The sequence below is a fragment of the Ursus maritimus genome, unplaced genomic scaffold, assembly GCF_017311325.1.
Source record: "Ursus maritimus isolate PB19 unplaced genomic scaffold, ASM1731132v1 scaffold_17, whole genome shotgun sequence".
NCBI classification, from domain to species: Eukaryota; Metazoa; Chordata; class Mammalia; order Carnivora; family Ursidae; genus Ursus; species Ursus maritimus.
The window spans coordinates 41,289,612-41,359,179 of NW_024424119.1; the positions used below are offsets into that span (position 1 = coordinate 41,289,612).

At 49.2% G+C, this 69,568-nt stretch overlaps 2 protein-coding genes and 1 long non-coding RNA gene across 7 annotated transcripts; 2 read left to right on the top strand and 1 right to left on the bottom strand.

Moving 5' to 3' along the window:
* Positions 1-17,300: 17,300 nt before the first annotated feature.
* Positions 17,301-25,519, top strand: ATP6V1G1 (ATPase H+ transporting V1 subunit G1). The gene is made up of 3 exons (XM_008698849.2): positions 17,301-17,486; positions 21,480-21,580; positions 24,705-25,519. Exons 1-3 carry the CDS (start codon positions 17,405-17,407, stop codon positions 24,876-24,878), a joined length of 357 nt encoding a protein of 118 aa, XP_008697071.2. The 5' UTR covers positions 17,301-17,404; the 3' UTR covers positions 24,879-25,519.
* A 2,342-nt stretch (positions 25,520-27,861) lies between these two features.
* On the bottom strand, positions 27,862-33,077 carry LOC103670392. 3 transcript variants are annotated; one of them, XR_570571.2, is made up of 3 exons: positions 32,066-33,077; positions 30,607-30,965; positions 27,862-28,056 (listed from the first exon to the last, which is right to left on the bottom strand). It is a non-coding gene; the product is annotated as an uncharacterized LOC103670392 (long non-coding RNA). The 3 variants fall into 3 exon arrangements; XR_005835232.1 differs by lacking the exon at positions 30,607-30,965; XR_005835233.1 differs by lacking the exon at positions 32,066-33,077 and having other exon boundaries at positions 30,607-32,057.
* Positions 33,078-33,237: 160 nt separating this feature from the next.
* TMEM268 (transmembrane protein 268) lies at positions 33,238-60,121 on the top strand. 3 transcript variants are annotated; one of them, XM_040631789.1, is made up of 9 exons: positions 33,238-33,297; positions 37,658-37,845; positions 42,799-42,908; positions 45,594-45,701; positions 46,800-46,949; positions 50,420-50,530; positions 52,596-52,676; positions 53,813-53,998; positions 57,222-60,121. In XM_040631789.1, the coding sequence occupies exons 2-9, from the start codon at positions 37,737-37,739 to the stop codon at positions 57,399-57,401; spliced, it is 1,035 nt and encodes a 344-aa protein (XP_040487723.1). In that variant the 5' UTR covers positions 33,238-33,297; positions 37,658-37,736; the 3' UTR covers positions 57,402-60,121. The 3 variants fall into 3 exon arrangements, with proteins under 3 accessions (XP_040487723.1, XP_008697070.1, XP_040487722.1); XM_008698848.2 differs by lacking the exon at positions 33,238-33,297 and adding an exon at positions 33,488-33,621; XM_040631788.1 differs by lacking the exon at positions 33,238-33,297 and having other exon boundaries at positions 36,762-37,845.
* The last annotated feature ends 9,447 nt before the right edge of the window (positions 60,122-69,568 follow it).

Consider the following 69,568-nt stretch of genomic DNA (forward strand, 5'->3'; position numbering starts at 1 on the left):
AAGGGGTAAGCAATCCTGATATGCCCAAAGCTCTCCGATTGGAGAGAGCAGCCTGGTTGGAAAACCATAGGAATGAGAAGTCCAGAGGCCAGGGTCTGTCTCTTTCCTCTTCCCCGGGGCCTCCTGTAGTCCTCCAAGGTGCATCTCCTCCTGACCTCTCAGGATCCTCACTGGAACCCTCCCAGAGGGACCTCATGGGATCAGAGGCTGTTGGAAACAACAGTAAAAACCAGCCCTGTAACTTTCTCTTTAAGGAAACCAGCCGAGAACCAGACATGTGTCCCAGGATCACATAACAAGTTCAGGGCTTAACCAGGGTGCAAACCAGGGAGGCTGAACAGGGGAAACTCTCCCGGGTCTGGTCTTACTCTGAATTATGGGGGTGGGGTGCTACCCTCCAGTTAGCTCCCCGGCCTCCCAAAGCGGACTTAGCAATGGCCTGTTCTCTGTCCTGATCGGTGGGAAGGAGCTGCGCACAGAGGGAGGGGAGGAGAGGGGCTTCTTTTAGTTCCCCACTCCCGCATACAAGCTTTGGGCCATGCAGAGGCTGCTTGGAACTTAACGGGTAGCTCACCAGCCTCCAGAAGCTAGAAATTTCCGTTCCCTGCGAACAGGTAGGGTAAATCTGGAGGGTGGGTACTGGCTGTACCTCCACCCCACCTTCCTCCCTCTGCCCCTGCCCTCAGTCTTCCATATACCGCACAGCCACTCACTTAGAGTCTGCTCTTTCCAGTCCAATGTGTCAGCAAGGGTGAGCGATGGAGCTCACAGACCATCATTCAGGGGAGGACGGTGGTGAGTCACGGTGAGAGACTCTTTCCAGGCTGTGCTAGAAGACGGGATAATAGCACCATTTGGACTGGCCTCTTAAAAATAGAACAGATGGAGTCTGTGACCTGGAGAAGAGGTTGTAGGAATCCAGGGGCGTCCTGGCTGCTCTTTCCAGTCAGGTTCCAGATCACCGTGGGATGCTGGCTCCTGGTAGGCCCAGGGCGGATTGGAGAGTGTCATCACAGGCCATCGAAGGTGGGGCTTCCAAGTCTTTTGGTGGTTGCAGAAGCTTTCAGGATTCCATAGAAATTGCGGACACACCCCACCCAAAATTCATATACACATTTATGCAAATGCGTCATACAATGTCAGGGGTTCATGGAACTCCCTGACACTCAGTCATGGTTTCCTGGCAAAGCACTCCTGGCCTATGGGTTCTATTTGTTCACCAAGTCTATGAAACTCATTCCTTCCAAATTCTTCTTCCCGTACCCTCCCTAAAACCAAACTTTCTTTTTTTCTTTTTGGTTGTCATTTACTTACAAACATTAATCGAGTACTATCCAGCTCCTTATGGGAAGTGAAGTATTCCTGGGAGGCAGAAGAGAGGAGGGTCCACCATTTTGGATGTCTGCAAGAAGGGTGTTGGCATTATGGAGGCACGGGCCCTGAAGGAATAACCAGCAAAGGAAAATACATGGTCAAGGTTGGCTGGCTTCAGAGCCCAGTGGCCATTCCCTATCCTCTGCCTCCTTCCCTGGGGAGATATCCCTCCCCAGCCCCAGGGTGAGTCACCATATATCTAAGGCAGCCATGGCAATTCCATCCCTCTTTCTGAATGTTTCTGGCCAAAGAGATCAGAGGGAAGGTCTGCTTGTGGCCCTCATTTCCTAGAAAAAAGGCAGAGCCTCAGAAGGAAAAGGATTTTTGCTTGTGTCCTTTCCTTCTTCTTTGGGACGTTGGTATGAGGACTTACACTTGTAATGGCCATAGTGTGACCTTGAGATGATGAACGTGAAAATGAAGAACAAAAAACAAACAAAAAAAATCTCTAACAACTTAAGCAGGAGGAACTAAAAGTTAGGAAGAGACTGGGGTCTTGAAGGATTTCACTGGACCTCTGACCTGCCCTGAATTCTCAGACTCCTCATCTTATTAGGTATAGTAGTCAGTGTCTGCATGCCTTTCACCACGTCTGGATGGGTTACTTATAGCCAAAAAAAATTCCTAAAGGCTGAAAGTGAAGCCCTGAAGTCTTAGGTCTCTATTAGGGTATGAATCTGGTCTACCACCGGGGCTCAGAGAAGGAGGTGATCTACTCTAGCTGGAGATGAAGGGAGGGATGGAGAAAGGCTGAAAGTAGGCAATACCCTCGGGCCAGGTCGAAAAGATTGCCTCTTCCTTCTCTTTCATTAGAGTAGATTGAAATGACCAGTGCCTAACACAGACACTTGCTCCATAAATAGTTGTTGATGGAACACACAACGATGTGTATGAACGAATGGGTAATTCGATTTTTAATGCAGGACCCCAGCGCGCAGTGACATCTCAGCTCATATTTCTTGGAGGCCCCTGTGGAGTCTCACACGTGCTTAGGAACAGAGGCCTGGTTAGCTTCAGCCCCCTTCCTGTGAGCAGCAGGGTTCTGGGGCAGATGTGTTAGCCATGTCACTTGCCATGATAGTTGATACATGTCCTCCTCAGAGCGTGCAAGGCCCCACAAATATTACTAAGATGGGATGGATCCACACCCTCCCTGCGAGAGAGAAGAAGGGGACTGAGGGAGGTGGAGGTGGTTGGCCTTGTGAATAGTGTAGCATTCAGGCAGGGAGACCCTCTCGTTCCTGCCTGCAGATTAAGACAAGCACAGGACTCCAGCTGGGATGTCTGCAACAAAGGACACTGGCATTTTGTTGCACAGTTAGACATCTACTTAACCGGCTGGTTTGCAAAACTTCTCATGTACTGCCTGACCAGGGGAAAAGCAAATCATTAAGAGATGCAGAGTCGGGAGTGATCAGACAGAGAGGGGGCCAGAAATGTGGTCCTGAGTTCCTCCTTCCTAGGAGCTAAAGAAGAGGGGGTCCACACCTTCCCATGAAACATGGTGAATGGTGCCCGGGGAGGGGTACAATATGGCAGCTCTGATGCCTATCAGGGAGGCACGTGGCCCAGGATCACGGCCGCTATTGTTGAGGGGGAGGGGCAATTTTCACTTCGGCATTTGTCGCTCAAATCAGTCCCAAACCATTTGTCTGAGACTGTAGGTCTTCTAGAGGGGGCTAAAATTAAACCTTGAAATGGCTGTGTCTGCTCCTCAGACAGCAGCTGGGTGTCCAACATTTCAATCTTATTCTGACACGAACTACCCAGAGCTAGACCCCATAGTTTTCAGCGTTCAGTCCCATGAGATTGCCTCACTTCAGACACCAGTGACAAGTCTGGGGGCCCCAGGTTACCCACCCTTTTATTTGGCTTGGCTACAAATTCAGGAACTCTCTCTCACAAGTTCTTCCCCTTCAGGTTTTTTAATTTGCTAGAATGACTCACAAAACTCCAGAAAATGCTATCCTTAATGTTATTGCTGTTTCTTATAGAGGACACAAAGAAACAGCCGATGAAGAGGTGCGAACGTGAAGTTCTGAAGGCCCCAGAGTGCAGGAGCCTCTGATTACGCTGTGGTGAGATTCTTCGGTTTTACCTTCTCTTTGGGTCAAAGCTGTCCGTGGCACACTGGACTCGGAAGGTGCAGGGACACTGGGTCCCCTGAATCCTCAGAGCAGGCTGGGTGGGGTCTGGGGCAGTCAGAGCTCCTGGCCAGTTGCTTGGGGCCACGAGTGATGAATAAATATCATCTTCTTGGGAACAGTTTGAGAACGCTAGGAATTCACTCCATGGGTTTGGAAGCCCTTCTTTACATTATTAGTAGGGTCTCATTTTGGTGCTTAAGATACAATTGTGTTCATTTAATTAACTCACTCCAATTCCAAATGCAATTAAAAACTCCTCCTGCTTTTTCACACTCTCCTTCCTGCTTTTTCAGGGAACTCCCTCTGAGCAGACAGAGCCCTTGGGTCAAGACAAGCTTCACGGCAAGCTTCACGGCCCCGGGTGGAGTGCAGCACCACTGAATCTGCCCACAGAGAATGTGCGAGAACCGCGTTCCCTGGAATGTGCTTCATTCACTCCAGAGCATTGCTCTGGGTGCTTACCCTCCTAGGAAGCTCCTTGGACCCATTGCCAATACGGTCCGTTCTGCTCTAACACGACGTGAGCTCTTGAAAAATCTTTGTGTGATGTGAAACTGTGCAATGACGAACCACAGGGCTGATGGGGAAAACGGGCTTAGGGCACCACACTCAAGAACTTTTCAGTAACATACTAAAAAAAAACAAAAAGAAAGAAAGAAAAGAAAAGAAAGCAACCTAATACAGATGATGTCACAATCTTGCACATATTAAATGGTTAAGAATCAATAGCACAGGGGCGCCTGGGTGGCACAGCGGTTGAGCGTCTGCCTTCGGCTCAGGGCATGATCCCGGCGTTGTGGGATCGAGCCCCACGTCAGGCTCCTCCGCTATGAGCCTGCTTCTTCCTCTCCCACTCCCCCTGCTTGTGTTCCCTCTCTCACTGGCTGTCTCTATCTCTGTCGAATAAATAAATAAAATCTTTAAAAAAAAAAAAAAAAGAATCAATAGCACAATACACGCGGCCCCTTACCTTGAGAAAGACCTGAGGTTTGCTTGTACAAGTGGGGGAAGGTTACAGCTTGTGAGTTATGGTGAAGTGGTGGGAGGGGGTTATCTGAAGTCAGAGAGACAGCTGTAACCCCAGATCCGGGGAAGAACTCAGGCAGCTGGTGACATTTGAGGTGTACGTATGTGTGCGTTTTGCGTAATCCTACTGACAATGTCGAATTTAACTAGAGTCCTATGATCCTGGAAAACAGGGAAGACTAGAAAAGGTTCTCCTTTTTGTGTTCCAGAAACAGCACACTGCAGAGAACCATCTTCCCATGTGACTTAGGTAAGACTCACAGATGACCTCTTGTTGACCTATGGTAAGGCCAGACACAGACCCTCCAAATTCCCTTTTTTCACCTTGAAAATGGTTAGCTGAGTTGTTTTGTCCCACCGATCAGTCGGAACACAATGCTTGTTAACCAAACTTTGGTTAAGCTTTCTCTCCTTCCCCCGGTCCCGAGCCTTATTGGCCCACTCTCAACCTGAACCAGCATACAGCCCCTCCTCTGGGTCCTCCTGAGTGTAGGCTGACATCCTCTGGGCTACTCTGAGTGATCACGCCAGCCTTTCATCCTTCTCTCCCTGCTTGGTTCTTTCGGGCCTTGACTACTTCTCTCCATAAAAGAAAAATCCTTTTGCTTAAATTTTTGAAAGTCTTGCAGGCCTCACAGTGGGAGTGTCTTCCCTAGCGCAATTGTTCCTCCCTCTTGCAAAAACCCTTCAAATAGAGTGTCTCCTTGTCTCGGTCCAGATTTGTGTTTGATGCCACAAAGTTGGTTCAGGAGGGTGCAGAGTTCTGCCTTCACCCAGTGTTTCTTGTGGATGAAATAAATATTTGTATTATGCTCAAATTATTCTCCAATGTCTCACTGGCATTGGGACAAATTCACATTTCAAAACAAAGGTTAAAGCCGAGCTGACTACGGATGTCTAGCCAGACATTCCGAATCTCAGCAGTGCAGGTGGCTCATTCACATGCTAGGGTCCCACTCATGTGATAGTCCTTTGAACTTAGGGAANGATTCTGGTAATGTTTTAGATTCTTCGCAAACCCCTGATATTTCTGTTATTTCCCATCCTTCTCTTCACCTTCCAGTAAAGCCTCTCTTCACAGGGCTTCCTCCTCGAACTGCCCTCAGAGTCATAAGAAATCACAGAATTTTAAGATGAGAAGGGATTTAAAAATCACTTGGTCCAGGGCGCCTGGGTGGCACAGTCATTAAGCGCCTGCCTTCGGCTCAGGGCGTGATCCCGGCGTTCTGGGATCGAGCCCCACATCGGGCTCCTCCGCTGGGAGCCTGCTTCTTCCTCTCCCACTCCCCCTGCTGTGTTCCCTCTCTCGCTGGCTGTCTCTCTCTCTCTGTCAAATAAATAAATAAAAATTAAAAAAAAAATCACTTGGTCCAATGCCTTCATCTTATCAAGAAGGAAAATGGTGTCGCGGATGGTGAGCTCCTCGGGGCAGGTCCGGGCCAGTTTCATATCTGGGATCCTCCTGCTTAGCTCAGGACCTGCTATGATCAGGTACTCAAGAGGAACCGAAATGATTTATAAACCCCAAGGAAAGGTAGAGTGGAAGGCGTCAAGGCAGGCAGCTAGCTTGGTGGCCTCTTGAATGACACCAACTGGCTAAAGGCTGCTCTTCTTTCTAAAACCAACCAACAATTGTTCTTATTCCCACGCTCTAGATGTCCCTGAACCATCTAAAATACAGAGGCCCCTTCGTGCTCAGGGAAGACTAAATCGAACCTTTTCTGCTTTTCCTATCTGACTGTTTTGCCCATATCACAATAGACGATGTGGATTATAAATGGCCAGACTGCAAACTCTAAAATGTGACTCCTCTGGGACTTCTTAATCTATCCAAGACACAGACAGGCACAGCAGGGAAAAGTGAAAATATCTCAGCTTCATTAGAGGAAATTTATGAGCTCGTCTAGGGTCGCCATGGTGACCAGAGGACAGGAACTATTTGTAGCTGCCAATACCTGCAGAAGATCTCAGGTAAGGGGCGAAGCCGTGTTTACCGACAATGAACTATGTACCAGCTTGCTCCGCATCTGTTTCTCTAACCCTCGCGAAAACCTGCAAGAGGGCTAGTATCATCCCAGGCAAAACTAAGGAAACTGAGGCTCAGAGGCCCTAGTCCATTTGCTGAAGACCACACAGAACAGATCTGAACTCGGGTCCATCTGACCCTGAGGTCTGCGTGAATCGGACTTCCTGGAACTGTGAGGAGCACCACACTTTGACTCAGGTGGCGGAAGTCGGCATAAACTGTGCAGAGATATGCGCAGACCCAGGGAAGTGCATCACTGGGGGTGGCAGAGCCGCCACCAGCCTCCCTCAGGATGCCACAGGCCGCTGTTCCCATCTGTGGCTGTCTCCTTTTTCCTCCTTTAGTTTCTTCTCTGCTCCCTGAGAAAAAGAATCAGGTGGCTTTACTAAATCCTAATCATGTGCAGAGTGGCATTCTGGCCAAAGATCGGTGGCTGTCTACGATCAAGGCTCAATCTTTATCTCATCAGTTGAACCTAATGGTTAGTGTGGGTCCTCTGGGAAGCAGACCCTGAAGCAATGATTGGAGCACAAGGTTTCATTGGGAAGGTACAGGGCAGACTGGTAGGGAAGGGCAGAAGGGACCCAAGGAAGGGGAGGTGCATTATTGAGCTGGCTACTGCAGTGGGAGACTGGAGTTAATTCCCTGGGGAAAACCCAACACAAAACATTTGCCTCAGAATTATTCCTCTCAAAGGTCAAGGAGTAGGGGGTATTTATACACCAGCTCCCCAGCGTCACCGGGTGAGGGCTGCTCCCTGGGGATGTCAATTCCTGGTCACTTTCAGCTGGGAAGAGCCATATTCCTCAATTCTGGAAAAGACAAAGATCTTCAGGCTGAGAGATGCAGATACTGACTGCTGGAAATGAGCTAGAGCCCCCTTAAAGGTCACGGGGAACTGGGTGGGGGCAATGACAGCTTCTGCTAGACCAGGGTTGCAGGGTTATATGAGCAAAGGCATGGTGACCTGTGGGCAAGGATCTGCCTCTGGCCACTGGCTCATAACTGAGTTTCGAGAGTGACAGACACTGAATGTGATCGAGGTTCTTCTTGTAGACAATGACTTCTCCTGCCAGAAGACAAAACTGTTTTCCAACATAGTCCATAATAACAGGCTAACATTTCATGTGTTATCTCATTGACCACCCAACCCCACCCCTGCCACATTCCTGTAGGATTGCACTGTTATTTTCATTTCACAGAAGAGAAAACAGAAGCTAAGAAAACAGATAATAATGCCTATCTGAGGATATAATTTTCCTTTTTTTTTTAAATGATTTTTTATTATATTATGTTAGTCACCATACAGTACATCCCCGGTTTTTGTTTTGTTTTTTTTTTTTTAAGATTTTATTTATGGGAGCCTGGGTGGCTCAGTTGGTTAAGCATCTGCCTTTGGCTCAGGTCATGATCCCAGAGTCCTGGGATGGGGTCCCACATCAGGCTCCTTGATCATCAGGGAGCCTGCTTCTCCCTCTGCTTGTGTGCTCACTCTCTCTGACAAATAAATAAAACCTTTTTAAAAAAGAGAAATCTTTTTTAAAAAGGTTTTATTTATTTATTTGAGAGAGAGAGAGAGCATGCGCATACGAACAGAGGGCCAGGCAGAGGGCCAGGCAGACTCCTCACTGAGTAGGCAGCCCGATGCGGGGCTCGATCCCAGGACCCTGAGATCATGATCTGAGTTGAAGGCAACCACTTAACCAACTGAGCCACCCAAACACCCCTTGAGGGTATCATTTTCAAAAGGTCGTTGGAAGTGCTCAATGAAAATTGTGGTGATAACTATTTACTTAGGAGGTAATTGTATATTGCTCCTGGCAGATTTATTCATCCCACAATCCAGAGCCTCACAAAGTGCTTTGCACATAGAAGATGTTCAATGAATGGTGCGTTCAACTGAGTTGAATCCATCCTTGCTGCATTGTACAGAAGGGTACATAAGACCATAGTTTCCAAACCAAGAAGTTCTGGTGGATGAATGTTTATCGGAAAGGTCTGGTCAGAGACAAAATGCACAGGGGAACTAAGAAGATATTTTTGTTCAAGTTATCACAACAGAGAGAGCCATCCAGGCGTGAAGATCAAAGTGTCTTGGCAGGGTAGCTTTACCTTAGACCTGAAGGGACGAATAGACAGGGTCCAGGTAGGGTGATGTCGAGCTAGAATTGTTTTGCAATCAGAGGAAGTCTCGGCCAGCTGAACAGGAAATGTTTATCTTTGTGTCTGGCTGGTTTTGGAGGGACAAACAATTCTAATCTTAATCACTGGTGAGGCAAAGAATGGGAAGTGGGAGGGTCGTCTGTGTTCAGTTTTGTCACAGGTAAAGGAGGGAGTCATCTGTGAATTTGTGGTAGTCATGACAACGAGTACAGGGACTCTTATCTAAATTACAAGGGGAAGAGTGGTTCTTTTGGGTAAGCCATTTCTAGGAATACACAAGGACGGGGGGATTTTGGAAAACAAAGGTTAGGGAGATTTCCAAACGGCTGGTGTCTTCCAGGACCACAGGACTCATTATTTAACATTGTCAATTTCACGAAAAAATATAAACATTACACTACATTTAATTACATATTATGCCTCATTTGTTTAAAAAATAAAAACAGGGGTGCCTGGCTGCCTCAGTTGGAGGAGGGTCATGGGGTTGTGAGTGCAAGCCCCACGTTGGGTGTGGAGATTACTTAAAAATAAAGTCTTCAAAATAAATAAGTAAATAAGTAAAAACAAAACTACTCACACATATACAGACAGATGCAGCAAGAGCAATCTTTTCCAAAGACAGATGCATCCTTGTCCCCTCTCTGCTGTTGTTGAGATAAAGTTCGAAGTCCTGAGCAAGGCCTCCAGGCCCCACCTGATCTGTCTCCTGCCCTCCGTGCTCCTCTGGCCTCACCTCAGAGCCTTCTACCTTTCCATCCATGCATTCCAGCCTTCATTGCTGTTTCTGGAATGTTCTACGCTCTCTTCTGCCCGAAAACTGTTGCCCGAGTCGAGTTGTTTTCTCCACCTTGAAAGCTCTCCAGCCCTCCTGACCTCAACCCCACGCCAGTATAGACACTTCAGGCTTGTCTGGTTACTTCTTCCTCTTCGGATTCCAGATCAGATTCCTTAGTTAAAACCCCCTGGAGATCCCTCGACCACCAGAAGTTTATCAACTACTTTGAAGTGACTTATCTTCATTTGAGTGTCTTCTAGAATATGCAAAAAGTGATAAATAAATGTATCTTCCATGCTATATGTACAATAAGAACTTACATAACTGAACATATGCCTTTGATGTATTTTCCCCTCAAGGTTACCAACTGTGTGTTTGACAAGTGACTGTTACATAAATCTGTGATCTGTTGAAATTTTGGCTTATAGACATTATAATAGAAATTGTTTCACAAACACGATATGTGAAACACTATTAAATTTTGAGCAAATAAGTGTTCTATAACTCTTTAATGAATGGTTATTCTTTTTCCTAAAAACAAAAATCCATGGAGATCAAAATTCTTTTCCTTTCGAGCAGCACCAATAGAAATACAACGTGAGCCACATGGGTATACTAAACTTTCCTATTAGCATATTTGAAAAAAGTTAAAAAAAATTCAAGATTTTTGTGTTTTAATTTTGTAATTCTTAACTATGGTGAAATGTACATAACATAAAACATACCACCTGAGCCATCGTCAAGTGCACAGCTCCGCAGCGTTGAGCCCATCCACATTGTGGCTCAACCAATCTGCAGAACTTTTCCATTTTGCAAAACCCAAACTCTCTCCCCATTAAACGACTCTCCATTCCCCTCTCCGCCAGCCTCTGGCAAACACCACCCTACTTTCTGTCTCTAGGAGTTTGAGGACTCTAAGCACCTCAGGTAAGTGGAATCACTTAGTATTTGTCTTTTTTACTGACTTATTTCACTGAATAATGTCCTCAAGTGTCCTCCTTGGTGTAGCGGAGCAGCATTTCCTTCTTTGTAAGGCTAAAGAACATTCCATGGTATGGTTTGTTTATCTATGCCGGGACGTTTGAGTTGCTTCCCCATTTTGACTATTACAAATAGCGCTCCTATGAATGTGGATGTACAAATATTTCTCCAAGACCCTGCTTTCCATTCCTGTGGGATATATACCCAGACATAGGATTGCTGGATCATATGATAAGTTCACTTTTCACTTTTTGGACAAGCTGCCGGACATATGTCCACACCACCTGCACCATTTTTTCTTCCCACCACCAACAACACACAAGTGTTCTCATTTCTTCTCATCCTTGCTAACACTCGTTATTTTTTAGAGTAGCCATCCTAATGGGTAGGAGGTGGTCAAATTAATTTTAAGAAGACATTTTATTCATCCCAGTGTATCTAAAATATTATCATCTGCTTATAATCAATAAAAATAATTAATGAGATGCTTTACATTGTTGTGATACAAAGCCTTTGAAATCTGGTATGTATTTTATACTGAGAACACATTTCAATTAAAACTAGCCACATTTCAATTTCTCAAGAGCCACATGTGGCTGGTGGCTCCCACATTGGAGAGCCCAACTGCAGAACACTGAACTCAGTTAAATATTATGTATTCATTGGTGGGCATTTCTGTTTGGCCGTCTTCCCCATGAACTCCAAGCTCCAGAAGGCAAGGAATGTGTCTGTTTGGCTCATATTCAGTAGCTTGCTGAAGGCTGGCACAGACCAGGTGCTCAATAAACATTTTCAAATGAATGAATGGATGAATGAAGTGTCACGATTCATATCTCTTTGCTCGTGATTTTGTTCGGACTCATTTGTAATTAATTTCTAGGATAATTTGCCATGCTTTGTTCCTTGATCCACTTTCCAGACATGCTTCTTAGCTCCAGAAAAGCAGAGGAATAAATGTTACCCCGGCAGATTCTCGATCTGTGTCTGTGAAGAGCTGGAAATAGCAAGTAAATGCTATTGTAAGGGAGGAAAAATATCTTCCTTCTACCCAACTTAGGTTTTTGGCTGGGTCTTTATAATAAAAGACAGGTTTACAAGAGAAAAGCATCCAGATTTATTTAAGGTAAGTTCTATGTGGCATGGGAGCCTTCATAAGGAAATGAAGACGAGAGGAAGTGCTTATGACCAAGGAAAGACGTTATGGTTCGAAACCATGAAAGAATTCTTGAGATGTCTTTGGTACAAAAAGGTGGATTATTACAGCACGGGGACAGGACCCGTGGGCAGAAAGAGCTGCTTCCCAGGATTGTAAGGGGTGGCTGATTATATACTATGGGGTTGGGGGAGGTAAGGAAAAAGGGAGGTTTCAAAAGGATTTTCATATGTTAAAGAAGACTCACAGAATACCAGAGGCCTTGCCATTGTCAAGTTAAGGTTGTTTTCCCTTCTAATAAGGCATTAACAGTAAGATAGTTGGGAGCTTCCTGAAGGAACGTTACACTTTGCCCGCTTCAAGTATCTGTCAATGGGCTGCAGATTGTAAGGACATTTAATTGTATTGACATTCCCTTCTGGAAGCTAGGTTATTGATAGAAATGCTTTGTTCTTGTAAATTGCTAAGACATTTCTTTTTTTTTAATTATTCTTTTTTTTAATGATTTTTTATTATATTATGTTAGTCACCGTACAGTACATCCCCAGTTTCCGATGTAAGGCTCGATGATTCATTAGTTGCGTATAACACCCAGTGCACCATGCAATACGTGCCCTCCTTACTACCCATCACCGGTCTATCCCATTCCCCCACCCCCCTCCCCTCTGAGGCCCTCAGTTTGTTTCCCAGAGTCCGTAGTCTCTCATGCTTCATTCCCCCTTCTGATTAACCCCCCTTTCTTTATCCCTTTCTTCCCCTACCGATCTCCCTAGTTCTTATGTTCCATAGATGAGAGAAATCATATGATAGTTGTCTTTCTCTGCTAAGACATTTCTAAGCTGAGGGAGACTCAGGTCTTGCCGGATTGTGATCTCTGTAAATTAACTGTTTTTCCTTTCCTTAGCTTTAGGGCAGCCAGGAATAGCATAAAGAATGTCACGAATATCCGATGGGGAGGGGGGTTGTGGGGTGTCAGCTTCTGCTTTGTCCTCAGCTTGCCTTCTGTTCCCTCATCACTTAAACCTGAGTGTTTTTACACTAGGTTTGATAAAGAGTGGAAAGTCATGGAAAATATGTTAGGACAAAAGAGGTATAAGCTAAGAGTAGGAAACTGGAGGAAACTTAGCGAGGCCTCTTTGTCCTGACTCCTCTCGAAGCCTCTTGGGGTCTTGGAGATAAGGATGTTCCTTTCTTCTGGATATAGGGAGGGCATTTCTCACATGAGGGTCTCATGACCTGCTTCAGGGGAGGGTCAAAGAGTCCTTCCTGCACCTGCTGATTCTCAAATTCTTTCAGTTTAAAATATTCAATATGTCAAGGTGCCATATTTTGGGTTGGTGTGTCCTGAACTCTGTCACTACCACAGCAACACAGATAACTGGGTTCATTGGAGGATAAATATTATGTAACACCAGGAGGATTTGAGAATGTCATCTTAGTCGCTTTAGAATTATTTTCAGTATAAATCAAGGAAGAGTAAGGGTTAACTATTAATCATCAGCTTTCCAATGTGGAAAATGTATATACGGAGGCTAAGAAGCTGTCTCATAGGAGGCCTTAGGTGGGGTTGGGAGTGGGGCTGGGGCATATGGGGCTGGATTCTCGCGTGGTCTCACTTCCTTGTGCAGTGAACAACCTGTTCCACCATAGAGCTGGCCCTGCAAAGTCTCTCTCGGGCTCACTTGGTCTGAGGCAATTTTCATTCCCTAAGTACACTAGGTTGATAGATAAAAGTAAGAGGCCCATTGATTATTTTTCTTTGAGAAGTAACTATCACAGGGATTGAGATGCCTATGTTATTAGGAGTAGTGAGTATATGCTAAGCTAGTTACATGTATTAACTAATTTAACCTTCACAATTACCCTATTACATGATTTTTTTTTTTTAAGATTTTATTTATTTATTTGACAGAGAGAGACAGCCAGCGAGAGAGGGAACACAAGCAGGGGGAGTGGGAGAGGAAGAAGCAGGCTCCCAGCAGAGCAGGGAGCCCGATGCGGGGCTCGATCGCAGGACTCTGGGATCACGCCCTGAGCCGAAGGCAGACGCTTAAGGACTGAGCCATCTAAGGCGCCCCCTATTACATGATTATTAACTCCATTTTTAACATATGAGGAGTCTGAGGCTCACAGAGCTGAAGCAATCTGCTCAAGGTCACCCAGCAAGTAATGGACAGAGCTGGGTTTGAACCCAGCTGCCTGGTTTCTTAAGCAAGACAATGAGAGGCCCCACCTCCCTGAGTCACTGCTGACCTGGGACCTGTGAAGGTCACCAGTGCTCCTTCACCTTGTTTCCTTCGTGTGTTTGAAAAGCCACACATCCTCGAAAGGGCAGGCTTTTCTTAGATGTGCTAATACTTTCACTCATCAGGGGTACAAAACTGGGATCCACTCTGGATCCTTCAGATGACTTGGTGAATCTTTGCTCTGGATGGCAGGCTCAAGACTTCAAGGCTTCCCTTGAAGAGCAATTGCTTCACCTCATTTCCTAGTTATTTTGGGACATTTCCCCAGAGTACCCAAGTTCTGACAACTAACACCCACTCAGATAACCAGAAAATACAAACCAGTCTGAAAATTTCAGAGGATGGCTTGTCTAGTATTGCTCTCTTTATACAATAAACTCTTGAAATGTTGCAAGAAAAAAAAAAAGAAAGAAAGGGAAAAAGAAAGAAAGAAAGAAAGAAAGAAAGAAAGAAAGAGAAAGAAAGAAAAGAGAAAAAAGTCTGGAATGTGTAGATATTTCGAGGCTTTCAGGAAGCTGGCTGTTAGAGGAGCCCTAATGTGAAGGCTTTTGTTAAATGGAGGACCACATTTGTAAATTAAACAATTAGCCCCCAGCCAGATAAAAACATCCGCTTCCATTTCCTGGCATTTACTACACACTAGAAACTGTGCTAGGGCTTCACATCCATCCTCCTCCTCATCTCTCTCTTTTCATAAGTGACACAGTTCACATACTGTGCCATCCACCCTTTTAAAGTTGGCAATTTGGTATTTTAAGTATATTCATTGACGAAATGTGCAACCGTCATCGCTACCTCATTCCGTCACATTTCCATGATCCCAAAAAGAAACCCCATACCAGTTAGCCATCACTCCTCGTTCCCTCTCCCCCAGCTCCTGGCTAGCCACGAACTTACTTTCAGTGTCTATAGATTTGCCTATTTTGAACATTTCGCATCAGTGGAACGGCACAACATATGCTCTTTTGTGCCTGCATTTTTTCACTTAGCATAATGTTACCATCCATAGTGCCGCATGTGTCAGTACTTTACTCCTGTGTGTGATCAAATAATATTCCATTGTGTGGATATGCCACATTTTGTTTATCTATTCATCAGTTGATGGGCGTTTGGGCTATTTCCACTTTTTAGCTACCATCATCTCTTAATCCTTTTGCCACTCTTAGAAGTATGTGTTGTCCTCTGTTGATTGATTGGATAAATTACATTTTCATAGACTACTGAAAACGACAAATCTTCCCAGGAAATCCTTGACTGAGCTTAAAGTCCCAGAGACTAGTCAAGCACTGGTTCTTTTATAAGGAAAGAATAGGTGTTCTGGATTTCAGCCTTCTTACCAACCCCCACCTCCAACATCCATCAAAGGAAAATGTCCTGAGCCCTGAATGAGGCTTCTCCTTGACGGCGGCAGAGATATTTCTTTCAAAACGGTCTGGCATTACTTTGTTCCCAGTGCTTGGCGGACTCCAGGAGACCATCTGGTCCTTCCCATAGTCCACAAGATTCTTGCAGAAGGGCACAGTGGATCAGATGTTTCACTTTGCAAGCCTGGCTCCATTCAAAGACTCCATCTAACAGTTAATAGGGGAGTAGTGACTTTGGGCAAGTTAACTTAACCTCCCTGAGCTTCAGTTTGGTTATTATAGAAAGGAGTTAATAACATGACTTTAGAGTTGCTGTCAGGAGGCAAGAAACAACAATTGTTGGAGAGGATGTGGAGAAAGGGGATCCGTCCTACATTGTTGGTGGGAATGCAAGTTGGTACAGCCACTCTGGAAAACAGTGTGGAGGTCCCTTAAAAAGTTAAAAATTGAGCTACCCTATGATCCAGCCATTGCACTACTGGGTGTTTACCCCAAAGATACAGACGTAGTAAAGAGAAGGGCCATATGCACCCCAATGTTCATAGCAGCAATGTCCACAATAGCTAAATCGTGGAAGGAGCCGAGATGCCCTTCAACAGATGACTGGATTAAGAAGTTGTGGTCCATATATACAATGGAATATTACTCAGCTATCAGAAAGAACGAGTTCTCAACATTTGCTACAACATGGACGGCACTGGAGGAGATAATGCTAAGTGAAATAAGTCAAGCAGAGAAAGACAACTATCATATGATTTCTCTCATCTATGGAACATAAGAACTAGAATGATCGGTAGGGGAAGAAAGGGATAAAGAAAGGGGGGGTAATCAGAAGGGGGAATGAAACATGAGAGACTATGGACTATGAGAAACAAACTGAGGGCTACAGAGGGGAGGGGGGTGGGGGAATGGGATAGGCCAGTGATGGGTAGTAAGGAGGGCACGTATTGCATGGTGCACTGGGTGTTATACACAACTAATGAATCATCAAGCCTTACATCGGAAACCGGGGATGTACTGTACGGTGACTAACATAATATAATAAAAAATCATTATAAAAAAAAACAGTTGTTGTCAGGAGCAAGTCAAGTGTTTAGGGCAGTACCTGTCATATTGTAAACTTAACTACTGGCTTCCTATCTACCTATTTGTGCTCGGGGATATCTCTGTGCCAAATTGCTTCCCCCAAATCCACACGTGCTGGTCCTTTTCCACTAATCAACCCTAACTCCCCACTATCCCCCACTATCTTTTCCTGGCTAACTTCTTACTCTGTTGATCTCATTTTAAATGCCACTTCTGTGGAAAAGCCTTCACAGGCACCTCCATATCCCCCTCTTCTTAAAGTGCTCTGCATTTTTCCTTCATTACTTTATCAGTTTGCATTTTTTTTTTTTTGGTCCATCAACCATGCACTCTACCAGGGACTTTGTCTTGCTCTCTGCTATTTCCTCAGTATCAACAGTGGTGTAGGATCATAGCAGGCATTCATCAAATATTTATGGAAAATAGTCCAACTCGACCCTGAACTGGAGTACAGAGAGGGAAAGCATCCTCCCCCAAATGACACGGCAGATTAATGGCAGATCTGTCTCCACGTACCTTATTCCCCATCCACCTCTATCCCCCGCGCCTGGTAAGAATTTTCCTAACGTGCCTCCTAATACATTTAAGAGTCAAGGAACATTCCAGAAAGGGGGGGAGAGAGTAAAACAGAGTGCAAAATCGGGGAAGCTATTTGTGTTTTGGCCTGACTCCTTCTCTCCCGACCTTAATGCGGGCATGTTGCAAAATGAGGGATTACAGCAATAACGACGTGGCAGTGCGGCCACAGCAACGGAACCAGCCAAGGTACAGGCGCCATTCAAGGAGAACGAGGCTGAGTGGGGTGGGGTGGAAGACAGAAGACAGATCCTGCGCAGGCGCAGCCGCGAAGCTCTGCCCCTCCATCCCCGCCCCTCCCCTTCCCGCTCGAGTCACCAGACGCCGAGTGCAATCAGCTGACGCGGCGCTGCGGTCGTCACGTGACGGTGGGCGGGGCGCCGGCTCAGGGCGCAGGCGCAGATCCTGGGCGGCTGGGTCAGCTGACCCGAGGCACCCGCTCGAACCGATTTAGGCCGCTTCTCTCGGCCTTAGAGTAGCCGCCGCCATGGCCAGCCAGTCGCAGGGCATTCAGCAGCTGCTGCAGGCCGAGAAGCGGGCTGCCGAGAAGGTGTCGGAGGCCCGCAAACGTGAGTTTCGGGGTGGGGCGACCAGGCGTGGCGCGGGTGCGGAGAATGCGGCCAGGCCGCGCGGGAGGTGGGAGGTGGATGAGGCCCCCAAAACTGCCGTGTGGAGGGGGTGGTGACAGTCGCGGAAGCTTGTGTGTCTGTAAGCTCTCTGGATCTGAGGCTCCGGAAGGCTTTTTTTTTTTTTTTAAAGATTTTATTTATTCATTCGACAGGATAGAGACAGCCAGCGAGAGAGGGAACACAAGCAGGGGGAGTGGGAGAGGAAGAAGCAGGCTCATATCGGAGGATCCTGATGTGGGGCTCGATCCCATAACATCCCATAACGCCGGGATCACGCCCTGAGCTGAAGGCAGACGCCTAACCGCTGTGCCACCCGGGCGCCCTCGGAAGGCTTTTAGGTCGTCTGGAAGCTGCGATGCGGGGCAGTAGATAGGGCGAGGAAACAATAGTAGGTGGATGACCTTCTTGGGGCCTGGGAGGCTTGTGACGTGGGCTGTTTAAACGGAACTCGTCGTCTTTCCCCGTCGCTTGCTCCTTTGGCTTGCTCTCAGTGTACAGAGCTACCATCCACGCTGTTGCTCAGTCTAGAAACAGAGTTCTCTTTGCCACGTCTCCTTCTCTTGTTCGCCACGTTTAGTCGGTCGTCAGGGTGTTTATGGCTGTTCACTTTCCCCTATCCTTACAGCTAGCATCTTAGTCCGGGACACTAGATTTTCTGAGGCTCGGGTACCAGCCCGATTCGTTAGTTTCTTTAAAAAAATTTTTTTTTAAAAATGCGGTTAATATGTGCCAGACGCCTTGCACCAGTGTCTCTATCAGCACGGTATTCAGATCCCAGTGAAGGAGGCAGATACTGGGTGGGTTAGTTGCAGGTGCCAGGAGGGCTAGAGTTGAGAAATGTAAGGTTGCTCAAGAACTTCACGTGAATCTAATCTAGACTGGTGAGTGGGAGAAAGCCGCCTCCTCCTTGAAGTCCATTCTCCTCACTTCAGTCAGAGCCCCCCCCTCTCCTGGGATGCAAGTAGGACTTCCCCACCCCCTTTACAGTCAACAAACGTTTAGTGCCCGCAGAATGAAGGCCAGATTCCTTCATAGGGTGTAGGCAGCGTTTTTTGGATCGGGCATTCTTCGCTTACCTCATTTTTAGGTTCTCTCCTCCAGGTATCCTGAACCACCGTGATGCCTTATTTCACCTGCAAGGCTTTGCACAGCTCTTTTCTCTGCTTGGAAGTGCTTTTCCCTAGTTTCCACTGTCTTTTCTCTAACACTTAGTCGCCCTTCAGATCTCAAAATGTAGGCAGCAAGCAGTTCTTCCAGGAAGCCTTCCCCGCCTTGTCCTTCTCTCGGGCTAGGCCAGGAGTCCTTCCTAAGAGCTTATGTCTGTCATCGCTGTGCAATAACTTGGTTCTTTATATGGCGCAGTCACTAGACTAAACTCCTGGATTACAGGGACTGTGTGTAATTCAGCTGTATGTATTCATTTCCCCATCTGGCGAGATAGGTATTTCTATCCCTATTATACAGATGGGTGAAATGAGGTTTCGAGAAATGATTTGACCATACCCTGGGAAGCAGCACAGTGGCCTAGAGGTCTCTTTTTCCATGCAAGGATAAAATAGCAAGAACTATTAATCTTAGTGATTCCTTGGTGCTTCTCCTGTATTTAAGTCTTACACTTATCCCACACCCAGGTAGATTTCAAGCATGGCTCTTGTACTTTCTGGATTAGGGGCTGTGTGATGCTCTGTGTTTCATAGGAAAAGCTTTCTTTGAGGGAGCTGGAGATGGGAACAAGCCTTTTATTCTTGCTCTGGTGACTGGAAAGTTCTGTGTTCTTCATAGACTATTTCTCATCGTGCTCTTGATAAAGTATTTCCATAATGACTTATCAGAGTTTGTCCTGTGATGGCTCATTAGTAACAGAAGTTGTGTCCGTTTAGGAACCATGTGAGATTATTTGGGGGAGGTGCAGGAACAAATACTTGGAATATGGTGAGAATAATTCTGAGTGGGGCACCTGGGTGGCTCAGTCGTTAAGCATCTGCCTTCAGCTCAGGTCATGATCCCAGGGTCCTGGGATCGAGCCCCACATTGGGCTCCCTGCTCAGCGGGGAGCCTGCTTCTCCCTCTCCCCTTTGCCTGCTACTCTCCCTGCTTTGCTCTCTCTTTCGAATAAATAAATAAAATCCTTTAAAAAAAAAAAAAAAGAACTGACATCATTTAAAAAAAATAATTCTGAGTGTCTTGGAGGTAGGGATCACATTTTACATTTTTCCTTGTCTCATCAAGCTTGGTGCATGGTCTTGTATATCTCAGATAGCTATTCCATATTTACTGAATGAATCTGTTTTAAAGGAGTGAGTTTATGGCTGGTATACATTTCAGAATTTGCAGAAATTAGGAACAGAAGTATTGACAAGAACTACAGTTTGAAAAGAATCACTACTTTTCTTGATCTGTGGTTATGGTTAACTTGCCCGTTAAGAATTGGGAAGAGGCAGTGCATGATGTGACAAAATGGTCCAACCTACGTTTTTCATGAAATCATTGTTTTGGACCGTAAAACTTAATTGTGTTACAGTTTATTTCAATGGAGTAAAACAAAATATTGACTCCCTGAAAAATAAGGTTTAAAAGAAACATGATTTTCTGTTCAAATATATATTTTTGGTTTTCAGAGAAGTCTGTCAGAATTGAACTTTGAAGATATGTGACGGGCAGAGAGTGATTTTATCTTAATTCAGAGACCTGTGGTAGTTGGGAGTGACGAGGAGAGTGGTATTGTGAAATTATGTGGAGCTAGCATAATATTTGAGCCATAAATATCATTTGTATATTGTTGGTTTGGAAAAGATCTTTGGCTTTGAAATACGGCTTTGAATATAGATGGTGAGGAGGGGATGGCATGTGGAGGACAGGGGTAGAAGTAGGCTCACGTGGACAGCAGTAGGCCCTGAATAAGACTGGAGTAAAATACACTTGCAGAAATAGTCTCTGGATGCTCTGATTGCTTTACCAGAGACATCATGGAGTGTTGATGTCGTGGGGTCATTATACATCCAGATCCTGTTCTGCATTAGCAAGTGGGAGGTCAGATTCCGTTTCATTCATCCACGTGGGTTGAGTGGGATTTGGGAAATTGATATACAGTGATGTCTAACAAAGCTTACTTTTAGATGCAGGATGTCTTATGCTCTAAATTAGATAAATGCCCAGGTTGATCATCTAAGACTCTTCCCCCTTTCCCCCCGCAATTTGGGTATCAGAGGTTTGATCAGTGAGCAAAGATTCAAAGAAAAGAATATGTGCTGGTTGGTCTCATGGTCTGTTTTCATACAGGCTCTGATGGCATCTAGAGAGTTTTTTCAGCTGTATGTTTATTCTCTTCAAGAAACCAGAGGACCTGTGTCTCCTCACTTCTTAGATGCTTGTGCATCTTAACCATCCAGTGCTCCCCATTCAGGATTCCTTCCCAGAACCCTTTCATTACTTACTTTCTTGTGCACAGGCATGGTTTTTAGTTTCCAATATTACATCATCTGTTTCATTAGTTACATTTTAGGTTGATGTCCCTTGGGAGCATATTAGTCTCCTTGCTCAGCTTCTAAGCAGAGCTCCACTAGGTGTTTACTTCTTAGGAAGAGGAAGAGTTCTCCAGATGGCTAATGTCCCTCATTTTGTCTTGGTTCTTAATAGTGGAGAGTGAGAGAATATTCTGACACATTCCAGAATGTGTCCATCATTTACGTTCTGTAGTTATGGAAGATGGTCCTCTTTACCTAGTCACTTCCTAATTAAGTACAGCCTGGAGGAGGCAGGAACCTATATTGTCAGTTAGCTCTGAATTCCCTCTTTCCTGTGTGTGTCTCTTGGGACTGTACCTTTAAAACTTTTTTTTCTTGTTTACTGTTAGAATTTACCATCTCAGTCTCTGCTTCCTCTTCTCCTTGTCTTTTAACCACTTCTTGATGTAGCTTTTTCCTTTGAAAACAGGAAAGAACCGGAGGCTGAAGCAGGCCAAAGAAGAAGCTCAGGCTGAAATTGAACAATACCGCCTGCAAAGAGAGAAGGAGTTCAAGGCCAAGGAAGCTGCGGTGGGCCCGGTTTATATTCATTACTGCTTTAGTTTCCTGAGGCTTTCCTCCTCTTCCCGTTTCCCCAGGCTCTCAAAATATACAACAGAGCTTGGAGGTTGTGATTCTGGTTGAAATTTGAAAATTTGGCTATTGGATGTCCAGGCTGAGTCTCCTATATAATCAGTTGTTTTTTTTTTTTTAAAGATTTTATTTATTTGACAGAGATAGAGACAGCCAGCGAGAGAGGGAGCACAAGCATGGGGAGTGGGAGAGGAAGAAGCAGGCTCATAGCGGAGGAGCCTGATGTGGGGCTCAATCCCATAACGCCGAGATCACGCCTTGAGCCGAAGGCAGATGCTTAACCGCTGTGCCACCCAGGCGCCCCTAGATAATCAGTTTTTAACTAACTTTGAGTCCTAGCCTTCACTTAGTCATTTCACAAATGTGTATTGAACTTGTTAACCTGTGCCAGATGCCAGGGGATGAGCTGTGAACAGAAATAGACACGGTCCCTGCCTCATGGAGCTTAGCTTAAACAGTCTGATGGTCAGGGAGACTCAGTAATAAAAGGATCGTCGTGCAGACCCACAGCCGTGAGAAGGGCTGTAGTGGTCATAACCTCCATCAGCAGGAGCCCACCCAGTATGGTGGAGACACTTCGCAGCAGATGTGTGCGATAAGAGTGCAACAACAGATCACGAAGCAGGAATTCTGGAAAGGGGAAAGGATGGAGGAGGGCTTCACAGAGAAAAGAAACTGTAGCAGGACTCTTGGATACAGGTGACAGAAAACAATTCAAACTGGTTTTACACAAAATGGAATTCATTGGCTTATGTAATTAAAGACCCAGGTGAAAGGTTAACTTTATTTTGATCCAGGAGCTTCAGTAATGCTCTCAGGACATTATGTCCATCTCTCAATTCTGCCCCTGTCTTTGTGGGCTTCATTCTCAAGTTCTCCCTTGTAACCTTCACTGGTTCCAGGCACACGCCCTCCCAGGCCCAAGTCCTGTGATTAAAGGCACATGCCTCCCTCGTTGCAGTAAGTAGCAAAAGTGTCCTTCATCTTTGCACTGGACTGTCCCGGTGCTGTTAAAACTTGAAACATCTCTGACTCTTGAACTGGGGAGATTGGTGCTGTCAGCCGTCAGATTGCCCACAAAACAGTGTGGAAGCCCTCTCGTCAGGGCAGCTGCCTCGGCTTATTTGCACGTCGATGCTGCAGTTGCTTGTAGAGATAGGAGCGGTGCTGTGGGTGCAAGCATGAGCTCTGAGGTTTCCTAGCAGTGTTCAGTGTAACCCCTTTAGCTTGGACACAACTGACTGAGGCCTGACATACAGTTTATATTCACAGAACAGAGGCAGTGTCCCCCGTCCCCTACCCCTCACTCCCAGTAGGGTTTTGAACCTTTAAAAATAAGAATTAGCAACTGAGCTAACGTGCCCCTCTATTTTGCCAATATGAACAGTTACAATAAAGTAGGAAGAGTCCTAAGGTTGAATTGAGGAAACGTGGGTTAGAATCTTTGCATGTTCCCCAAGGGGAGTGGTGGCCTCCGTACCGGTTATGGAGGACGAGGTGACCTGCGAGAGAAGGCTTTCTTCTTGCGCACTGTTGTGTGTGGACAGCTAGGGAGGGATATAGTTAATACATAACGGAAAGGGGCAAGAGCAGGTTAGAAGATAGAGGGGGTCAGACACACAAAAGTTTTGTCTTCAAGACCCTGATAGGAAGACTTCCCTAAGCTCTTTCCTCAGGCTCTGGGATGAGCCCTCCCCACCCCCAATCCTGCCGGGGGACCCCTCCTTCTGCTTTCTGTCTGTAAGCTGCATGTAGGCGCTGGCTGGCTCTCACGAGGACACACGTGTGTGCCATGTAGGGGAACAGGGTGCTCTGGGCCTCCTCCGGGAATCCCTCACCCCATCACTCGCTGAGTGGCCTCAGCGTTTGCACAGTCCCTGCCTGAGGTCCAAGCCATCCCCCCTTTCAGCGCCCTGGGTCAGCTGCTCCCTAGAAGGGCCCTGACCTCCGTTCAGCCCCTGGCTGGATTGCCTTCCCTTGCCTGGTAAGTTCTGACAGTGCCTGCCCCTCCAGGGCCTCCAAGAAAAGTATTTTTACAGCTTTCTCCCTTTGTTACTGACCTGTTAATAAAGGGCTTATAGTGATTTAAAAAAAAAAAATCATTCTAACAAAGTAGGCATAAACTTGACAGAAAGCTGGCCATACTGTGAAGACTGAGGATAGAATAAAATTTATCCGTCAGTGTGTGTTAAATTGTGAATGGAGATTGAAAGGGTAAGACATGAATACGGCAAAAAATTCAAGCAGTAAAATAGGGCAGCAATGAAGTTAGTCTCCCTCCCACCCAGACCTGCAGTCCTCGGCAGAAACTGTCACTATTAATAGTTGCTGCATATTCTGCTCGAATATTTATATTTGAAAGAATAGATGCCTGTAGTCATAATACTGGTGAATCTGCTGCTGAATGTAAGAGCTAGAGCATGGACCGGTAGCGGTGAAACTGTGTGTTCCTCCAAAATTGCATCCTTTGTGTTTATTTTTTTAAGAGGTTTTTGTTTTTTTTTTAAATATATACCACCATTTATCTCTCCTTTTTAAAACCACACAAGGAAACACATTTACTAACCACACTGACACCATTTTATATCTTGCTTTTTCCCCTAAAACTGCATATTTTACAGTTCATTCCGTCTCGCTGCACACATCTCCTTTATCTTTGTTTACGGCTGAGAATGTTCTCTGGTATAGATGCACCATAATTTGTTTAACCAGTCCTCGGTGTTGGCTCTTTGGGTTCATTCCAGTCTTCGGTTAGGCTATACATTAGACTCTAGAGAGAGCGAAGATATTGCTCTCCGGGGTAATTTCTGAGTCATGGAAATGCCGTGCAGTTTACCTTTTGATAGATGGTTGAAGGTTGGTCACCAAAGCGATTGCCTCAGTTTTTGTTCCCATTAACCGGGAACACCACCTTCCCACATGCTCTTCAGTCACAAGGTTCCATTGTCCGTTGCTGATTATTTGTATTCACTGGTGAGACTGGGTTTCTCCAGAACTAAGGAAGCTGGCCAGCCAGAGTGCCGACCTGACCTTCCCTGTGTGTCCTTGCCCCCGACTCCAGGCTCTGGGATCCCACGGCAGCTGCAGCACTGAAGTGGAGAAGGAGACCCAGGAGAAGATGACCATCCTCCAGAAGTACTTCCAGCAGAACAGGGATGAAGTCCTGGATAACCTCCTGGCCTTTGTCTGTGACATCCGGCCAGAAATCCACGAAAACTACCGCATAAATGGATAGGGGAGGAAGGAGCAGCTCTGCGTGCGGATTGGCATTTTAGATGCCTTCATGGAATACGAAGCTTCAGCAAAGCTTGAGTAGTTACATCCTTGTGAAAAGGCATTAAGTTATTTCTGTATATTATGTAGTAGATCCCGTCACTTTTGGAGAATAACAAGTCTAGCTGCTTTGTACAAACGTAGAGCCTACCCAAAGATTTTCTCCTTTTACCTCATATGTCTTAGAAATTTACTGTGTATGCGTTGTCGGTTTTCCTCTGCCTTGTAGCTCAAGCAACATATATATCAGTACTTTTTCTTTCTTAGATGTAGTAAAAAAAAAAAACAAAAAAACAAGAACAAAACATATTGTTTAAAGAAAGAAAGGGATTAAATATTTTTTTTCCCTAAAGCTTTCTTGAAGGTCAGGGGCTTTATCTATGAAAAAGTAGTAAATAGTTATTTGTAACTTGTGCGAAGCAGCAGCCAGCCTTAAAATAGTCCTTTCTGGCTAAGGGTAGAACAACAAATACTAGTATATATTGTTCAGGCTGCTTTTAGTTACTCTTAATCAAAATTATTAGATGATAGAATTCAAGAACTTGTTACATGTTATTACTTGGTGTACTGATAATCATTTAAAAGTAAAGACTTTGTCATGCATTTCCCCCGCTCTGGTTCATCCTTTTTGATAATGCAGAGTGCACTTTGACCCAGATGTTTTGCGGAACTTTACTTAGGAAATTAAATTAGCACATGTAGCACATACGCATTTGTGCATACATATTTAGAAAATATTCGTGGTATGTATCTTAGCAGGAAGGAAATCACTTGTGATTTCACCCAACAGTCGGTTTGAAAAACAGCATCCAACCAGTAGTAAGTCTGCAGTTTGCCTTTTCTCTAGAGCACCCTGGACTGGGGCGGCCTTGCGCAAGTTTACCGAGCATATTTCCTCCCTGGTGGGCTAAATGGTATGTGTAATACCTATAGGAACTTCACACTAGCTCTTAAGAGTGAAATGCTTTGTGACTATTAGCCGAAAGTCTGCAAAATAATTTCTAGTAGATAGAAACAGTTGCAAGAGAACACTGTGGGATTTCCTTGCTTGTTCTGAAAAAGTAGAGTATTAGATGCCCTTCAAAAAAAAATCACATTTTATGAGACTCAGGATGGGTCTCAGGCCATGTCCGTCTCTAGTTACTGTTCCTTTTTATTTTCAGGCCATGTCCGTCTCTAGTTACTGTTCCTTTTTATAGTATGATTCCTCAAAAGAGTTTTCCACATGAGCTTTTCCAGTTTTGACTGTGAAAGCACTCCAGTCGGGCTTGCCACTCCACTGAAAGCACGTGTCAAGGTTAGCAGTGCTGGCCAGATCGAGAGGTCCAGTCTTGCCACTTGACGTTCAGTCCTGTTCGACGGGGTTGACCAGTTCTTCTTGAACCACTTTCTTAGCTTCGCTCTGCAGTGATGTGTTACTTTGCGCCTCTGTCTCTTGCTTTAGTTCTAACCTTTTCCCAGGGATTTGTTCTTGGACTTGTCTACGCTCATTCCCTTATTAAAACCCACATTCTTTTCATGGCTTTAAATACCATCTCTGTTGAAGACCCAAGTTTGTATCAGCTTCTCCTGAGCTCTATAGATGATGTTTTCAATTGCGTATTTGCTATTTTGGTTTGGATATCTAATAAACCTCTCCCCCTTAAAGTGTTCCACACTGTACCCAGTTTTGTTAGGACTTGACCCCTGGTGTTGCTGAGTGCAGCAAACTCCCATCTCTGCCTCCTGCAAATACAGATTTCCCAAACCGGAGGACCGTGAAGAAGCAAGGCCTGCATTCACCAGTTTAGCCGCGGCATCTAATGTGGTTGCCACCAGTATTTTCATCCTGGGTGCATAGGGCTGTACTTCCGTACATTCCGCCTGGTTGTTCACTTCCAGCCAACCAGCTGAATGGTGGTAAGGTTGAAGAAGCAACATAAGGAAGTACTTCAGAAGTGTGATCTAGGGTCAGTTGAGAGGAAAGATAAGGCCGGAAAAGAGCTTGGTGATCTGGGGAGAGGAAGCTAAGTGGTCTGAAGAGTAAATGGAAGGTCGAGTGAGCGGAGAGACTTGGCTGTGAAGGGAAGGCAGGAAGAGTGGCAGTAGTGGCGGATGGTGGAGGTGGTTGAAGGGAGGTGAGAACATGTTTAAATGTGGGTAGGGGAGGGAATAGAGGGAGCGAGACCGGAGAACACCTGGGTGGAATGAGATCCCTGAGGTGTCTGGAGGCTGCAGGGGCCAGAGCACAGATGGGGGGATTAGTTCTAGCCTTCAAGTTTGATGGTCCTCAGGGAAAAGAGTGGGTGTTTGTGTCCTAGGCCAGTTGAATCCGTCTCTGGAAGTGGGACCAGGACTACGATGTTTTAAAATCTCCCTTGGGGAGGGCCTTCCATTATGGCCTGACACGAGAACCTAGCATCTGTTTGTTTCTTCGACCACTAAGGCAGATGATGTTGGTTCTGACATGGAATGAACTCCAAGATACATATGTATGTAGAAGAGTGTGTGATTTGTTCCCATTGAGCCTAAGAAAAGGATATTCACATGCCTGTACTTGTGTATACAGAAGATACAAGAAACTGGTACTGGTCTTTCATCTCAGAAGACAAGGTCTGGGCTGCAACGGGAGGGTTGCTTTTTGTGCTCTTGCTTTACAGGGTCCTTCAGCAGTGTCCCTGGCCTCTACCCACTGGATGCCAGTAGTATCCCTTCAGCTGTGACAACCAAAAATACCTCCATTGTCAGATGTGCCCTGACCACTCCCCAGTTAAGAACCACTCTCCTGCAGCAACAACAGAATTCTTAAAAACAAAAGTACCATCCATGAGTCCTGGAACATCCCAGGTACTCAGCAGATGTTTCCTAATTTTCTAAAACTTGTCCTTTTCCCCTCTTAATCATCCTTGATTTACATGTTTACTACTAGCTGTTATTGGTCAGGATAGAATACACTGAAATCCCAGTGGTGTAGTAAAGGTTTATTTCTTACAATGTTGGATACAAGTTTGGTGACTGCAGGCAGGTGTCCTCCTGCAGTGTCAGTGACTCAGTTTACTTCCACTTTGCCGCTCTACCATCTTAGCACGTGGTTTCCATGATGGCAGAGGCAGGGAAAGGACAGGTTGGCAAACAGGCACCAGCTCTTACACGCTTCAGTCCTGAAATGACATGTGACATTTGTTCTGAGCCCATTGACCAGCATGGGTCACATGAACCGACCTAACTGCAAGGAGTCTAAGAAGGGAGAGCCCAGGGATATTTGGATATTCGGTGAGTCAAGAATGTCTGCTGCGGTTGTTAACAGCTTTCTCCGTGCTGGCTGATGTTCTGAGAACTGCACGGCTGTTAACTAATCCTCATAGCAACTTCGTTTTGCAGGCTACGACGCAGGGAGGTTGCAAGGATGAGCAGAGCTGGAGCCAAGACTGCGACAGGCGGTCTAGCCCAGCATCTGTTTCACCACTGCCTGCGCTCGGCGCCGAGCAGGTGGGTCTCCCCTTTGACGCTTCTCACCTATGTGATCCTTTTCTCTTTACATCTCTCACATCCTAGATTAATTGCTCCTCTGGGCAATTTCTTTTTTTAAGTTTTAAGTAGGCTCCCAGCCCAGCATGAGGCTTGAAATCATGACCCTGAGGTCAAAAGTCGCATGCTCTACTGACTGAGCCAGCCAGGCGCCCCTCCTCCGGGCAATTTCGTGTCATGTGAACCCATTGTCTAGAGAGAAGGATGCCCTCAGCATTGCCCATTACAAGCACAGAAACTCTTTGACCGTTCTGTCTGGTGTCACAGCTCAGACCTACTTAAGTTCTTGATAGAAGGCGTAAAATGGCTTCTAGAAAGTCAGACCTTACGTGTAATATCTACAAATTCCCTGAAGATGTGCCATTCCCACGTTCTGCTCCCTCCCACTGAGTTTCTGAAAGGTGAGGCAGTTTGTCGTGTGGAATCTCTGCGTGCTTCAAGTGAGGGAGCCTGTGTTCCAGGCCCTTAGGTCAACATACAACAGCCCTGCAGTTTAGGCTGTGGATCCCACTTCCATGCATGGGAAAGCTGAGGCCCAGAGAGGCTTCTAGAAGGCTCCAAGGTCACAGAGCAAGGAAGTGACAGAGTGGGCATCAAGTCCAATGGGATCAGCCTGAAGGCTGCAAGGGAAAAACCCTGCTCTGCCCCGAGGCTCATTCCCAGGACTATGGTGGGTGGAGTACTCAGCCTCCCAAAGCTTCAAAGCCTGTAGCTAACGTTCTTGGCACATTTGGCCTTCCACGCCAGGAGACTGATGCTACCAGAGGTCAGTGGGAGCCGCTCGATGAAAAGGACCTGCTTGGATGAGTCTGGCTTGCTCCTCATCTTTCACCTTTTGTACTTTTTCTCTCCTTCAGGGACAATCTGGCAGGTCTCAGAGTGTTTTTCTCCTGTCAACTGATCTACCACTTCAGTGGCCCTGAAATTACTGAAAGAGCTTCCACACAGGCAGGCGGCTCCAGTTTTGCTCCCTTCCACTCCCCTTCCCCTGTGGAGGCTGCTCTTAAGAGGCAGGAGAGGCACAGTCTTTACTGAAAGATTTGGCCAGTGGTTCCGGGAGAGGAAGCTGCCAGATCATGTCAACATCTATCATCTCTGGCTTTTGAAAAACTTCAAATGACACTGGCTTGTGGGTCAAATGTCAGTTCAAGGCCATAGCTCCCTGTGTTTGGAGGGGATGAGTGAGGGGGATGGCTGAGCTTGGAGGGCCGGGGGCACACAGCCCCCCCTTTTCTCCTACTCGAAAGTAACTTACAAAGGGTATAGTGGCAGCATTCTGGAACATGTGGCCGCAGCTGAAGATAAGATTAGGGGCGAAGCCAGGCTGGTTGTTCCAAGAACCTGACTGGGTTGGCTACTGTTGTGCGGTTTTCAAGGTTAAAAGACCAGAGGGTGGAGCTCTCTAGTTTAAAGCCTGAGTACTCAGCTGCTCCCCCCTCTCCCAACCAGATGTGAGCTCGCCCTCTTTTATTCTCTTTGTACCCATCCACGGCTTTTGCTTTCCTGCGCGCAGTGTAGAAAACAGATGCCTGACACCCCAGGCCTTCCTGACAGGAATTCAGAGTATTTCTTCTGGTTTTGACCCGGTTTCCCGACAAACAGCATGTGACTGGTCTTATTGCCCGCACACCTCCTGACAAGGACAGCTGTGTGTTTCGTCTAAGCACCCACATGCTGTTGACCTATATTGTGTAGATCTCGTAGTGGAGAGCTCACTGCAACGCGGCATCCGAGATTTCAAATCAACGTAATGGAGTCGTTAGCCAAGGAAAATTCTGTCAGGCATGCTTTGGAAATAATTTTAAAAATAGCTCACATTTACTAGCATCAATTTTATACCAGGAAAAATTCCCGGCGTTTTGTATACACAATTGAATTCTCCCACTGTCTCTGAGATCAGGTATTATTCCCATTTACACATTAGGAAACTGAGGCGCGCAGCGATAAAGTCGCTCGCCCAGGGTCGCAGAACCAATAGTGGCACAACCTGGACTTGAACCCGGGTCTGCCTGGCTTCCCGACCCGAATCTCTGTGTGATTTAGTTCAAACTGTACAGGCCATGGCAGCATCTTAAGTGCTCTCTTTCTAAAAGAGTCAGGAAGTCAGTAAATCTATATAACACGCAGCCCAGTTTCAAAAACAAGATCTAATTCCTCTGCTTTGTTTTTTCACTCGCACTCACCCAGCGGCTCTGAGGCCCCCCGGGTCCCATCTGCTGCCACACTTGAAGATTCTGCCAGGCTGGGAAGAGCTTCATTCCTTCTCGCTGCATCCAGGTTGGCAGAGTCGGCAGCAGCCCTCAGACACGCGTCTGTAACCCTTGCAAACACGGCAGGACAGATGGTGCAACTGCTGAGTAATGGTGGCTTTGGCTGGGGCCCGTGGTTATTGGATTTATCTGTAGCTGAAGCCCTGATGATTTCATTCACAGCTCTTCATTCACTACTTCAGATGCGTGTGGCAGACCCTGAGGGCCGGGCGTCAGGGGACGGCTGGGAGCCGAGGCAGAAGCAGCCCTATGCACCGAAGGTTTCTTCTTTTCTGGGGAAGGGGACATTGAACAATGACCACATCGCATGCTCGGTGTGTCTGTAGGCTAAACAAGGATGACTATGAGAACGGGGGTGGGGGAGGGTACTGGCCGGGGCCTGGGACAGGAACGGGTTCCCAGAAGAAGGGCCCTTTCCCCTGAGACCTGAGGATGTGTCCACCAGTCAGGTGTTGAGGTGGAATGGGGTTTGGGGCTCCTTTCCAGATGGAGAGGGATGGCAACTGCTGAGAACTGGAAGTGAGAGAGGGCATGGGGTTTAGGAGGAACTGAGAAGTGCTCTGCGTTCTTGGAACTTAGGGAGTTTTGGGGTTGGGGTTGGGGGGAGAGCGGGTAAACATGAGCCTAGGGTAGGCTGGGGCAGGGCCGGGCTTGGGCTCACCACATAGAGCCTAGAGAACCCATCAAGATATTGCTACTGAGGCCTGCTCCTCAGAGAGCTTGACTAGATTTTACTCGCCGTTTCCCGGATTTTCTTCACCTTTCTCTATTTGTGGGGGGGCCCCTACTCCTTCATGCCCTGGTGCCAGGACTTCCCGGGTGCTGAAATCTCAGAGATGCGAGAGGCGCTTTGCCTGGCTGTCCCAGGGTGCAGCTCACTTCCCCGAAGACTTTCTGTCCCGTACTTCATCGTTTAAGTCTTCCCATCACTCGGTTGAGCAGATATCGTTCTCCTTCCATTAAGGAAGGAACAGAAGCTCAGAGGGGTGAGCCCAACTGTGCAAGTTCACATGCCAGCGAGTGATGGAGCCTGGACGGCCAGTTCCAAAGGCCCACGTCTGCTGTGCCTCCCCAGCAAAGGAGACGGATGTGTCCGCACGGAAGTTCTTAAGGGACTGATGCCGTGAGAATGCGGAGTCAAGGTCGCCTGGCAGGAGAGGCAGGAGGACGCTATCCCGCTTCATGGAGGAGGTGGGCCTTGCCGGAGAGGTGGGATTTGGATGGGCGCGACGGGGCCACACACCCGTCAAAAGATCCCTTTCGGTGTCCCATCAGCAGTTAGTAAAGCTCCAGTATCCCACAGGGCTCTTGCTCCCACGCCCCCAAATCATGTTTTAGGAAATCAGACACATAAATAGCGATCTTTACTCACATGTTCGCTGCTGCCCAGTACAATGCCTGGCACTTAGCTGGCACCCAGTGTCCTCTGTTGCTGAATAAACGAATGAACTTCATCTCTAGTTACCTCCTGCCTGGATCCTCACTTGCCTGGTGAATGAGGGCACCTGGACGGGATCTGCCGCTCTGTTCCTCAATCACTGCTCGCTGCCCCGAAGCACGTCACCTCTGCCTCTGGCTGGGCCACAGCCAACCAAGTCCTGTGGCCTCAGAGGCCCCCAGCAATTTGGCAACATCTGTTGAAATTAAAAATGCACCCATTCTGACTCAGCAAGTCCACTTGCAGAAACGCAGGCTGTGGCATGTAGCAGCACTGTGGTTCTGACCATCCTAGCCAGGCCTGGGAGCCAGCGGGAACGCGTGTGTCCTCCAGGAAAGAAAGCGCCTTCCTACAATACGTGGAGGTTTATGGACCCCTTAGAAGGGAGGCAGAGCGGAGTGTTCTGGCATGAGGTGAATGCCAGGAAACCATGGAAAAATACCCAAGGTTCGCGTGTTCCCGGGGCGTGGGTGGAGAGGGGCAGTTTTCCCGGTAGACCCCTCTGAGTCCCAAGTGGTGCAGGTGGGCGCGGCAGCCAACGTCGCGGGAGCAGCTATCCTGTGTCTGGCGGTTGTGAACACGTCATACAGACAGACATTAGAGCTTTACACAGTCCCGTGAAATGGTTCTGTTGACACCGAGAGGTGAACGACCTGATTGGGGATGATCCGAAAAGCGGTCAGAATTGGCTTGGAGCTCAGGTAGCCTGACGCTCTTTATCGTGATGCAAGGAGGATTTTTCATTAAAGAGCAAGTCCCTGAGAAGTTTCTGGTCCCCAGACCGCCGCCTCCGCCGGCTGCCCCGCCTGTGTTAGACGGCCGGGAGACCCCAGGTGCGGAGGCTCGGGAGGGGCGGCTCGGGTGCCCGCGGGCCCCAGTGGCGTGCACGTGGTCGGCGGGCGCGGAGGCGCTTCCCGGCGGCCCCGAGGGCGCCCGGCTGATGCAAGGGAGCAGGTTTCCCTCTGGGCCCCAGGAGCCCGGCGGGCGGCCCCTCCCGGTGGGGTGACGGCGCGAGGCGGCCCGGCCGGGGGCGGGACCCGGGAGCGCGGCGGGCGGGGCGGGGCGGGGCGCGGGCGCAGGAGGCTGCGGCGCGGAGGGGCTGCGGCGGCCCCGACCTTCCGCGTCCCCGGGAGGCGGGGGCGGCGGCGGCGGCGGCCGCGCGGGCGGTGAGTGTGCGCGGCTCGGGGCGCGGTCCCGGGTGGCTGCGCGGGCACGGGCGGCTGCGAGCCCAGATTGGAGCGGCGCGGCCGCCTGGGCGTCCCCTCCCGGCCTGGGGTCGGCGGCGCCGGCCCGGCCCGGCTGTCCGTGCGCCTGGGGCCGTGTTCCCGTGCGTGTCGGGCGTGGGAACGGCTCTCGGGCGGCTCCTGGGGCGCCGGGGCCGGGGGCTGGGGGAGGGGATTTCCGGGGAGAAGGAGCCCCGGGGCAGCAGACTCCGGAGAGGACTTGAAGGCAGAGACTGGGGTGAGACAGCTGCCCAAGGCCAAGGCCAGGTGTGGTGGGACATCCCGAATGAACCCTGTTCCGCTCGGACTCTGTCCTGCGCTGGCTCTTTGACCTTGGGTAGTTCACTTTCATTTCTGGGTCTTAATTTCCTCATCTGCAAAATGGAGAGCTAGGACCCATTGTCTTTCAAGGCTTTTCCTCCCTAAAACTTCTGTGACTGGCCCTCGTATGGCTTTTTGTTGGGGCTTTCCAACTGAACAAAAACAAAACCTGATTTTTGAAAACTGTAAGATCTTTCTTGCTCTCTCTCGCACGTCCATCCCAGTGAGGCACACGGTTCCTGGGGAGATCGGGCATTCCGTCTCCAGAAATGGAGACCTTTGCTCAGGGCCTTATGGATATCTTCCTTTGCAGGGGCTCACCAGCTAATTAAAAAAGAAGCATGACTGGAAGGTCTGGTTAAAATGCAGAATCAGCAAAGGAAACTAAGGAAACCGGGGAGTGGATGACCAGTTAGTTGCAGGAGCCTCAGGGCTGTGTTCTCTTGCTGGCTCTGCCTCCACCCCGGTGTCTGGTTCTGTCTCCCAAGTCCCCTGGGGCTGGTGCAGGGCTGAGCAGAATGGCGGTCCCAGGACACACTGGAAGGTGATGGGTCCACATCCGCCCAAGGCCAGTGTTGCCAACCCCCCTTCCACCCTTTGCAGCCTCCAGGTTGGACCAGCGGCTGCAGGGTGAGTGCAGAGGGCCCTCATTGGGCCCATCCTCGCCTCTGGTCTGTACCTCTCTCTACTTGGCAGTCCCTTCTCTCACTGACACCTTTGCAAAGCCTTTCTCCCACCCCAGGGTACTGCCTGCTCCCACCTACTGCCTTGTTTGGTCATTGTCTCTTTTTTCTCTTTTTCTGAGTTCATCTTTCCCACCAGATGGGATCCGCGGCAGGGAGGGCTGACCAAGGACTTTATTGTTTATTTTTTGACTGAGGACTTTAGATTTTGTTTTTGGCGTTTGAGTTGAGAAAGCACAGGGCCTAGCACTTCAAGGTTCTTAGGGAATGTTTGTGGAGTAAAAATAGTAACAACCGTATTCCTTGGGTGATTCCTGTTTGTCCAGTGCTGCTCTGAGTGATTTACATGCGTGAACTGTTCTAGCCTCGGTTACCGTATCATCTCCCTTTACATGTAAAGAAACCAAGGCAGAGAGAGTTAAGTAACTTGCTCCAGATGACACGGGTGGGAAACAGCAGGACTGTACAGGTGCTTTTTAACCATGACTCGTTATTTCAGATGAATGAATGAATTCCGGTCGAGACTTTGCAGGAGGCTAATTGCGCCAACTGGGGTGCTGGGATTTCTTCTCCGAGATGAAGCCTAGTTGTGGGATTTTGCAACTCACGGAAACTTTCACGGGGGGCGGGGGGGGGATATCTGGGCAGCTCCAACTTGTGGGTGGTCCCTCCTGCCTGGAGGAGGGGAGGGAGGGTGGGCTCTTGGGTCCCACGGGCCTCTCTGGGACTCCAGTACAGCTTCTCTGGGCTGCAGGCTGCTAGCTAGGACACCCCTGGGATGTCTGGGAAAACTGGGTTTTCTTGTCTGGGAAATGGGCCTAAGGATTATATTTGCCTCGTGGGCCCAGGAGGCGAGCAGAGGAGGCAGGGAAGGGCTTCTGAGATTGTTGAGATTGCCAACTGCAGGGCAGCCTTTCTTGGGCTGTTGTTGCTTTTATGCCTCTTGGGGGTGCAAGCTAAGAGGAAGGAAGGGGTGGTGCTGACTGGTGAATGTTCAGCAGTATTTGGGAATGCCTGCTTTGGGTAGGCCTTGGGCCAGGGGAGGGGGAGAGGGGATCTCAGAAGCCAGCAGGGGTTTGCTGTATGTGGCACCTGGGAGAGGTGGCCTACCTCAACCCTCTCTTTTTTCTTTCTTTCTTTCTTTTTTTTTTTAAAGGTGGCTTAAAGAACAGGCTCAGAGACAGCCAGACCTGGGTCCTGAGGCTCAGGGTCTAGGAATTATGGACTTGGACTCTGGAGCCACTTGGCCTGGGTTCCCCTCTTAGCCCTATAGCTCCCAGCCACCCCACCATGAGCTGGTTTCTTTACATCTTTGACTCTCAGTTTTCTCTCCTTCTGAGGCAAGAGGCCTGTTGGGTGAGCAGGGTCCTGGATGTCATCCCTGTGTCTCCTTCCGTTATCCCTGCGACCCCTGTGCTGGGTGGGACTCCCTGAAGCTGTTTTACAGACAGCAAGGCTCAGGGAGTTAAGTACCTTGCCACAGAGCGTGTGGAGGGCTGAGCAGGGATTCAGATCCAGGCTCTTTGGTGTTCGAGTCCTTGCTTTTTCATAACATTTTGTTGCTTTCTGGCCCCAGAGCCGGGTACGGGGGCAGGTGTGCGATACTTGGTAGCCAACGGCTCATTTTTGTGTGTTCGCGGTTGGTGGCGGGGGCTCCCAAGCGATCTTCTGGAGCTTAAAGTCACAGCGGGCTCCAGGTGCCTGCAGCTGCTTGGTCACACGGGCTCCCCACTTAGAAAGCCGCCCCGTCTCCTGGTGGAATGCTCTGCTGTCACCATCTTGAAATTCTCCACATTTTTGAACAAGGGACCCCACATTTTCATTATGCACTGGGCCCCACAAATTGTGTAGCCGGCCCTTTTTAAAGGAGAAATGGAGGGCAGTGGGGCAATGGGAGTCAGGCTCCCCTTGGTAGGGGACCGGCGCAGTGGCGGTCAGCCCTCGGGCCAGCTTGGAACCGAGCAGATGTGGGCCGACTGGACACTTGTTTTCAACCAGCATCGGGAACCACGGCAGCAAAACCCAGTTCTACTGCACTTTCCACCAAGACGGTCAGCCAGGCTGGCGTGTCATCCCAGCGGCTCAGGCATGGTTTTCCTTGGCGACGGGTGATTCTCAGGGCCCTAGGTGGACACGTAACAGAAAGAATAAGTGTACAGGCTCCAGCCAGAGTGTGTGGCACTGGAGACTCCTCTTGGGCATCAAGAAAATCCCCATGAAGGACATTTCCGCTTTACAGACGAGTGTTTCAGGGTCCTGATCATGTCCACTGCGCTGTCACTGACCCAGCTCCCAGGGCTTTGGAAAAAGCATTTCCAAGGTCTTTTGGAGCTAGATGCCCGGAAGATGCATTGCTTTCCTCACCCCCCTGTTTCTTGTCTCCTTATAGATAACAGGAACCACTTCTGCGTCACTGACAGTATTTCTCTTTTTGCTTTGGCCACCTGGAAGCTCCAAACCAAATTCTTGGCTCAGGCATGGCCACTGTGCCAAACCTCTAAACAGCACAGCGAAAGCCAGTATTTGCAGGATGCCTCTTTTGTTGCACTTGCCCTTGTCTGTGCTTTGTATGTATCGGCCCACTGATTCTCTGTAGCCGCCTTGTGGGGAAGATGCCATCGTTTGAGAATAGGGAGCTAAATCTCGTGGAAGCTAAACCACTTGCCCAAGTTTACATAACTGGTAGCTAGTAGAAGTGTAGTTTACGCTGATTAGTCCAAACCTGGAGCCCATGCTCTTCAGCAGAGACTTCCGCTGCCTCTGCTAGGGACCCTGATTACCTGAATAGCTGAGTATTTTTGTCCTTCGTGGTTGTTGTTGTTATTATTATTATTGTTTTTGTAATCTGTATTCCCCACCATGCTGATTGTTTTTCATTTGTATTTTGTAATGTCTTCTGGGAAGCTCTTTGAGATCCTTTGCATAAACAAGGCTTCCCGTGATGAATATACTGGTCCTGCACCTGGTTGCCTGGGGTGCGTGGGGCGCTCTCTGTAAGGGAACGGAAATCCCAGATGCCTGGGAGAAGGGCCTGCTCGGTTCATGAGTTCCTGGTGAGTGCCTGGATGTGTCTGAGCTGAAGACCCAAGACCAGAGGGAAGTTTTCAGTTCGCCGCTGGAGGAGGGTTTTCTTTCTTCTTCTTCACTCCTGAGAATGTCCCTCAGCATGGCGGAAAGAGCAAAGGCAGTGGAAGGATGCTCTGTGGCTCTCTCTGGCCTTGGGATGACTTTGGCCTTGGAGAGGCCAACGAGCCCAGCCTGCCCAGGCCTGAAGTTCTTTCTTGTGCTGTTTTCCGAAGGCAAGCAGAGCTGCGTTGGCCGCTCCAGAATGAACCACAGCTCCAAGAAGGGGAAGTAGAGCCCAGCTGGCTCTCTGCTATGGCCTGTGACCCACAAGCGGGCCCCAGCGGGGCACCCAGCCCATTGTCCACCTCCTCTCCTGGCTGGAGTGCCTTGCCTGGAGGGAGTCCTCCGGGCTGGGGGCAAGGTAAGGTCATGACCCCTTTTTCCCCTTCCCCTCTCCCCAGGATGGGGAGCTGGACTCACATAACACAATGGAAGGGAGGGGAGTGGAGGGCACAGAACGGCCTTTGGCTAGGGGTGGGCACTTTGGGATACAGTTGCAGGCCAGTCTGTCATTTCTACCCATTCTCTCTATCCCCATCTTGTTAGACCTAGTCTCTGTCACCTTCTGCTTGGACCCCTGCCACCGAATCTTCCTAGCTGATCTCGCCTCCTTGCCTCTTCCATTTATATGGCATTTAGAGAGAGCTTTTAAAAATGCAGAACAGACCATGTCGCTTTCTGCTTCGGTGTTTCCCACAAGGCTTAGTGTGAAGATCTGTCAATCACCAGCTTGCGAGGGCTGCCTTAGTGGCTCCTGCTGCCCCTCTTCTCCGTTCCTGGCATGCTGTCCTGCCTCAGGGCCTTTGCATCTGCTGTTTCTTCTGCTTGTCATACTCTTTCCTTGCCTCTATTCTTCTGATTAGTTTCTAGTCCTGCTTCAGAGCTCAGTTCAGATATCCGTTCCTTGGGGAATCCTAAGTCAGGACTCTCTGATATAGTCCTGCTTCTCCCCACAGCACTTATCGTAGTCTGTAATGAAATAACGACCTGTGTCATAAAGTGTTGAATGTCCAGCTTCCCCAATAGAGTGTCAGCTCCATGAGAGCAGGGGCTCTGTGTTGTCTTGTTCATCCCTGCATCTGCAGCTCCTGGCACAGGCTTGGCCCATAGTAGACGCTCAGTAAGTATTTTGTTGAGTGAACAGAATGAATGGGCGGCTGGGTGTAGGCATATTGAATTGTGGCTGGTTACTTAGATGATTTGAAACTTGACTACCTGAAAACAAGGATTTTGGGGCGCCTGGGTGGCTCAGTCAATAAGTGTCTACCTTCGGCTTGGGTCGTGATCCCAGAGTCCTGGGATCAAGCCCCGCAGCGGGCTCCCTGCTTGGGGGAGGGGGGAGGCCTGCTTCTCCCTCTCCCACTGCCCCTGCTTGTGCTCTCTGGCAGTGTCTCTCTCTGTCAAAAAAACAAGGGTTTCTTTTACTACTGCTGGTATTGGGAAAGCAGTTTACATACCCACACACGTGCACACCCACGCACATGCGTGTGCACACACATAAAATGGGATGAAATAATTTGCTTTAGAACTTGAAGACATTGCTCCACTGGTTTTTGGCAAGCCAGTTCTTGCTCCTTTGTAGAAAGTTGCTCCCTGCCACACACGCGTGCGCACACACACACACCCACACACACACGCACACACACAAGCACACACATGCACATGTGTGTGCGTGCCCACTTCTTTGGTAGCTTTTCAAGTTCTTTTTCTTATCTAGGTGTAAAAAAAGTATCTCTAAGTGGAGACTTGCTGTTCCCACTCTAAGGAACAGATGAGAGAGATTATTGTCAAGAATCCAGGAGCTTGGTTTGAAAGGCAAACAAAGACAAGGCAAAAAGTCTTCGCGTTGCTGGGGCAGGCACGTTTCTCGGGGTGCAAAGAGCCAGGCTAGGGGAGCAGTTGATGTTTCGCAGTCCTGGTGCCCTCCCTGGTCCGTGTGGGTTTTATGTTCTATGCCGTGAAATGCAGAACTCATCTGGGGCCCCGCCTGGCCTGACTGCCTGCGTTTTGGGCACGGCCTGGGCTCCAGCTGCTTCTCTTTCTGACTTTCATTTCCCCTGGTAACTTTGGGCAGGTCTGTTCGCCTTTCAGAGGCTGCGTTCCCTTTTCCGTGACACTGGTGTCCAGCTTTGAGGGCTCTCAGAGGATGAAACGAGATTGGGCCCATGCAGCCCAAGCTCCGTGCCTGGAGCCTGCGGAGGGCTCAGCACCTGGAAGCTCTTCTTATTTTATCTGATTCTGTCTTCTTTCTGCCTTTCTTTTTGTCCAGTTTCTCTCATTTGCTTATTTTTAAGTCTCATTTTATGATGTTATCTTGTCCTATTTTACTTTGACGAAGTCCCCTTAAGCCCTTCCTGGAGCAGGTGTGGGAGGGTAAGAACAAACAACTAAATCCATGCGACTAAATTCACGCACGGATTGCTTTCTTGTAACTTTTGAGTCCTGACAAGCTGGCTTTTTTTTTTTTTTTTAAAGATTTTATTTATTTATTTGACAGAGATAGAGACAGCCAGCGAGAGAGGGAACACAAGCAGGGGGAGTGGGAGAGGAAGAAGCAGGCTCATAGCAGAAGAGCCTGATGTGGGGCTCGATCCCATAACGCCGGGATCACGCCCTGAGCTGAAGGCAGACGCTCAATGACTGCGCCCCCCAGGCGCCCCCTGACAAGCTGGCTTTTTAAATTGGCAGGAATAGTGACCAGTTACGTTGCGCCAAGCCTTTATTTTCATCCTCTTACTTCTCTGTAAAGTCCTCTGTGGTGGATATGACCCCCCTCCAGGTGAGGACGCCGGCCAGAGATTCAGGTCACTACTTCAAAGCTCCTGTGTCAGTGAGAGGCTGGGCTACACTTTGAATCCTAAAGCTATCTAGCTTGTGCTTTCCCTGCTTCGCCACCTTGCCTCCACACCCCTCACCTCTTGCGAAGACCTTTAAAAAAAAAGAAAGAGGAAAGCAAATAAAGCTCTTTTTGGGGTCGAATGCTCTGTCACCCTTGAGCTCATAGGCGATACCCCAGGGCATAAAAAAAGAACCCTATTGGAGTTGGGGACCAGAGTTCTGTCCTATCCACAGAGCCCCTGACACATTTATGTGTCAGACATTTATTTAGTGCCTACTGTATGCAACCCGGCTCAGGGGATAAGGCGATGAGTAGAACCAGTATGGGAATACATAGTCTGGTGGGGAAGATAGACTTTAATCAATGAAGTAAATACATATGTAAGCAAATAATTGCATATATACGTACTTATCTCTAATGAGACGAGCAGTTCCAAGGAGGTGGTTAATGAGTTGGGATACCCATGAAGAGTAGGATTTCAGTGTGTGAAGTCCGGTGGAAGTGTTCTAGGGAAAGGGAATGGCATATGCAAAGGCCCCGGGGTAGGAGAGAGCACTGCATGTTCCCAGAACAAAGGAGGCTGGTGTGGCGAGACACAGAACTGAATGGCCCAAGCAGGAGGCTGGTTGTCCTAAGGGCTGGGAGAGTGTGGTAAGGAGGTTGGTTTTTGTCCGTAGAGCCCCAAAAAGCTATTGGAAGTTCTTTACCCAGAGGATCAATGTCCTCCAGTTTGAGTGCTGGCTGCTATGTGCAGAGTGCATTGTAGGCGGGAGGAGTAGGTGTGGAGACACCAATGAGGAGGCCACCACAAGGGTGCAAGGGGAAGGGGAAGGTAGCCTGGCCTGGGCTTGTGGTGGACATGCCAGGAGGTGCGTGGTATTGAGAAATGCCCCCTGTTGGCAGGGCCCAGAGAGGGGCTGCGTGAAGGGGTAGGGAGTGTGGGTGGGCCAGGAATTCCCAGGAAGGCAGGACTAGTCATTTTGCTTTAAAGACCCAGGTATTGCCCAGAGCTAGCCTCTGAGGGGACAGGTTTGGGCCAGCAGATAACACATTTATGGTTGATCTCTTCTGTCCTGCTTTATCTTCTGAGCCTTGCCCACAGAAAATGTGCCAGCACAGCCAGTCCCCAGCCTTGCAGGGCCGAACACTGGCTTCCCCCCCGCCTCCACCCACCCCTAGCCCCGTGGTGGCTGCTGCCCTGACTTGTGGCTCGCAGGGCCTCAGGCTGTGGTGGAAGGAGATCTCGATCCTTCTGTCCAGAGTCTCTCTATTCAGAACTGAAGGTAGATGTGGCTTCATTCCGTGGCCGGTCCTCCCTGGGCCTGAGGGGGTTTCAGTCCAGGGCTTTCACCCCAGCCGACCTCACTGGTCTGGCCTCTTGCCTTCTCTTGGTCCTGTGGGGAGAGTTTTGATAGCCATTGTGGCCGGGCTCCGTGGATGTGGCCTGTTTGTGGAGGTTAGGCTTCATTCAATTGGTGCTTTTGAAATGTTGAGTGAGTTGCAGATACCCTGGGGCCGGGGTCACCAGTAAACCCGTGTTTTGTGTGGCTGTTGTAACAACTTGCCAGCCACATCGTGGCCCCCGAAACACAGATCCGACTTCTCACAGTTCTGGAGGTTGGCAGTGTGACTCGCGTCCCTGAGCTGCAGCCCTGGTCCGCCTGTCGGCAGGTCTGCTCTCCTACAGGAGCGGGGGGAGAGTCTGTTTCCTTTTCCAGCTTCTGGAGGCCGCACACGCTCCTCGCCCGTGAACCCTCCTCCCCCTCCCGAGGCAGCAGGGTTCCATCGCTGTGCTTTGCTTCTCCCCATCACGTTGCTCCCGCCGCCTGCTCTGGTCGCCTTCCTCTTGCGCTTTTAAAGACCCTTGTGATTACATCCCCCGCCCCCCCGCCCCCCCCTGCCGACAATCCAGGAAAATCTCCCAATTTCAGGCCAGCTGATTAGCAACCTGGATTCCATCTGTAACCTCCGCTGTCCTTTGCCGTGTAAGGTAACGTGGTCACAGACTCTGCGGAGTACAGCGGGGACATCTTTGGGGGTTCATCGTTCTGCCTACCCCAGTCGGACTGAGCCCACCGGGAGTGTAATATTTGGGTGAGCTTCCTTTGCGGTGATCATACAAGTGTCTGATCCGTCACCTTCTCCATGTAGTTAGTTGTCCAGTCTCTGTTTAGGTCTGTTGTGTGATGGGGAGCTCGCTACCTCCCGCTCTTCGTGTGGACAGCTCTCCTTGGCAAGTTCTTCCTTCTCTGGTCTGGCCTTGTGTCGGATGGCCTCCACGCTCTGGTCCCAGTGCTGCCTCTGCAGGGGTTTCTTGTCAAGTTCAGCGCTTCCCGCACAGGGATTCAGGGGCCGCCACCATGCCCCTCCTTGCCTTGAGAAGGGTCTCGCGGCCAGAGGAGGGGATGCCGTCAGGCTCCGGGCTCGTCCACAGTAGTTCCCACCAGCCAGGTGAGGCTTCTGGTGTGCTTTCAGAGCTCCGCAACGGCCAGGTCCTCACGGTTCTCCGGATCGACAATACCTGTGCCCCCATCTCCTTCGATCTGGGCGCTGCCGAGGAGCAACTGCAGACCTGGGGCATTCAGGTGAGTGCTGATTTCACTGAGCCCCTCTGCCATTTTGCCTTCCTTCTGTCCACCCACCCGTCTGCCCGTCCATCCATCTTTTCATCCAGTTGTTCACAAAATACTCATTCGACACCGACTCTGGGCTCCCTAGGGTAGGGGGCGGGAAGGAAGACATATCACAGAGATCCCCTCCTCTCAGTTACTTCACCGAACAGACACGTGTTCCGGGGCGCCCATCCTTTGCCAGGCTCTGAGCCGGGCGCTAGGTACCATGGGGGTGACCAGGACCCGGCACAGGTGCTCACGCTGCTCGTAGAGCCCAGCGCGGGAGATGGCCTCTCGCCGCGTAAATCAGGACAGCAGGACCTCAACGCCGCCGTAGAGGACGGTACAAGGCGCTGAAGCCATTCACGGGAGAAAATGATGAACTCACCCGGGGGGAGCGCTGGTTCGGAAGGCGTCATGGCGGAGCAGATGCTTAATCTGGGGTCTTGAAGGGAAAATAGGAGTTTGCTGGGTAGACCGGAGGAAGGGCATTCCAGGAGAGGGAACTGTATATTCAAAGGAAAAGCGCCTGAATTCATTCGATGGTAATGCCGTGCTTTCAAGCATAGTGATTTGAGGCACAGGCTTCTCAGCCCTGCTTCCTGCCTGTGTGACTTTCAGCAGGTGACTTCACCTCTCTGAGCGGCAGCACCAGCCTTTATAAAATGAGGGCAGTATTCACACCTATAACCTAGGGGTTTGGGAAGGGGAAGGAAACAGTGCTTGAGGAGTAGTTGGTATCTGTCTGGCACGTGGGACACGTGCTATGCAGTGTAGGTGTCGCTGTGGTTATAGAGTAGCGCTAGGGGTGGTGGTCTCTGTTCCCGAAGCCCCCCCACGTCGCCAGGCCCTCCCCTGCACCGCCTGGGGGGACCAGTTATGGAGGGGAAAGACCCTGCTGATGTTACTCTGAAGATTTTAGAGTTCACTTCTTCCAAACGGAATTGCATTCCTGTTTCAATCAACATCTCACCATTTAAAGGGAAACTTTGCAAATCGGCGGTCCTAACCCCACACCAGCAGCAGTGGCTGGTTTATCATCCCGCAGTCCCTTTCAGCCTTTGTCCAAAAGAACATTTTTCTTCAACTGTTGCCTGCAGATGGGGTTTTCTTAAGTGGGGAACAATTTACGTATTATTCTGCCGTGTTCCTGAACATCCTCTTTAATGGTTAAATTCTGTTTTCTTTCGCAGTCCGCTCTTGTAGGGTCTTTATGGGCTATGACATTTTTTCTGGGGCAGGAAGATGCCAGTTTTCTATACACACATCTGTCAAAGTAACACATAACCGCTGGGGTAGGCAGAACAAAGGTCCCCCCAAATGTCCATATATATGTACACGTTATACATACACTTACTTTACAGTCTACGTGTTAGACTTGTATCTGTGGTATGGTATTTAATACGCAAGCCACCCCTACAAGGTAGGTATTCTTATTACCCTCATTATGCAGAGGAGGACCGTGAGGCTCAGAGAAGTGGGGTTCCTTGCTCCAGGTCACATGGCCCATGAATAGAAGGGCCAAGGTTCGGACCCAGGCTACTGACTCTAGGGCCTGTGCCTTTTTTTTTTTTTAATGTTTTTTTATTATATTATGTTAGTCACCATACAGTACCTCCCTGGTTTCTGATGTAAAGCTCGATGGTTCATTAGTTGCGTATAACACCCAGTGCACCATGCAATACGTGCCCTCCTTACTACCCATCACCAGCCCATCCCATTCCCTCACCCCCCTCCCCTCTGAAGCCCTCAGTTTGTTTCTCAGAGTCCGTAGTCTCTCATGCTTCACTCCCCCTTCTGATTACCCCCCCCTTTCTTTATCCCTTTCTTCCCCTACCGATCTTCCTCGTTCTTATGTTCCATAGATGAGAGAAATCATATGATAATTGTCTTTCTCTGCTTGACTTATTTCACTTAGCATTATCTCCTCCAGTGCTGTCCATGTTGCAGCAAATGTTGAGAACTCGTTCTTTCTGATAGCTGAGTAATATTCCATTGTATATATGGACCACAACTTCTTAATCCAGTCATCTGTTGAAGGGCATCTCGGTTCCTTCCACGATTTAGCTATTGTGGACAATGCTGCTATGAACATTGGGGTGCATATGGCCCTTCTCTTCACTACGTCTGTATCTTTGGGGTAAATACCCAGTAGTGCAATGGCTGGGTCATAGGGTAGCTCAATTTTTAACTTTTTAAGGGACCTCCACACTGTTTTCCGGAGCGGCTGTACCAACTTGCATTCCCACCAACAGTGTAGGAGGGATCCCCTTTCTCCACATCCTCTCCAGCAATTGTTGTTTCCTGCCTTGTCAGTTTTTGCCATTTTAGGGCCTGTGCCTTAACCGATAGGTTATCATGGGTCTGCCGTGAAGCCCTGAGCCTGCAGGATCCCCCCCAAGGCTGTCCTCCTGGATCTCAAGTTGTCCCACCTCCCCAGTGGCACCCAGCCTTCCCTGAGCTGAGGGCTGCATCCTGTGTTCGCCAGTCTGAGTGCTCTGAGCTACTCATTCTGCCTCCCGGGGTAGCCTGGACTGAGCCTGATCCCCCTTCCACCTGACGGTCACATGAACTGGAAGTGACTTGCTTGCGTGCAGGAAGGAGGTGGGAGTGGTTCTCCATGGCTGATTGGTCTCTTTCCCTCGCACGGCCAAGCAGGTCCCTGCCGACCAATACAGGAGCTTGGCCGAGAGCGCCCTCTTGGAGCCCCAAGTGAGAAGATACATCATCTACAACTCCAGGCCAATGCGGCTGGCCTTTGCTGTGGTAAGGAGGGAGGGGGGCTGCGCGCAGACCCTGCTGCGGCCCTCTGTGGCACGGCTGAATTTGGCATTGTGTTCTGGAGCCTGTGGCTGGTGGTCCAGCTGCCTGGGATGGAGCAGTACCCACGGGCCTGGATGCGGGGTAAGGAAATCGGTGAGAGAGAGTCGTAACCAGATCCCCGTGTAAAGGACGAGAGGCCGAGCTTATTAAGGACAGAGCTTGGGATTGGGAATCGAAGGACCCACCACTGAGACTTTGAACTCAGTGTCTGGCTTTGGTTAAGACTTGTCTTCTCTCTGGGACTTGGTTCCTTCATCTGTTCAACAGATGGGTCCATTTCAGCTCTAATCATACATACATGAGTGTGTATAAACATGTACGTGTATGTTTGTGTATATATATGTAAGAAGATACATGCATATAAACACCCGTATCTGCATATATATACATACACACACATACACATACATACGTAGATACATATGTCAGAGCCAGTATTTGAACCCAGGCAGTCAGGTTTTAGTACCTGTGCTCTTACCCACTCTGATCTGCCGCTTCTCTGTACGTACGCAGGGCCCAGTAGCACTCTTGACTCCCACGTCTGCTGCCAGGGAAGGGAAGGGAAGGGAATGGCCACTGGCGTTTGTTAATTCTCTAACAAGTGCTAGACTGTTACACGCGTCCGATTAACCCTTATAACAACCTGTGAAGCAGGTATTATCCCCATTTTACAGATGAGGAAACTGAGGCTCAGAGTGTTGTTAATAGCTTGTCCAAGGCCACACATAGCTGTTGAAGGATCAGTGTGGGTTTCTGACTCAAATTTATCTCGCTCCCGGGCCCCCTGCCCTCTTCTGCTTTATCTAAAATCAGGGTAAGCAAGGATTCGGAGGAACTCTCCTGACCCCTTTCCTCTACTGTTGCTTATGGACAAGGAACAAGGGCTCCTCCTCACAGACCCCGATCTGTCCGTTCCTGGCCCTGTGAGCTCTTGGTCTCCGAGGAGGGCGTCAGACGTGTCCGAAGGGTGTCTCCCTTTGAATGGAGGGCTTCGGTCGAGCACCGGCATTCCTGATCATGCTCTTTCTCTGTTTCTTGCAGGTTTTCTATGTGGTGGTGTGGGCCAACATCTACTCCACCAGCCAGATGTTTGCCCTGGGGAACCACTGGGTGGGTGTGCTCCTCGTGACCCTGGCGGCCATGAGCCTGACCCTGACCCTCGTACTCATCTTCGAGAGACACCAGAGGAAGGTGAGCTGTTCGGAGACCCCAGCCATTTTCCCTCCAGAAAGGGTGCGCTGGCAGGAGAATCCCAGATCCCATCTTTCTCTTTTCCCTGCCTCAGAGAATTTCCCGAACCATGACAATTCATGCGGGCCCTTGTGCCCAGTGACTAAAAGAAATGGAATCACATGTGTGATTAATTCCTCTCTGTTTTTCCTTGTCTAATCCCTGGGGGTTGTTTTTCTGGAAGTGAGCTGTGTTTTGAGAGAGTCTGGGACGGGGGAGGAGGGCACTTGGGGTTTACCGAGCCCTTGCACGCTAAGAATGGCCGAGCTGGCACTTAGATCCCAGGCCATGTTCTCAGTCAGTATTCGACTGCGTTGGCGGTCTGCAGATGGCCGCCGTCTCCGATGACAACGTCTCAGAAACATAGTGGCTTAAAACAACGCCATGTATTATCTTAGAGTTCTGTACTTCAGGGCTGCGTCCTTTCTGGAACCTCTGGGGGAGAATGTGTTCCCTGCCTCTTCCAGTGCCTGGAGGCCCCCTCTGCATTCTCTGGCTAATGACTCTTTTGTCCATCTTCCAAGCCAGAAATGGAGGGTCTCGTTCTTCCCACATCTTTGACTCTGACTCTTTGGCTCCTTCTTCCACTTTTAAGGCCTCTTGTGATTGTGCTGAGCTGCCAGGATCATCTGGGACAAACTCCCCTTTTTTAAGGTCAGCTAATTAGCCACGTGAATTCTACCTACCACCTTAATTCCCCTTTGCCGTGTACCACAAATGGTCACACGTTCTGGGGCGTAGGACTCAGGCCCCTTTGGGGGCCGTTACTCCGCCTGCCATACCTTTGCTGTCTTCCCAGCAGCTTAGGAACTCCCCTAGCCCCTGGCCCAGAGTTGGGCTTGGAGATCCCTTCTTGCCCCGCTCGGGAGGAGAGGGATGCTGGGAAATGTGGTCAGAGTTTGGCGTAGGAATTCTGCTTAGTTCCTGTGCCCATAGGGACAGCTAGGAACTTTATGGCTTAATCATCCTGAAAAGATCTTTGTTGGGCTTTGCGACAAGGCTGACGAAAGAATGCTGCCCTGGGGCTCGGTTGAAGCTTTCCTGGCTCTTGTGCTTGGCATATAAAAAATAAATTAAGCTGACTGCCCCTGCAGCAAGAAACTTCTCTCGGCGAGGGGAAAAAGCGAAGTATCCTGCCTTAGCGAGGGCCAGGGAACTACCTGGCACTTGTTGGGGGCTTCAAGGCTGCAGATGTCATGCACGCCGTTCCGAGAATGCCCGCGGTGGCCATCCGCCCTCTTCTCTGCCTCCCTCATTCAGCTGGTATTCATGGCACAGAGATGAAGACCCCGTGTCTTTACTCATAGGTGCAGCACGGAGGCCCTGGGTGTGCAGTGACCCTCCTGTCATCAGTGTTTGCTCGTTCAGGGAACCTGAGACTCTTTCACTCCTAATAATGACCACCATTTAACGAGCACCTACTGCGTGCTCTGTGTTTGGCACCTGCTGCCTATGGCCCCCAACCAGACAAGAAGGCAGAATACTTCTGCCGTTGGCTAGCTCTGTAAGCTGGGGTAAGTTATTACTTCACCCCTTGGAGCCTTTGTTTCCTCATCTGTAAAATGGGATAGTAATAGTAGCTCCCACAGGGCGCCTGGCTGGCTCAGTCGGTAGAGCATGTGACTCTTGATCTCGTGGTTGTGAGTTCAAGCCCCACTTTGGGCGTAGAGCTTATTACATTTAAAAAAAAATTGTAGCTCACTCATAAGATTATTGGGAGAATCAAATGACTTAATATGTGCAAAGTACTTATAATAGTATCTGGTATAATGTAAAGGCTCAGTAAGTATTAACTATTAGGGTTATTGACTCTGTTTGCCAGTGGGGAAGCCAAAGCTCAGAGAGGTTAAGTAACCAGTCTGTGGTCACACAGCCTTCTGGGGTCTTGCCTCAGCTCAAGGATTTCTTCCTGCTTGAATCCTTCATCACTCGGGAACTTGCAGCACCCCCTTCCTGACCACCATTGTCCCTGTCCCTGTCCTACTTGTACCACAGCATCCTTGAGAGCCTCAGCATTTTGCACACACTGCCTTGTTTTCCCCTTGTTCGGGGCGTCATTAGCCCTCCTCAAGATTGGAAGGTCTGTGAAGGCACACAAGACCCCGCCTTGTATCACGGATGGAGTAAAAGCATGTTGCTATAGCATGTGGGAAGTTCCTAAAAATACTCATTTGTAGCCAACGAGGCACAGGGGAAAATGATATTTTTGACTCAGTATCATCGTTGAACTGATACCATGAGCTGATGGGCATTGCATGTTCATTCTTCCAGGCGTTCTAATGGGTTGGCTCATTTCATCCTTATCGTGAGGGCGTTTTTCTCCTCTTTCAGAGATGAGGACATGGAGACGGAGATGTGGGGGTAATTCGGCCAAGGTTATCAGGTGGTGAGAGGCAGAGCCAGGGCCTGAACTCCCGGTGGCACAGGTTTCGGAAAGGGTGCCCAACCCTCACTAAGGCTCCAGGCAAAACATAATGTAATCACCCCATGTTTTCATAGTCATGGCATCCCTGGAAAATTCTGTATATTTTAGACCCATTTAAAAAATAAAAAAAACACTTTAGGTTTCTATGTCCAATGGAGCTGGGTTGGCCGCTCAGAATCGTAAGTAGATTTTTCACCTGTGTTCACACCTGGTGGGGAACCTGGAGTCCGGGTAGGGTGGAAGACTGCTCTTCCGAGTGCGGGACCGTCTCTCGTGGGACATGGCCTTCAGCGGAAGGCATCCCTAGTCCCTGTCCCTAAGTGCCGCATTGCCCGTCCCATCCCTGTGACAACCACAGGGCCTTCTCGCATTCTCAGAAGCTCCCTGCAGGAGTCCTGCCCTCCTGGGGACTGATTGTCCTTGATGGGGTCATCATCTAGTTGTGTCTCTAAATCCTTATGGGGCCTCTACCCCAAACCAGCACTTTGGGTCCCGACACCCCCAGCTCCCTCCGGCCTGCTTATTAGCATCTGCTTAGCCAGCTAGATCCATGGTGTCTGGTTGGTTTGGGTAGGAAAGAGGGGAGATGGATTCCCAGATTCCCAGATGTCTCTTAGCGCACTGGACTGTGTCCCGGTCACTGGGTTGAGAGCTTCACACACACAGTCAAGTTCAAGCTCACCACATTCCTAGGAAGCAGGGATACCCTTTCTCCTTATTCTACAACTGAAGAAAGCAAGACTCGGGGAAGGAGCATAACTAGTCCAGGGCCACACGGCTGGGAAGTAGCAGGGCTGGGCTTCAACCCGGTTCTATCTGACACTATTGAATTTATTGTCCCCAAAGCCTTGCAATCCCGTTTTATGGGGGAGGTGATGGCTATGTCTCGAAGATCAGGATTGCCCCATGGTGTCTGGAGGCGGGACAGAGAGTGGGTATTGCTCAGGGCCCAGGAGCTTCCTGGCAGCGTGGAGATCTGGCCACGAGACTGGTGTTTGTCTTACAGGCCAACAGCAACACGGACCTTAGGCTGGCGGCTGCCAACGGAGCGCTCCTGAGACACCGGGTGCTGCTGGGGGTGACGGACACGGTGGAGGGCTGCCAGAGCGTGATTCAGGTACTGTGTCTGGGAGTGAGCTTGGCTTGGGGGCCCGCATTAGGGCTGGGTTGATGGGAAGAGGGAGCCCCAGGATCCCCCAGTCTACACGTTCTCTTGGGGTCTGCTAATGAGGCAAGCGTGGATAGCCCTGCCCTTTCTCCCTGATCCAGCATTTCTTCCTGGAGACCCATCTCTGGGTGGTGACCTGCAGTCTAGGAGCTGCACATGGCAAGGGCTGGAAGGAAGCTTGGAGACCGTCTAAGCCATGCCTCTCATTCAGCATTTATTCAGCAAACAGAGGGGGCCTCCTCTGGGCCAGGCCCTCCTTCCAAGGGCACTAAGGGGCCCACGCAAGGTTCCTGGAGAGGCAGGTCAGACCCTGAGGCTTTGTCCACCTGGCTCAGTCATTTTCTTTGTTCCAAGTGCACTGGGGAGATCTGAAGTGACAAATATGAGGTCACACAGGGGGTCTGGGACACAGGTCATAGGTCTCCTGATCCTGGCTGGCCTCTGCCGGCTGGGATTGCTGGATCTCAGCGCCACATCTGCCTTCTCACCGACCCCCCTCGCCTGGTTGGAGCCCAGGGGTGGGCATGTGGGTGGGGCCTGGGAAGAACCTCCTTGTGCACGTGACCTGTTCATCCTACAAATAGTTCTCGAGAGCCTCGTATGTGCCAGGCCCTGTTCTAGGTCCTGAGGCAGCAGCAGGGCACAGACATGCGTGGACCCCTGTGTTACGGGGTCTAGCACACCCGAGATGGGGTAGGGCACAAGGGGATCTTGCATGACACCGTGTGTGTATGTGTGTGTTGAACTCAGTGACATCACGAGATTTGTGGCGTTCAAGTGTGACGTCACAGATTGGGAGCTCCTGGAATCTGGGGGTCCTTTGAGCCTCATATTTTCCCAAATCCTTTTTATGGATTGGCACATGGGAGTGCCTTGGCCAGTGTTAGCTGAACGCATGGACAGATGGATCATTAATGAACAGATGCATCCTTTAAAATAATTGGGGCTCTCTTTTGAAATAAATAACTAAAAATATAACTTCAGTTTCAGAGCAGTGTCTTAGGATGGGCTGATAGAGTATCTTGGATTTTCTTTTGCAGCATCGGGGATGGGTAGGGGTGGGGGTGGAGGTGTCCGGGGTGAGTCATGATGAAACAAGAGTAGCCATGACCTGAGAACCATTGATCCAAGCTGATGGGAAGCCGGAAGTCAATGACTTCATTTGCTCCACTTTGTATGTGTTTGGAAAATTTCGTAATAAAAAGCCAAAAAGAAATTCATCTTAAAAAGCTTCCCTTGGGGCGGAGACAATGGGAGAGAGTGGTCATCAAGAGGGATGCCACCCTGGGTCTCATGGGTCAGTCACTGGGAGCACGGAGGTCTGGGATCCAGAGGAAGTGGTTGGAGGCATGAGGCGTGGGCCACCAGGTCCTCACAGAACTTCAGCTGTGACGTGTGGCAGGTATGGACCCAACAAGATGTAATGCGTGAACGAGGAGGGTTCCGGCCTGGCTGTGCTTCACCTGACCTTCTGGGGACCTGTTGTGATTGAGGAGGAAGGGGAGTAATGGTGAGGTAAAAATTTACCCCACTCCCCTCCTCCCGGAGCACCCAAGTTGCATCTCCTCCCGCCTGGCCGTGAGCAGTGGGGGTGGGTGACTGAGGGTTTCACTCATCTGCCTGCGGGGTTCCAGACCGCAGGGCACCCCAGTCCCCGAGGAGGAAGGTGATCGCCCCAGATGGACACATGATGGCCAGGATGGTTTGGCGTTTCTCTGGGATGCTCAGTGACTTGGAGCAAGTAGGCTGCAGCCATTTGGAACAGCGTTTGGCATTTTCCAAATGCGCAGGCAAAGCCATGTTTCTACCAGCCGTACAAGGGAGTCTGTGCTGCGTATGAGGACTCCGGGAGAGAGGGCGGTGGCACGGCGCCACCAGAGACCGGCATAAATGTGCTCATCCCCGGAAGGGCGGACCTCCAGCGAGGAGGCAGGAGGTGGAAGGTAGTGTCAGGGACGGAGAGTTCAAGGTCGGGCTGGCCTCGAGCCTCCACCGTCATGGCTTCTCTCCCCAGCTCTGGTTTGTCTACTTCGACCTGGAGGACTGTGTGCGGTTTCTGTGTGACCACATTCAAGAGATGAAGACGAGCCAAGAGGTAAGGCAGCGTAAGTGAAAAAACAAGCAAAAATAATCCAGGAGGCCAAATTGTACAGATCGTATGTCCTTAAGGTTGGAAAAATGTCTACGGAAAGGAAGGAAGAATGCCTACGTGGAATCAGTGGTTGTTTCTGCCTAGGGAATTGTTACTTCTTAACTAGATTTCTTTTTTTTTTTTTTTTTTTTTAAGATTTTATTTATTTATTCGACAGAGATAGAGACAGCCAGCGAGAGAGGGAACACAAGCAGGGGGAGTGGGAGAGGAAGAAGCAGGCTCATAGCAGAGGAGCCTGATGTGGGGCTCGATCCCATAACGCCGGGATCACGCCCTGAGCCGAAGGCAGACGCTTAACCGCTGTGCCACCCAGGCGCCCCCTTAACTAGATTTCTATTAGTCTCCTTTTCAACTAATTACATTTTCCACATTTCCTAGAGTGTGCATGCAATTTATTGATAACAATTATATTAACAATTAATAATAATAATCCTAATAATGATTCTGGCAGAGGGCAGTACCAGGTCTTTAGACGACTTTCACTTGTTTGAAGTGCCTTCCTACCGTTTATGATCGGGGTGTTCTTGCTCTGATCTCACACACCCACACAGCAGGACACTGAGCCTCTGAGAAGTCCTGTGCCCCCCCCCCCGCCCCAAAGGCAGCCACGGGGCCAGTTGGTGAGGCCGGGTTTGGAGCGCAGCCCTCCTGTCTCCGAGCCCTGGGCTCCTTCCCTGGGATCAGCCTTTCCCTGGGCCCTGAAAGTGCTGTCGTGGGTCTTGAGGTCAGGATTGTGGTTGAGCCCGATCCCAGCTCATTCATCCTGTGTGGCTTTGGGCAAAGCCTTTGCGCTTTGCTCATCTGCAAGGTAGAGCTCCAGACGCCCGTGACCCAGGCTGCTTTGAAGAGCAAAGGAGAGCGTGGAAGGAAAAGTGTTTGGGAAGCTCTCAGAGACTGTAGAGAATTTTGTAGGCAATTATCTGACTTCTCGAATGTGGTTCCAGATTCTCCTGAGGTCAGCATCTGAGTCTGTGGGTGGGTCCCTCCGCCCTCTGTGGGTCTACAGCCCAGGCAGTGACTCAGCCTCCAACTGGACTCCCAACTCGGGACACCGTCCACGTCCCCTCTCTCTTTTGCAGTCCTTGCTGAGAAGCAGATTGAGCCAGCTCTGTGTTGTCATGGAAACCGGAGTGAGCCCCGAGACAGCCGAGGGGCCTGAGGACCTGTTGGAGGAAGCCCCTCTCCTGCCCGGCGGCCCTGACTCCGAGGAGAGGCCCCTCATGCAGGCCGAGCTTCGCCAGCTTGTTCCTGAGGCTGAGCCAGAGGTAAGGGGCGCCGGGGCTGGTCAGGGCCGCCTTCCCCCCCAGGACGCTTGTGTGGAGTCCGTGTGGGGCCTCGGGCTGTAAATCCCAGGGGCCATGACTTCACTGAGTGGGTCGAGGCCGGACAAATCTTCTAGCCTACTAGTTTTCGATATTTTTTTTCCTATACTCTAGCACTTCAAAAAACAGTTTATAGGAGTAGTTTATAGGAATAGTTTCTACTTCCCGGTTTTTCTCCCCCATGTTTTAATATCTTGGATATTCTTTTTGGTAGTTCCATGGGATATCTAGTTGCTGTTGATGGGTCGTAGTCTACCTAGCCATAAACATGTTCATGAATATTTGGGTCATTTTTAAAATCTGTTTTTCAATCATTCTGTCATCTATCCATCCGTCTACTTAAACGGTCGGATTTATAAATCTTACATGCATTTCTGTTGAATCCCAGTGCCCCCAGCCCCAGAGCTCTGTCCCGTCCTGCCACCCAAGCTCTCTGTTGGGGGTGACTAAGTGCTGGTAGATCAGATATCTGATAATGTGCTTTTTCAGCTTGTGTCCTCCATGAGAACAGACTCACTGTCTGGGAGACATGCACCCAGGGGGTGACCTCAGGCGTTCTGTGATGTGAGGACACACCTGCATTTTCTTTTCAGCCAAAAGATTTGGGGATTAAAGGCCCAAACCAGCCCAGATTTTCCCTTTTGCCTTGGTGGGGAGTAAGGGGGTCAGGCAAATGGGACTCATCAAAAGAGAAAATGATAAATATATTAATCTCTTCACTTGAATCCCACACTTTATTTTAATTTTAATTGTGTTTATTTAATTTATTTTATTTTTTTAAAAGATTTTGTTTATTTATTTGGGAGAGAGACATCGAGCGCACAAGCAGCGGGAGGGGCAGAGGGAGAGGGAGAAGCAGGCTGCCCACTGAGCGGGGAGCCTGATGTGGGGGCTCGATCCCAGGATCCTGAGATCATGACCTGAGCCAAAGGCAGACGCTGACCTGACTGAGCCACCCAGGTGCCCCCACTGGCTTTTTTTTTAAAGAACAGAAAAGATTGATAAGGTCGTGTACTTTATTGTGGCATGCCTGGGTTTATGTGACCTGGCCTGTTAAATCTGATGGGTTTTTAAAAATTATTTTTTCAAACTCATTCAAACCAATGGTAATACAGTATCCTGTCATGAATATCAAGTGTGTGTGCACATGTTTTTAAAGTATCTGTCCTCTATAGCTTAGGGGAGATATATTCAGTGCCCGAGTCTCAGCATGGGCCAGACAGATGGTTATATTTCAATAGGAAACCAGCGCCTGTGTAAGACAGAGAAATAGTTACCCCCTCGTACCCTGGAACAGAGTTCTTATCATACATAAAATCCGTCGGCATACCCTCCTGGGTATGGATTATTTTTCCTTCTTCCTGGTCGGGTGAAATAAGCTTCCAAGAGGTCAGCTGACCTGCCCCAGGTCACGGAGCTAGGGAGAATATAGCCTAGCCACAGGCGGAAGCCAGCCCTGCGAATTCTAAGTACAATTCTCTTGCCATAGTTCTTTGCTTCTTACACGCTTGATTTTAGAGTAGATTGGCCAGGAGACCAATCTGAGTTAGGGAGTAGGAGACTACGTGAGGTTTTCAGTATTTTTCTAGCACCAGGGGTGACTCCAAGAAAGCACCAACCCTCCAGAGCTAGGTGGAGTGTCTGCTTTCTAGAATAACGATAATGATGATGGTATCGGGGACACTGAGCGCGGGGTGGGGGGCTTTCTATCGATTAGTTCCTTTAGTCCTCCCTCCAGCTAGACCAAGTAGGTGCTGTGATTTTCTCTCTTTTACTGTCGAAGAAAAGGGCGCAGCAAGGGGGAGTGACTTGTCAGGGGGTGTCATGGGGTGCCCAGCGGAAGTGCCCACTCCGCCCCTTGGATTTGGAAGCCTGTTCTCAATCGCTGACTCCCCTGACGTGAACAGCCTCATGTGGCCCGCACCTAACTGTATTACATTCACATGGACGCCGGGATTGTGAAAAAGGCTCAGTGCCACGCCGACGGGACCGAAGCATTTCGTCTGGAATCCCAACTGCCAGTCCAACAAATGGAACTTTAGAGACCAAATGGGTTAATAAGAGCATGCATTAAATCCAATTTTTTAAATTCTTTTTTTTTTTTTACTGTTAAAAATTTTTTTTCATTACGGTAAAATAGATATAATAGAAAATTTGCCACCGTGACCATTTCTAAATAAATGCACAATTCAGGGCCCTGAAGTGCATTTGCACTGTTTTGTGACCATCCACATCAGACATCCCCAGAACCTTTTCATTTTCCCAAACCAGAACTCCATACCCACGAAACACGATCCCCCTTTTCCTCTTCCCCCAGCCCCATTCTACTTTCCGTCTCTCTGAATTTACTACTACCTGCTTCATATAAGTAGATATATATACGATATTTGTCTTTCTTGTGAAAGATCTGCTTTTTAAAAGCAGACTCTTAACTACGGTAGGAGTACTTGTCTCGAGAAATCCAGCAGGTGCTTGGTATGACTTGAAGGATCCTACCATCATGGGGATGATCTGCTCACCCCACCCCTATTTACTAATGATTTTCTTCAAATGCATTACTTTGACCCCATGCACTTTATTTATTTATTTTTTAGAGATTTTATTTATTTATTTGACAGAGAGACAGCCAGCGAGAGAGGGAACACAAGCAGGGGGAGTGGGAGAGGAAGAAGCAGGCTCCCAGTGGAGGAGCCTGATGTGGGGCTCGATCCCAGCGATCCAGGATCACGCCCTGAGCCGAAGGCAGACGCTTAACAACTGAGCCACCCAGGCGCGCCCCCGCCCCATGCACTTTAAAGTCTCACAGTCATTTGAAGCTGGAAACAGTGCGCGTATGCGTGTGATTGGTTGGTATAAGTCAGTGGTCACTTCTCTGGTGCTTTGAGGCTCCGTAGCTTTTTTTGTGGTTATTCTTATTGCTTCTGATTAGGTAGGTCACCCACCTTGGAGGTGGGGAAGCTGAGGCTGCAGGCACCCCACCGGGTGAGTAGCGGAGCTGGGGGTCCCGACCAGTCTAGATGTCTCCCAAGAGCCCCAGGCGAGGAGCTGGCAGGGTTCTTCCCAGCGAGCCTCACTGCTGGTCCAAGGCTGTGAGGACCGCTTGGCTTTGCCCTCGTGCATTCGATGCTTCTCGGTGGCCCTCACTCTGCTCCCCTGCCTCTTCCAGGAGATGGCCCAGCAGCTGCTGGCAGTATTTGGCGGCTACTACATCCGGCTCCTGGTGACCTCGCAGCTCCCCCAGGCAGTGGGGACACGACACACAGACTCTGCGGGGATTCCCTGCCCCTGCCAGCTCATAGAAGCCCATATCCTGGGCACTGGGTGCTGCCCCTTCCTGGCCAGGTGACCTCGGGAGGAAGGCACCCGGCTTCCTGCAAGACTCGAGGTGAGACATCCGGAAGGCTAGGAGCCCCAGCCGGCTGAAGGCGAGCCCCAGGTGAGGAGAGAAGCATCTGGGAGCGCTCTGAAGAGTGTCAGTCACGTCAGCAGCAGGGGTATCGTGCTCACTCCAGGACTCTGCCCAGAAATGCCTGTTGACATCCCATGCTGACCCCTGGCCTTTTCAGAAGCTGCTGCTTGCCGAGCTGGTACTCTCAGTGTTGTTTAGAACCGGGGCATGGATGGAAGGCTGCACTCGTATGCCTTTCATGGTTTGGAGAGCCCAGGAAATGTGAAGAGGACCCTACTGGGCCAACCATGTGTCCAAAGCTTGGTCTCAGGTGATGCTCGCATCCTCAACTGCTTCATGTCAGATGGGGAAACTGAGCCTTGGAGAGGACTCTGCTCTCTGTAGCATTGCTGTGGGCCTCTAGGAGTCCTAATCTGAGGGAAGGAAGTCAATTCTCAGAATGTTCTCCACTTTTAAGTTTCTCCTGCCCTATATTCTATGAAAACCCCCGTGTTGTTTGCTAGCACACAGACTTCCAGGGGACAGAAGAAAGAGACCAACAGCATGTCACTGACGATGGAACTCTTTGGAAAAGATCGGTTCTGTCTGCTCCGAGGATGTGTTTTGTTTAAAGGCATGCGTGCTTGTGGTTGTGGTTTCCTCGTTCAGGCCTAGTGCCACAGTCCTCTGTTTCCTGACACTAACACTGTCCTGGAATGAAGCGATCTGTCACTCGTGGCGTTCCATGAAGAGCTCGGGGGCGTCTGGGTTCTCTGCTCCTGAGCAAGTTTGAAGACCAATTATTCCATAGGCCCAAATCCAGAAGACCTGCCCTGGCAGGCAGAGGCTTCCCCAGCCTCCAGGACCCAGCCCTCATCTGTAGTTTTAGCTTCATCTCCCACAAAACTTCTTGCTAAGTTGAAACTCTTTCCTGGACTAACATGTCTATTCCATTGTGTCCGTTGAACTCCTGTGCATGCTTCAAAGCCCAGCTTTACTTGCCCTCCTTCAGGAAGCCTTTCCACATAGAACATGCCCTGCTTCTCTGCCTCCTTTAAATTCTTAACGTAGCTGCTGCCTTTATTGAATTTTTATGTTATTCTGTTTTCCTGTGCACACGTGTGTTTTTTCACCTAGACTAAACTCCTGAAGGCCAGAGATCTCACCGTTTAATTTTTGTGCACGGCCTGGACCTGCTAAGGAAAAACACATCCGGTGGATCGAGTGCTTTGTCATCTATGTAGTAACGTTTGCAGATTGCCCTATCAGTTGAATGCTGAGGTTGGCCCAGACCTGGGTTCTGGTCCTGACTGACATTTCCAGCTGCACAGCTTTTGGTCAGTCCTCAGTTTACTCCTCTCTATATTAATGGGTATATAGTAGACAGGTTGGATGATTCTTGATTGCTCTTCCAAAGCCAAAGTTCTGGCTTTTTCTGTTCCAGTCTAGCCCTCGGCCTATCTGTTACATTTGTATCTACGTGCAGAAGGTCCTCTAGCCTTGCGTGACCGAGGTGTCCCAGACCTATGGGCCTTTGGACAGAACACGGGTCTAGGGAGCGGGAGACCTGGCTTCTCATCCCAGATACGCTACTTTCTAGAAGCATGGCCGTTGGCTACGCCACTCACCCTGTCTGAGGGCCAGTTTACTCCTTTATAAGTGGCTCTGGTGAACATGAAAGGTAATCATGTGGGTGACTTGCCGTGTAAGAGACCAGTCTGACCATTTGCTTTCTCTGAGCCAGAGAAGAGAAATGGTGCACGTAGACCCACCCTTGGGAATGGGCACTTTACGACGTTTCTCTTTAGCCATTTCTCTGAGGGCAGCTCTGTGCAGTAGGAGTAACCCACGGAGGCAGTCGTGCCCTTCTCACCTGCCACAGGGGACATGCGGGCTGGGAACGGGGTCTGCAGAAGCCGGTCTTTATCATCCCCCCGTAAAATCCTGCTAAGTCTTGTAAGAGAATAAAAATGTGTCTGTTAAATGACAGAGCAGCTGTTCTTCCATTTCAGGGCTTACTTACAGACCCTCCTGGAGGTGTTCTTTCCTGCCTTTCCTCTCCAGAGTTTCTGCTGGTCTCACCTGGTGGGCGGAGCATTCAGGTGTGCCCCCACCTGCTTCCTCTGCGTCTGCCCCTTGGTTTCCTCATTTAGAATATTCTGTGATCGCTGCCTTGCCTACCTCCCAGGGTTGTGTGAGGATCGGAATCCATAAATGGACACGCGCTTTGCTTGAAGGATGTGTGCCCAGGACAGGCACGGGGGCGGTGCGGGCCCTGCTGTGTCTTGATGTGGGAGTGGAGGGCGTGGCTCAGAGCGTGGATTCTAGACTGACTCAGATCTGGGTTCTGCGCCTTGGAGCAGCGTCCTTCCCATCCTCGGGTGTCACTCCTGGAATGAGGATAAGAGTACCTCCTTGGCAGGTACTGTGAAGATTAAATGTAAAGTACTTGCAGCTTTGAGTTGCAGGCTTGAGTAAGAGCACAATAAATTGTTGGTATATATATATGTATGTATATATATATATTAAATCTCTCACTATGTCTTGTATACCACAGATGCCCAGGATATATATTTATTGATGTAGTAGGTCATTAACAGTTAATGTTTATTCGGTCTGCATCAGACCTCATTTACTCCAGCACCGTGGGGTGTGTTTATGTGAATAAAGCTTCTAGTGCAATCTCTCTGAAATTCAGTACCGGGAGACAGTGTTGCAGCAAGCTGGTGACTTTGGGCCAAAAGCTCCCCCTCTCCATTCCTCCTGTGCCTCCACTTCCCCACCCATAGGGAGGGTATGAGAATAGGGGATTCACTGAGGTTTTGCTTGGGAAGTACAAGGTCTGGTCCATAGTATGGTCCAAAGTCAGGGCTCCATCCATGACCGCATTTCTCTGCAGCTGCTGCGTGCTGTTTGCTCCCAGTGTCTGTTAGTGTCGGCTTAGACCTGCGTTGTCAAATCTGCATCCTTACCCATTCCGGGTTGTTTGTTCTACCAGTGACTGAGGGAGGAAAATCTCCAAGTATGATTGTAGATGTTCTGTTTTGCCTTTTACTTCTGACACATTTTTTTATTACGTTGTTTTAAAAAAAATTGAGATGTAATTCACATAGCATAAAGCTCACTGTTTTAAAGATTTATTTATTTATTCCAGAAGAGAGAGGGAGTGTGTGTGCATGTGAGTGAGGGGAGGGGCAGAGGGAAAGAATCCCAAGCAGACTCCATGCTGAGCGAGGAGCCCAGCGCAGGGCTTGATCTCACGACCCTGAGATCACCACCTGAGCCCAAACCAAGAGTCTGACACTTAACCGACTGAGCCACCCAGGCAACCCCCAAAACTCACCATTTTAAAGTATACAGTCAGTGGTTTTCAGTATATTCACAGGATTTCATGACCATCACAACTATTGAATTCTAGAACATTTTCACCACCTTCACCCCTCCCCCCCAAACCCCATACCCATTAGCAGTCACTACCTATCCCCCCTCTCCCCTATAATGGAATATAAATGGAATCATATAGTGTATGTCCTTTTGTGTCAGGTTTTTCTAGCAGTAACATAATATTTTCAAGATGCCTCTATGTCGTAGCATGTATCATTATTCCTTATGATTAATTATTAATTCCTTATTATTCCTGAATAATATTCCATTACATGGATATATCCCATTTTGTTTATCCTTCTTCATTCAGCTGGGTTGTTTCTACTTTTTGGCTTCTGTGAATTGTGTGAACTTATCTTAGTTCACTTCTGACAATTTCCCTCTGTTGTCGCACGCAGACAAACTTAGAATTGTTAAAACTTCCCAATGGGTTGGCCCTTTCATCTTTATGAAATGTCCCTCCTTATCTCTATTAGATTATCGCCTTACAATCTACTCTGACACATTAGCTTTCTTTGGATTAGGGATTATACAGTATATATTTGTTCGTCTTTTTACTTTCAATTTATCTGTGTTTTTGTATTTAAGACTCCCCTCCTGTGGACATGTGGAATTAAAAAGAATCAGTTCTCTCTCTCTCTCTCTTTTTTTTTTTGTGAAGATTTTATTTATTTGAGAGAGCGAGCGAGAGAGCACAAGTGGGGGGGGTGGAGGAGCAGAGGGGGAGGGAGAAGCAGACGCCCCACCAAGCAGGGAGCCCGTTGTGGGGCTCGATCCCAGGACTCTGGGATCATGACCTGGGCTGAAGGCAGACACCCAACCGACTGAGTTACCCAGGCGCCCCAATTCTCTGCTTTTTAACTGGAATATTCCTTAGGCTATGTTAGATACATTTGCATTCTGTCTCTATTTGCAGATACGTTAGATAGATTTGGGTTTGCAAGTACCATCTTGGTTTCCCATTGGTTCTCCTTTTCTGTGTCCCCCCCCCCCTTTTTTTGCCTTCTTTTGCATTGAGATTTTTTGTTTGCTTTTTGCAGTCTCTCCTCTGGTAGCATAGGAGGTATGCGTTCTTCACGTTTAGTGGTACGCTAGAGTAGGCGTGCATCCTTGACTTAAGTCCAAAACAGCACATCTACCGCCTTCTGGACAATCCAAAGACCTTCGAACCCTTTCACCATCTGCCTGTTGTACAGTTATCATGGGTTTTAATTCTCTCTCTCTCTTTTTAAAGATTTTATTTATTTATTTGACAGAGAGAGCAAGAGAGCCCAAGCAGGGGGAGCAGCAGAGGGTAGGGCTCCATCCCAGGACCCTGGGATCGTGACCTGACCCGAAGGCAGACGCTTAACCAACTGAGCCATGCAGGAGCCCCTCAATTCTCTATCTTAAACCACAATAGACACCATTATCCCTGCTTTATATATCCAGCACTCATTTAGATTCATCTCCATGTTTCCTTTTTTTTTTTTTTAAGATTTTATTTACTTATTCGACAGAGATAGAGACAGCCAGCGAGAGAGGGAACACAAGCAGGGGGAGTGGGAGAGGAAGAAGCAGGCTCATAGCAGAGGAGCCTGATGTGGGGCTCGATCCCATAACGCTGGGATCACGCCCTGAGCAGAAGGCAGACGCTCAACCGCTGTGCCACCCAGGCGCCCCCCCCATGTTTACTTTTTATTACTCTGTTACCTTTGTCTTACTTTTTGTTTCTTCCTGCATTTCCGCACATTTATCCATGACGATTCTCCTTTTCCTGGAACTACCTTTGGAATTTTTCTTTAGTCCAGGAGAGCATTCAGTACATTTCGAACTACCTTTGGTATTTTCCTTCCCATACAGACCCTCGGGTGACAGGTGGAATTTTTGCCGAAAAGCCTCTGTTTTTTCTCGAATTTTGCAATCTATTTTTGGTGCGTCAAGAATTCTAGAGCACTACAGCTATTTTCTTTAAAACTTTGGGTCAAAGAAACCTCACAACCACACCAACTTTGGAAGATGGCCTTGGCTTTTCTTGTTTGTGTTTGCTGTTTGGGTCTGCTCTCTGCCGGGGGCTTTGGCAGGTGTGGTTCCTGAATCCAGGTGTGGCTTCCTTTCCGCTTCTCCTGCTTGGGCTCCTGGGCGCATCCGGAATCCCTGACACAGCTTCTACCCCCTTCTCCCTCATCTCCCTCTGAGGCTCTCATGCCTTGTGTCGAACACCCTTTCTCTGCATCTCGATGGCTCTTTGCGTTTCCCATGCTTTTTGGTTCTTGATAGAGTCTGAACGTTTGCTACTGATACGTTCTACTTCATTCCTCCTGCCCTCCTTTGTGTTACAATCGGTTGTTAATCCTTTCGATTGAGTTCTTCATTTCAGCTTGCCTGGGATCCAGTCCTAAAATGTTTAATTGAGTTTTTAATACAGGTTACAGTGTTCGGATGAAATTTACCCGTCTCATCGCCTGTTTTCTTCAATACGTTAAAGGGCATGTTTGCTGACTGCAGTTTCTGGTCCTGTTAGATGTATTTCTTTTGCTTTTCAGTCAGTTGGTCTTTCTTATCTTCCAGTGTTCTTGGTATCTTTTGATTGAATGTTAGGCTCTTTTCAAAAAGTGAACAATTGAAGAGATATACAAAACTCTAGATATTCCTTTAGAGTGGATTTACTTTTGCTTCTGAGAAAAGTAGGGTTGGGATAGATTTGACTCTGGGCTTCAGTCCTAGTGAGGCCCGGTCTATTTCTGGATAGCTCTGACTTCCCCTTTCAGGGGTTTTAACCGAAAATCTGTTTTTGTTTTTGTTTTTGTTTTTGTTGTTGTTTTGAACTTTTTAAATCCCGGACTCTTCCTTCAGGGTGAATTCCTCCTTCAGGGTGAGCCCTCAGCTTCCAATTTTTGTTACCCCGTGCTGTGAGTCTGTTGAAAGTTCCCTCCAGTTTTTCAGCCTCTTAGACCCTGCTCAGGAATTGGCAGGTGCCTCGAGGCGGTCAGACCTCAATGTGCATTTCATCCCTCTGCACTTCCTTTCTCTCCAGGATGTGGGTCCAAGTCCTCACTGCACTAGGAGCTTTCAGATGCATTCAAACAGATTTAAGAAAACCCCCCAAAAGCACAACAACAAAAACCCCCAAACTACAGCTTTTTAAACTGCTTAGCAGGAGGCTTGGTCTGATACAAACTAGTCTGCCTTAGTCAGAGGTCAAGTCCAATTGTGGCTTCTGTTATTATTTTTACTGTTATTATTTGAAAATCCTTCAAAGAAAGGATCACCCCGAGGCCAAGAACCCTCTGACAAGTTCATAAGAAGTGAGCCTCTTCTCATCCCTCTGCGGAGAGGCTTCTAAATGGTCAGAGCAGGAAGTGACATTTCAGGAGCATCTTTTACGGGCAGAGCACCTGCTGCAGGAAGCGCTTATGGGAAGCGGTTCCAGCACATCAGGAGCATGGGGGCTCCCTGGGGAAGGAAAGTGGCCCTTGGCATGGGAGGTAGGGAGGAAGGCATAGAATGAGAAGAATCTGGGTCGGAGTGGGGGGGTCCCGGGCGTGCAGTGTGACAGCTGGCAGCAGACGAGGACCGAGGATAAAGAGGCTCCGGGGGAGCGTATTTTCTCTCCACCTGACCGACGCTGCTGGGGAGGGGTCCCCTGACTGGAAGAGGCACTTGAGCCTGTGAACTGATAACGCACACGCAATTAGCAAGCCCTCTTGCTTCCTTCCAGCCATTGTTCCTTTACCCTTTCCGGCTACATATTTCCAGCCTCCTTCTGGTGCTGGCCCCCTAGGCATCCCATAGGCTCCAGCAGCTTAACCTAGCCCAAGATGAAACGATCTGTGTGTTGTCAACTTGGCCCCAAGCCCACCCCCCTTCTCGGTTCTCCAAGTGGCAGAAGAAGTCAAGAACCTCCTTTCCCAGAATCTTCTTCTCTGTGTGGTTCTGAGTTAGGAACTGGCCGACTTTGCCTGAGAAAGCTATTGTAACGCGGGGCTCTCCTCTCCGTCCCGGGGCTGCTGTCATAGTTCAGACCCCGGACGCCTCTCCTGAGCTGTTTGTGTCAGTCCAGGTCCAATCAGAAGGCAAAAACTACATGGTCATTTGAATATGAGAAGTTTGATAGAAAGAATGATTAAGTGTAACAGGGAAGTTGAATAATGGGTTGGTAAGTAAGAAGTAAAGAGATGCCAAAGAATATAGAAGAACACATGGAAGGAGCAGACACAACCCCTCGGGTGGAGATAGAACCCCCAAGGACGATCCCTCCACACCCCATCCCCAGCTGAAATCTGGGCCTTGTTGGGATGGACATAACTGTGGCTTATTGGGTGCAGAGAAATCTCTGAGCTGCCGTGTTGATAGAATGTTCTAGAAATCTGCACTTTAAGGTGCCAGGGAAAGCTATCACAGACAGATGGAGGTACTTCCCAGTTTGTTGATGGGCACTGGGAGAAGCCGTTGGCCTGCCAAGTACTACCTACCACCATGCAGGATCTGGGTGCTGGAAAGTTGTCTACACTGCAGGAGCCTGATGTTGGAGAAGCTTCTGCACAGTGGGAACTGGGTGCTCGGGAAGCCACGTGCACTACCAAAACCAGATGATTGGAGGAACTGCATGGGCTGCAGGGGCCTGCTAAGATGAGTGCACCAGAACCAGGAGGGAAAGCCCTTCTTCCCCCCGTGTCTCCAGCGCCTCCTACTGACAAAGCTTAACATTGCACCAGTTGCCAAAGGAAAAAGATTTCCAGGGCCCAGCTCCCTGTTTGAAGGGCAGGCAATAAATTGTCCATTTGGGAGCCAAGAGCAATAACCGGATGTCCCTCTCCCATCATTGTGAAGGGCAGCATAACTGGTTGGTTATGGGGTGTCAACTCCGGAATCAGGCTTCCTGGGTTCAAGGTTTAGCTCAGCCACTGCTTTTAGTGTAAGCTTCAGAGACTTCTAGAAGCTCTCTGTGTCTTGGTTTCCCACTCTAAAACCAGTGCCGTAATTGTCAAACTTTGTTGGTCATGCTACGTGAGTGGATATTTATAAAGCACTTAGAAGAATCAGCGACATACCAGAATTTACACCCTCCTTCAAATTCCACATCCTTCAAATCGCAGCCAGGATGGGCTTTCCGTTGCAGGTGTGAGTTTTATTCGACAGTGCTATGGCATAAGACATCCTTTTTCTTTCTTCCTCTCTTTTCTGTGGTAAGGGGCGGCACAGGGAGAGCTAGTAGGAGAAGTTGCCTTCTTAACAACTCTCTGGGTTCATATTGCAAAAATCAGAAGCAGGACAATGTCATTCTGTTGCCTGAAACTCATCTGTGGTGCCCCCATCACCTTCAGGGTATGGTCCAACCTCCTTCCCAGGATCTGGAGCTTTTCACAATCCTCTGCCCCGCTCACCTCTCACCACACCCTGGCTCACAATTTCACTTTAGTCATATCAAACGTGGAAGTTCACTACCCTCGCCCCCCCACCACGTTGTGCCTCTGTTTTCCAACTTGGTTGCTTTTTTTTTTTTTTTTAAAGATTTTATTTATTTATTTGACAGAGAAAGAGACAGCCAGCAAGAGAGGGAACACAAGCAGGGGGAGTGGGAGAGGAAGAAGCAGGCTCTCAGTGGAGGAGCCTGATGTGGGGCTCGGTCCCATAACGCCGGGATCACGCCCTGAGCCGAAGGCAGACGCTTAACCGCTGTGCCACCCAGGCGCCCCAACCAACTTCGTTGCTTTTGCTTCCCCTCCTGGAATACCATACCCCCTCCTGTCTGCTTGCTGACTTCCCTTTCAACGCTCAGAAAACTCAAGCAACCATCTCTTCCAGGAAGCCTTCCCCAAGCCCCCATGTTGGTTGCCACGTGCGTCCCGTTCTTTTGCACCCCCACATTGTCCTATTATGTTGAGCTGATACGCCTCCGTGCCTGGTTCGCGGGCTAAAGCTGGAGCCACGTGGGGTCTCCGGCGTATGACTCATGTTTCCGCAAACATCCCTGTCCCTCTCCACCGGTGGTGTGTTGCATCAGCGTAGGGCTCCTGGTCGGTCGCAGAGTCGTGCACACCCGCCCCACTGTTCACTGCAGCCCTGAGCACCAAGTGGCGTCCCACAGCAGATGAGGATTGTGCCCTCAAGCTCTAGCCATTTATGACAGCATCCCTTTAGAGCCACCTGTCACACTCGCCAGCCTCTCCTAAGCGCATCCTCCTTAGGTTGGTTAGGAGTGACTGAGAACACCTGAGAATGATTAAACCGCATTTCTTTACGAGAGATGCCAGGTTCTAATGGCTCCACATTCAAAGGAATCTCAGAAGCAGGGCGGGAGCGGGGAAGGGAAAGGAGGAAGGACACAGTCCTGTGATGCAACCAGAGACTTTAATTGGACGCAGCTCCTCCCGCGGCATGGCTGCAGTGACTCTTACTGGTGGCACAGGGGTGGCTCAGACGTCTTCTCCTCCTCCAGGGGAGTTTCTGAATCCGCCTTCATAGCTCCTGCTCACAGCGCTCTTCCTCCCGGGGGAGCCGCCCAGCAGCCGCACAGCATGGAGGCTGCTGACTAGAATGCTCAGGGTCTCCCAAGAGTGCATGCTTTCAGCATCCGGTTGTTGGCGGGGTGCTGTGCGCATCTCTTTTGGAAACCATTCTTGCGAGAATCTGCATTCAGATCTGAAAGAGTGAAGGACAACGTTGATCCTCGAAAAAGGCTTTGAATTATACGGGAATAAACAGTCTCGGTCACATCCCAACTGGGGACTGCTCATGTTATTGATGGCTTTAAAAAAAAAGTTGAGAAAGATGCCGCAAACCGGGTTAAGCGAGTGAGATTTTGTAGTTTACTTGTTACATCAGCGTAACCTTGCTAGTCCTGAACAAAACGCATTTATAGTCAGTGTCTGCTGAATGCCTTCTCCACGCGGGGCCATATTCTAGGCACGTCTATAGGTTGCCTCATCTTGTCCTCCCTACGACCTGAAAGGTAGGTAATGTACTATCATTATCCGCCAGTTTGTAAAGAAGGATGTGGAAGCTCAGAGAGAGAGGTTCAGTGACATGCTCAAGTTCGGGAAGTGGCTGAGGCAGAATTTAGGATGTAGGACCAATACCAGTGATGTTAACTAATATCTCATATCGAATAAATAATCATTAGGCTACACTGTTACGGGCTTGAGCGACTCGTCCCACACCCCCAAAAGAGGGAAAGAAATCTGATGTGTCCCAGCTGGGGGTGGCTGGGGATCCCAGAGCCCGGAGAGGGAATTCCAGCGTTCTTGCCAGCTACCTACTGAAGGACCGTGGCGCATACTGCTGGGATATCCTTGGATTATGTGAGACAACAGTAGTAGAGGACGCCTCGCCAGCCTGGCAGCAACAACAGAAGATCTTTGACGCCATGTCTTGGTGGGCCGTGGGAAGAGGAAAGGGCATTGGGGCGTCTGGCTCTGCAGCCCCAATCCCAGAAGCCCATTGTTATTTAAGCGCTGGGTCATACAGGGCCAGCCTCTCCCAAGCTATCATGCCCCTTCCCCTCCCAAACCTCCTGTAGCTCCCTGTGGCCAGCACGTCCAGACTGGCCTACATGAGCCTACTTCTGACCAGGGCTTCCTCTTCTGTCCACAGTTGTCTTACCCATGGAAAGGACTTGGAAGCCTCTGCTCTGCCAGTCTTTACCTGTGGGGTGCCTTGTTGAGCCAGCAGATCAGCTGATAACTCAGCTCAACCTTGTTGGTTCAAGTCCTGGCTCTGCCACTAACTTGCTGTATGGCTTTGGACTTATCCATGTCTGTCTCTGGGCCTAGGCTCCCATCTAACAGGCAGTGGTTGGGCTGCACCATTTTTCCAAGGATACTTCCAAGCTCTGATGACCCAAGGCTGTACATCCTTGTCTTATTCCCAAACTTCTTTCTCTTTTCTAGTCCTCTGGCCCTCTCCTGCTCTCATTGCCCTTTCCCTGGGGCCAAAACCCCACGCTGGGGAATTTCCATCATGGCGGCTCTCTTCACTCCCTGCACATTGGGTTCACTGCAGGGCATCCCCCTTGGGCACTGGCTTCCCACCTCTCCCAGCCACCACCATGTCTCACCGGGTCATTGGAATGGCCTCCGAACTGGTCTCCGTGCTCCCTCCACCCTGGTCTTCGTTACTGTCAACTCAGCAGAATCCTCTTAGCATGTAAGTCACGTCATGTCATACCTCTGCTCAGAGTCTCCCCGTGCCATATCACGTAGAATCAGAGCTGAAGTCCTTCCCTGGGCCTCCCTTGAAAAAATCCATAATCTCAGCACTACCTTCACCCACCCCTCCCTTGCTGTCTCCTTCCACCCTCCCCTTCTCTCTGTTCCAACTGCACCTTCGGCCTGGGATGTTCTTCCCTGGAGATCCATGAACTCATCCCTCCCGTCCTCCAAGGCTTGGCCTAAAGGTCACCTTTTCTTGTGAGACCTTCTCCCCCTATTTAAGCCTGTCTCCCCTATTTAATTCTCCCTATTTATTCCCCTATTCCCCCTAAAGAATCTATTTCTTTTCCTCCCATGTCCCCTATACTGGTATGAAGTCCCAGTGTTCATTTTGTGTCTGGAGTCAGAGGAGGGGATCCTCCTCTCCTCCTGGCCCCTGCCTCCCCTTCCTTCCACATTCTGTCATTCATCAAGGCATTGTGATTCTACCTCAAATATCTCCTGCACTGCCTGCCACCCTCCAGCCTCTGCCCTTGCTGGGACCCCCATGACCACAGCTTCCCTGCTGGCCCCCGGCTCACCTGCAAGCCGATCTGCCTCCACTGCCAA

What these genes read in the sequence shown, in the direction of transcription:
- ATP6V1G1 (XM_008698849.2), top strand. Translation starts at nt 17,405, where the DNA reads ATGGCCAGCCAGTCGCAGGGCATTCAGCAGCTGCTGCAGGCCGAGAAG. An exon ending in GGTGTCGGAGGCCCGCAAAC is followed by an intron (nt 17,487 to 21,479) that starts GTGAGTTTCGGG and finishes CTTTGAAAACAG; the next exon opens with GAAAGAACCGGAGGCTGAAG. An exon ending in TCAAGGCCAAGGAAGCTGCG is followed by an intron (nt 21,581 to 24,704) that starts GTGGGCCCGGTT and finishes CCCCGACTCCAG; the next exon opens with GCTCTGGGATCCCACGGCAG.
- TMEM268 (XM_040631788.1), top strand. Translation starts at nt 37,554, where the DNA reads ATGCTCTGTGGCTCTCTCTGGCCTTGGGATGACTTTGGCCTTGGAGAG. An exon ending in TCGAGAGACACCAGAGGAAG is followed by an intron (nt 46,950 to 50,419) that starts GTGAGCTGTTCG and finishes TTTGTCTTACAG; the next exon opens with GCCAACAGCAACACGGACCT. An exon ending in AGATGAAGACGAGCCAAGAG is followed by an intron (nt 52,677 to 53,812) that starts GTAAGGCAGCGT and finishes TCTCTTTTGCAG; the next exon opens with TCCTTGCTGAGAAGCAGATT.